Source organism: Megascapheus bottae, chromosome 11 (genome assembly GCF_031878675.1).
Source record: "Megascapheus bottae isolate mThoBot1 chromosome 11, mThoBot2.hap1, whole genome shotgun sequence".
Taxonomy (NCBI): Eukaryota; Metazoa; Chordata; class Mammalia; order Rodentia; family Geomyidae; genus Megascapheus; species Megascapheus bottae.
This window is the reverse complement of record NC_143519.1, coordinates 325,288-397,376: the sequence shown is the minus strand read 5'-3', so window position 1 is coordinate 397,376 and position 72,089 is coordinate 325,288. Positions and strand designations below refer to the sequence as shown.

Here is a 72,089-nt window from a genome sequence, read left to right as displayed (position 1 = left end):
GTCTCCTCCTCTACACTGCACTCATCCTGTCATCACTGACTCCACTCCTGAGTGTCCTCTCTACACTGCACTCATCCTCTCATCACTGACTCCACTCCTGAGTCTCCTCCTCTCTACACTGCACTCATCCTGTCATCACTGACTCCACTCCTGAGTCTCCTCCTCTCTACACTGCACTCATCCTGTCATCACTGACTCCACTCCTGAGTCTCCTCCTCTACACTGCACTCATCCTGTCATCACTGACTCCACTCCTGAGTCTCCTCTCTACACTGCACTCATCCTGTCACCACTGACTCCACTCCTGAGTCTCCTCTCTACACTGCACTCATCCTGTCATCACTGACTCCACTCCTGAGTCTCCTCTCTACACTGCACTCATCCTGTCATCACTGACTCCACTCCTGAGTCTCCTCCTCTCTACACTGCTCTCATCCTGTCACCACTGACTCCACTCCTCAGCCTCCTCTCTACACTGCACTCATCCTGTCATCACTGACTCCACTCCTGAGTCTCCTCCACTACACTGCACTCATCCTGTCATCACTGACTCCACTCCTGAGTCTCCTCCTCTCTACACTGCACTCATCCTGTCATCACTGACTCCACTCCTGCGTCTCCTCCTCTCGACACTGCACTCATCCTGTCATCACTGCATCCAGTCCTGAGTCTCCTCTCTACACTGCACTCATCCTGTCATCACTGACTCCACTCCTGAGTCTCCTCTCTACACTGCACTCATCCTGTCATCACTGACTCCACTCCTCGGTCTCCTCTCTACACTGCACTCATCCTGTCATCACTGACTCCGTCCTGAGTCTCCTCTCTACACTGAACTCATCCTGTCATCACTGACTCCACTCCTGAGTCTCCTCCTCTCTACACTGCACTCATCCTGTCAACACTGACTCCACTCCTGAGTCTCCTCTCTACACTGCACTTATCCTGTCATCACTGACTCCACTCCTGAGTCTCCTCCTCTACACTTCACTCATCCTGTCATCACTGACTCCACTCCTGAGTCTCCTCCTCTACACTGCACTCATCCTGTCATCACTGACTCCACTCCAGAGTCTCCTCCTCTCTACACTGCACTCATCCTGTCATCACTGACTCCACTCCAGAGTCTCCTCTCTCTACACTGCACTCATCCTGTCATCACTGACTCCACTCCTGAGTCTCCTCTCTACACTGCACTTATCCTGTCAACACTGACTCCACTCCTGAGTCTCCTCCTCTACACTGCACTCATCCTGTCATCACTGACTCCACTCCTGAGTCTCCTCTCTACACTGCACTCATCCTGTCATCACTGACTCCACTCCTGAGTCTCCTCCTCTCTACACTGCACTCATCCTGTCGTCACTGACTCCACTCCAGAGTCTCCTCCTCTCTACACTGCACTCATCCTGTCATCACTGACTCCACTCCTGAATCTCCTCTCTACACTGCACTCATCCTGTCATCACTGACTCCAGTCCTGAGTCTCCTCCTCTACACTGCACTCATCCTGTCATCACTGACTCCACTCCTGAGTCTCCTCTCTACACTGCACTCATCCTGTCATCACTGACTCCACTCCTGAGTCTCCTCCTCTCTACACTGCACTCATCCTGTCATCACTGACTCCACTCCAGAGTCTCCTCCTCTCTACACTGCACTCATCCTGTCATCACTGACTCCACTCCTGAGTCTCCTCTCTACACTGCACTCATCCTGTCATCACTGACTCCACTCCTGTGTCTCCTCTCTACACTGCACTTATCCTGTCATCACTGACTCCACTCCTGAGTCTCCTCCTCTACACTGCACTCATCCTGTCATCACTGACTCCACTCCTGAGTCTCCTCTCTACACTGCACTCATCCTGTCATCACTGACTCCACTCCTGAGTCTCCTCTCTACACTGCACTCATCCTGTCATCACTGACTCCACTCCTGAGTCTCCTCTCTACACTGCACTCATCCTGTCATCACTGACTCCACTCCTGAGTCTCCTCCTCTACACTGCACTCATCCTGTCATCACTGACTCCACTCCTGAGTCTCCTCTCTACACTGCACTCATCCTGTCATCACTGACTCCACTCCTGAGTCTCCTCTCTACACTGCACTCATCCTGTCATCACTGACTCCACTCCTGAGTCTCCTCCTCTCTACACTGCACTCATCCTGTCATCACTGACTCCACTCCTGAGTCTCCTCTCTACACTGCACTTATCCTGTCATCACTGACTCCACTCCTGAGTCTCCTCCTCTACACTTCACTCATCCTGTCATCACTGACTCCACTCCTGAGTCTCCTCCTCTACACTGCACTCATCCTGTCATCACTGACTCCACTCCAGAGTCTCCTCCTCTCTACACTGCACTCATCCTGTCATCACTGACTCCACTCCTCAGTCTCCTCCTCTACACTGCACTCATCCTGTCATCACTGACTCCACTCCTGAGTCTCCTCCTCTACACTGCACTCATCCTGTCATCACTGACTCCACTCCTGAGTCTCCTCTCTACACTGCACTCATCCTGTCATCACTGACTCCACTCCTGAGTCTCCTCTCTACACTGCACTCATCCTGTCATCACTGACTCCACTCCTGAGTCTCCTCTCTACACTGCACTCATCCTGTCATCACTGACTCCACTCCTGAGTCTCCTCTCTACACTGCACTCATCCTGTCATCACTGACTCCACTCCTGAGTCTCCTCTCTACACTGCACTCATCCTGTCATCACTGACTCCACTCCTGAGTCTCCTCTCTACACTGCACTCATCCTGTCATCACTGACTCCATTCCTCAGTCTCCTCCTCTACACTGCACTCATCCTGTCATCACTGACTCCACTCCTCAGTCTCCTCCTCTCTACACTGCACTCATCCTGTCATCACTGACTCCACTCCTCAGTCTCCTCCTCTCTACACTGCACTCATCCTGTCATCACTGACTCCACTCCTGAGTCTCCTCCTCTCTACACTGCACTCATCCTGTCATCACTGACTCCACTCCTGAGTCTCCTCCTCTACACTGCACTCATCCTGTCATCACTGACTCCACTCCTGAGTCTCCTCCTCTACACTGCACTCATCCTGTCATCACTGACTCCACTCCTGAGTCTCCTCCTCTACACTGCACTCATCCTGTCATCACTGACTCCACTCCTGAGTCTCCTCCTCTCTACACTGCACTCATCCTGTCATCACTGACTCCACTCCTGAGTCTCCTCCTCTACACTGCACTCATCCTGTCATCACTGACTCCACTCCTGAGTCTCCTCTCTACACTGCACTCATCCTGTCATCACTGACTCCACTCCTGAGTCTCCTCCTCTCTACACTGCACTCATCCTGTCATCACTGACTCCACTCCTGAGTCTCCTCCTCTACACTGCACTCATCCTGTCATCACTACTCCACTCCTGAGTCTCCTCTCTACACTGCACTCATCCTGTCATCACTGACTCCACTCCTGAGTCTCCTCCTCTCTACACTGCACTCATCCTGTCATCACTGACTCCACTCCTGAGTCTCCTCCTCTACACTGCACTCATCCTGTCATCACTGACTCCACTCCTGAGTCTCCTCCTCTGCACTGCACTCATCCTGTCATCACTGACTCCACTCCTGAGTCTCCTCCTCTACACTGCACTCATCCTGTCATCACTGACTCCACTCCTGAGTCTCCTCCTCTCTACACTGCACTCATCCTGTCATCACTGACTCCACTCCTGAGTCTCCTCTCTACACTGCACTCATCCTGTCATCACTGACTCCACTCCTCAGTCTCCTCTCTACACTGCACTCATCCTGTCATCACTGACTCCACTCCTGAGTCTCCTCCTCTCTACACTGCACTCATCCTGTCATCACTGACTCCACTCCTGAGTCTCCTCTCTACACTGCACTCATCCTGTCATCACTGACTCCACTCCTGATTCTCCTCTCAACACTGCACTCATCCTGTCATCACTGACTCCACTCCTCAGCCTCCTCTCTACACTGCACTCATCCTGTCATCACTGACTCCACTCCTGAGTCTCCTCTCTACACTGCACTCATCCTGTCATCACTGACTCCACTCCTGAGTCTCCTCCTGTACACTGCACTCATCCTGTCATCACTGACTCCACTCCTGCGTCTCCTCCTCTCTACACTGCACTCATCCTGTCATCACTGACTCCACTCCTGAGTCTCCTCTCTACACTGCACTCATCCTGTCATCACTGACTCCACTCCTGAGTCTCCTCGTCTCTACACTGCACTCATCCTGTCATCACTGACTCCACTCCTGAGTCTCCTCCTCTCTACACTGCACTCATCCTGTCATCACTGACTCCACTCCTGAGTCTCCTCCTCTACACTGCACTCATCCTGTCATCACTGACTCCACTCCTGAGTCTCCTCTCTACAGTGCACTCATCCTGTCATCACTGACTCCACTCCTGAGTCTCCTCCTCTCTACACTGCACTCATCCTGTCATCACTGACTCCACTCCTGAGTCTCCTCTCTACACTGCACTCATCCTGTCATCACTGACTCCACTCCTGAGTCTCCTCTCTACACTGCACTCATCCTGTCATCACTGACTCCACTCCTGAGTCTCCTCCTCTACACTGCACTCATCCTGTCATCACTGACTCCACTCCTGAGTCTCCTCCTCTCTACACTGCACTCATCCTGTCATCACTGACTCCACTCCTGAGTCTCCTCCTCTACACTGCACTCATCCTGTCATCACTGACTCCACTCCTGAGTCTCCTCTCTACACTGCACTCATCCTGTCATCACTGACTCCACTCCTGAGTCTCCTCCTCTCTACACTGCACTCATCCTGTCATCACTGACTCCACTCCTGAGTCTCCTCTCTACACTGCACTCATCCTGTCATCAATGACTCCACTCCTGAGTCTCCTCTCTACACTGCACTCATCCTGTCATCACTGACTCCACTCCTGAGTCTCCTCCTCTACACTGCACTCATCGTGTCGTCACTGACTCCACTCCTGAGTCTCCTCCTCTCTACACTGCACTCATCCTGTCATCACTGACTGCACTCCTGAGTCTCCTCCTCTACACTGCACTCATCCTGTCATCACTGACTCCACTCCTGAGTCTCCTCTCTACACTGCACTCATCCTGTCATCACTGACTCCACTCCTGAGTCTCCTCCTCTGTACACTGCACTCATCCTGTCATCACTGACTCCACTCCTGAGTCTCCTCCTCTACACTGCACTCATCCTGTCATCACTGACTCCACTCCTGAGTCTCCTCCTCTACCCTGCACTCATCCTGTTATCACTGACTCCACTCCTGAGTCTTCTCTCTACACTGCACTCATCCTGTCATCACTGACTCCACTCCTGAGTCTCCTCCTCTCTACACTGCACTCATCCTGTCATCACTGACTCCACTCCTGAGTCTCCTCCTCTACACTGCACTCATCCTGTCATCACTGACTCCACTCCTGAGTCTCCTCCTCTGCACTGCACTCATCCTGTCATCACTGACTCCACTCCTGAGTCTCCTCCTCTACACTGCACTCATCCTGTCATCACTGACTCCACTCCTGAGTCTCCTCCTCTCTACACTGCACTCATCCTGTCATCACTGACTCCACTCCTGAGTCTCCTCTCTACACTGCACTCATCCTGTCATCACTGACTCCACTCCTCAGTCTCCTCTCTACACTGCACTCATCCTGTCATCACTGACTCCACTCCTGAGTCTCCTCCTCTCTACACTGCACTCATCCTGTCATCACTGACTCCACTCCTGAGTCTCCTCTCTACACTGCACTCATCCTGTCATCACTGACTCCACTCCTGATTCTCCTCTCAACACTGCACTCATCCTGTCATCACTGACTCCACTCCTCAGCCTCCTCTCTACACTGCACTCATCCTGTCATCACTGACTCCACTCCTGAGTCTCCTCTCTACACTGCACTCATCCTGTCATCACTGACTCCACTCCTGAGTCTCCTCCTGTACACTGCACTCATCCTGTCATCACTGACTCCACTCCTGCGTCTCCTCCTCTCTACACTGCACTCATCCTGTCATCACTGACTCCACTCCTGAGTCTCCTCTCTACACTGCACTCATCCTGTCATCACTGACTCCACTCCTGAGTCTCCTCGTCTCTACACTGCACTCATCCTGTCATCACTGACTCCACTCCTGAGTCTCCTCCTCTCTACACTGCACTCATCCTGTCATCACTGACTCCACTCCTGAGTCTCCTCCTCTACACTGCACTCATCCTGTCATCACTGACTCCACTCCTGAGTCTCCTCTCTACAGTGCACTCATCCTGTCATCACTGACTCCACTCCTGAGTCTCCTCCTCTCTACACTGCACTCATCCTGTCATCACTGACTCCACTCCTGAGTCTCCTCTCTACACTGCACTCATCCTGTCATCACTGACTCCACTCCTGAGTCTCCTCTCTACACTGCACTCATCCTGTCATCACTGACTCCACTCCTGAGTCTCCTCCTCTACACTGCACTCATCCTGTCATCACTGACTCCACTCCTGAGTCTCCTCCTCTCTACACTGCACTCATCCTGTCATCACTGACTCCACTCCTGAGTCTCCTCCTCTACACTGCACTCATCCTGTCATCACTGACTCCACTCCTGAGTCTCCTCTCTACACTGCACTCATCCTGTCATCACTGACTCCACTCCTGAGTCTCCTCCTCTCTACACTGCACTCATCCTGTCATCACTGACTCCACTCCTGAGTCTCCTCTCTACACTGCACTCATCCTGTCATCACTGACTCCACTCCTGAGTCTCCTCTCTACACTGCACTCATCCTGTCATCACTGACTCCACTCCTGAGTCTCCTCCTCTACACTGCACTCATCGTGTCGTCACTGACTCCACTCCTGAGTCTCCTCCTCTCTACACTGCACTCATCCTGTCATCACTGACTGCACTCCTGAGTCTCCTCCTCTACACTGCACTCATCCTGTCATCACTGACTCCACTCCTGAGTCTCCTCTCTACACTGCACTCATCCTGTCATCACTGACTCCACTCCTGAGTCTCCTCCTCTGTACACTGCACTCATCCTGTCATCACTGACTCCACTCCTGAGTCTCCTCCTCTACACTGCACTCATCCTGTCATCACTGACTCCACTCCTGAGTCTCCTCCTCTACCCTGCACTCATCCTGTTATCACTGACTCCACTCCTGAGTCTTCTCTCTACACTGCACTCATCCTGTCATCACTGACTCCACTCCTGAGTCTCCTCCTCTACAGTGCACTCATCCTGTCATCACTGACTCCACTCCTGAGTCTCCTCCTCTACCCTGCACTCATCCTGTCATCACTGACTCCACTCCTGAGTCTCCTCTCTACACTGCACTCATCCTGTCATCACTGACTCCACTCCTGAGTCTCCTCCTCTACACTGCACTCATCCTGTCATCACTGACTCCACTCCTGAGTCTCCTCTCTACACTGCACTCATCCTGTCATCACTGACTCCACTCCTGAGTCTCCTCTCTACACTGCACTCATCCTGTCATCACTGACTCCACTCCTGAGTCTCCTCTCTACACTGCACTCATCCTGTCATCACTGACTCCACTCCTGAGTCTCCTCTCTACACTGCACTCATCCTGTCATCACTGACTCCACTCCTGAGTCTCCTCCTCTACAGTGCACTCATCCTGTCATCACTGACTCCACTCCTGAGTCTCCTCCTCTACCCTGCACTCATCCTGTCATCACTGACTCCACTCCTGAGTCTCCTCCTCTCTACACTGCACTCATCCTGTCATCACTGACTCCACTCCTGAGTCTCCTCCTCTACACTGCACTCATCCTGTCATCACTGACTCCACTCCTGAGTCTCCTCTCTACACTGCACTCATCCTGTCATCACTGACTCCATTCCTGAGTCTCCTCCTCTACACTGCACTCATCCTGTCATCACTGACTCCACTCCTGAGTCTCCTCTCTACACTGCACTCATCCTGTCATCACTGACTCCACTCCTGAGTCTCCTCCTCTCTACACTGCACTCATTCTGGCATCACTGACTCTACTCCTGAGTCTCCTCCTCTACACTGCACTCATCCTGTCATCACTGACTCCACTCCTGAGTCTCCTCTCTACACTGCACTCATCCTGTCATCACTGACTCCACTCCTGAGTCTCCTCTCTACACTGCACTCATCCTGTCATCACTGACTCCACTCCTGAGTGTCCTCTCTACACTGCACTCATCCTGTCATCAGTGACTCCACTCCTGAGTCTCCTCCTGTACAGTGCACTCATCCTGTCATCACTGACTCCACTCCTGAGTCTCCTCCTCTACACTGCACTCATCCTGTCACCACTGACTCCACTCCTGATTCTCCTCTCTACACTGCACTCATCCTGTCATCACTGACTCTACTCCTGAGTCTCCTCCTCTACACTGCACTCATCCTGTCATCACTGACTCCACTCCTGAGTCTCCTCTCTACACTGCACTCATCCTGTCATCACTGACTCCACTCCTGAGTCTCCTCCTCTACACTGCACTCATCCTGTCATCACTGACTCCACTCCTGAGTCTCCTCTCTACACTGCACTCATCCTGTCATCACTGACTCCACTCCTGAGTCTCCTCCTCTACAGTGCACTCATCCTGTCATCACTGACTCCACTCCTGAGTCTCCTCCTCTACACTGCACTCATCCTGTCATCACTGACTCCACTCCTGAGTCTCCTCTCTACACTGCACTCATCCTGTCATCACTGACTCCGCTCCTGAGTCTCCTCTCTACACTGCACTCATCCTGTCATCACTGACTCCACTCCTGAGTCTCCTCTCTACACTGCACTCATCCTGTCATCACTGACTCCAGTCCTGAGTCTCCTCCTCTCTACACTGCACTCATCCTGTCATCACTGACTCCACTCCTGAGTCTCCTCCTCTACACTGCACTCATCCTGTCATCACTGACTCCACTCCTGAGTCTCCTCCTCTACACTGCACTCATCCTGTCATCACTGACTCCACTGTTGAGTCTCCTCCTCTCTACACTGCACTCATCCTGTCATCACTGACTCCACTCCTGAGTCTCCTCCTCTACACTGCACTCATCCTGTCATCACTGACTCTACTCCTGAGTTTCATCCTCTCTACACTGCACTCATCTGTCATCCCTTCTCCACTCCTGAGTCTCGTCCTCTCGTCACTGCACACATGCTGGCAGTGTGTGCTTTTGTCATTTCCATACGCAGAAGTCACATTGCCTCTGATGGTGGCCTGAACCTTTTGTTGTCTTCCTTGCTTTCTCCGGTAGTTTTAAAGTACTCTCTTCTTTGGTAACCACCCACTTTGTCAGTGTGATGTTCCATTTGTGGATACATCATCCTTCTCTCTTGGTGTGGCTGCTGTGGTTTCTGCCTGTGAACTCCACGAGCATGGCTAGGAGGCGGGGAGGGGGCTGTGTTGAGCTGTGGACTGATCAGGAGACCCATCTTTTGAATTGGGCCCTTTAGTCTCAGGACTTAGCTCCTTGTTAACACGGTGCCTAACTTGTGTCCCTACAGCTCTGATTTACTGAACATGGCATTCCGAGTCTGAGCTTCTGACACATGTGGTACTACATACATGATCTTACCATGCTGCAGTCTGCATCTCCCCCTCTCTGGCCTGGCCCAGGCCCCATTACGACCGTGTTTGGTCTCTGTGGGGCCTGCGGGCTTCCTGTCTTTGTCTTCCTTTGCATGACCACCGTGCATCACGAATGTGCAGGGGTGAGGAGGATGTTCATCAGGGGAGTGCTCTGCTCCTGGGTGACCCCAACACCTCAAACAACAGCCCATTGTCGCTTCCTTCCTCCATGTCCTGTCTCCCCGGCCTGCCTGGCACCGTCCCTCCTGAAGAGACCCCGCCTGTCCTCATCCCAAAACGCAGGAGAAGCCACGTGACCACCCTCACCCTGCACACGCGGCAGAATGTGCCCCATGGTTTGGCCCAGGGCAGGATGTTTCCTTGTGTGGCAGGAGATAGAGTAAGGCTGTGGCACCCGCCAGGTCTGAAGGGGGAGCACCAGACACCATGCTGAGACATTCCCCTCAGAGCGGTGTCCTCACCACAGCAGAGGTCAGAGACGCTGCCGCCCCAGCCTCTGTGTGGACACTGGTCCAGCCCCAACCCCAGCGTCCTCCTCCCCTTTTCTTGACCTCCTGACTGTTTGGAGATGTGGGACTGGTCAGAGGGCCTTCCTTGAGAACATTCCAGAGCTGCCTCCAGTCAGGAGGCAAACCACAAATGGCCAAGGGGTTGCTGTGCTTCCAGAGCTGGCACAGATCTGAGCCCCACAGGGTCTCAGCCTGGGGCTGCAGGAGGTCCAATGGGGGCTGCAGGGCCCTGGCAGAGCCAGGCTTCCCCCGCTTGCTGGATCTGAGCTCAGCAGTTCTGCTACTTCCAGACCCTCCATGGGGCTTGCAGGTGTGGGGTCAAAGTCCCCCAGCAACCCTCTCCTCTTCACTTCGACATGAGGAACCTGAGGCACAGGGGCGCAGAACACTGTTGTGAAGCAGCCAGTTCTCACTCAGCTTGTAGCCCTGGAGCACAGGATTTGGATTTTCCCTTTGGACTACATAGGATAGGATCAGAAGCAAATGGTCCGACAGGAAGACGGGGTCCTCTGCAGCCACCTAGCCCAAACCCAGGCCTCCTGCACACGGTCAGCCTGTAGTTATCCTACACAGTCACTGTGCACAGTGACCCTGCCATGACCCTGCAGACACCACACACACTGGCATCCTGCACACAGTTACCTCTCACAGCTACCTCCCCATATAGTCACCCTACAGATCACCCCGCACACAGTCACCCCACACACAGTCACCCGCACAGTCACCCTGCACACAGTCTCCCCACACACAGTCACCCCTCACACAGTCACCCTGCACACAGACAACCCTCACACAGTCACCTTGCAAACAGTCACCCTGCACACAGTCACCCCTCACAGTCACCCCTCACACAGTCACCCCTCACATAGTCACCCCTCACACAGTCACCCCTCAAACAGTCACCCTGCACACAGTCACCCCTCACACAGTCACCCTGCACACAGTCACCCCTCACACAGTCACCCTGTACACAGTCACCCTGCACACAGTCACGCTGCACACAGTCACCCCTCACACAGTCACCCACACACAGTCACCCTCACACAGTCACCCCTCACACAGTCACCCTGCACACAGTCACGCTGTACACAGTCACCCTGCACACAGTCACCCCGCACAGTCACCCTGCACACAGTCACCCCTCACAGTCACCCTGCATACAGTCACCCTGCACAGTCACCCTGCACACAGTCACCCCTCACAGTCACGCTGCACACAGTCACCCCGCACAGTCACCCTGCACACAGTCACCCCCCACAGTCACCCCACACAGTCACCGTGCAGTCACTCCACACAGTCACCCTGCACACAGTCACCCCTCACAGTCACCCCTCACAGTCACCCTGCACAGTCACCCCACACACAGTCACCCCATAGTCACCCTGCACACAGTCACCCTGCATACAGTCACCCCTCACAGTCACCCCTCAGACAGTTACCCCTCACAGTCACCCTGCACACAGTCACCCCTCACAGTCACCCTGCACACAGTCACCCCACACAGTCACCCCTCACAGTCACCCTGCACACAGTCACCCCGCACAGTCACCCCTCACGGTCGCCCCGCACAGTCACCCTGCACACAGTCACCCCACACAGTCACCCTGCACACAGTCACCCTGCACAGTCACCCTGCACACAGTCACCCCTCACAGTCGCCCCACACAGTCACCCTGCACACAGTCACCCCTCACAGTCACCCCACACAGTCACCTTGCACAGTCACCCCTCACAGTACCCTGCACAGTCACCCCACACACAGTCACCCCATAGTCACCCTGCACACAGTCACCCTGCACACAGTCACCCCGCACAGTCACCCCTCACACAGTCACCCCACACAGTCACCCTGCACACAGTCACCCCACACTGTCACCCTGCATACAGTCACCCCTCACAGTCGCCCCTCCCAGTCACCCTGCACACAGTCACCCTGTACACAGTCACCCTGTACACAGTCACCCTGCACACAGTCACCGTGCACACAGTCACCCCTCACTGTCGCCCCGCACAGTCACCCTGCACACAGTCACCCCACTCAGTCACCCTGCACACAGTCACCCTGCACAGTCACCCTGCACACAGTCACCCCTCACAGTCGCCCCACACAGTCACCCTGCACACAGTCACCCCTCACAGTCACCCCGCACACAGTCACCCCGCACAGTCACCCTGCACACAGTCACCCCGCACACAGTCACCCCTCACAGTCACCCCGCACACAGTCACCCCGCACAGTCACCCCGCACACAGTCACCCTGCACAGTCACCCCGCACACAGTCACCCCGCAGTCACCCTGCACACAGTCACCCCGCACAGTCACCCCTCACAGTCCTCCCGCACAGTCACCCTGCACACAGTCACCCCGCACAGTCACCCTGCACATAGTTACTGTGCACACAGTCACCCTGTACACAGTCACCCTGCACACAGTCACCCTGTACACAGTCACCCTGCACACAGTCACCCTGCACACAGTCACCGTGCACACAGCCAGCCTGTACACAGTCACCCTGTACACAGTCACCCTGCACACAGTCACCCTGCACACAGTCACCCTGTACACAGTGACCCTGCAGACAGTCACCGTGCACACAGCCACCCTGTACACAGTCACACTGCAGTCACCCTGTACACAGTCACCCTGCATACAGTCACCACTCACAGTCACCCTGCACACAGTCACCCTGTACGCAGTCACCCCACACAGTCACCCTGCACACAGTCACCCCACACAGTCACCCTGCATACAGTCACCCCTCAAGTCGCCCCTCACAGTCACCCTGCACACAGTCACCGTGCACACAGCCACGCTGTACACAGTCACCCTGCAGTCACCCTGTACACAGTCACCCTGCATACAGTCACCCCTCACAGTCACCCTGCACACAGTCACCCTGTACACAGTCACCCCACACAGTCACCCTGCACACAGTCACTCCACACAGTCACCCTGCATACAGTCACCCCTCACAGTCGCCCCTCCCAGTCACCCTGCACACAGTCACCATGCACACAGTCACCCTGTACACAGTCACCCTGTACACAGTCACCCTGCACACAGTCACCCTGCACACAGTCACCCTGTACACAGTGACCCTGCAGACAGTCACCGTGCACACAGCCACCCTGTACACAGTCACACTGCAGTCACCCTGTACACAGTCACCCTGCATACAGTCACCACTCACAGTCACCCTGCACACAGTCACCCTGTACGCAGTCACCCCACACAGTCACCCTGCACACAGTCACCCCACACAGTCACCCTGCATACAGTCACCCCTCACAGTCGCCCCTCACAGTCACCCTGCACACAGTCACCGTGCACACAGCCACCCTGTACACAGTCACCCTGCAGTCACCCTGTACACAGTCACCCTGCATACAGTCACCCGTCACAGTCACCCTGCACACAGTCACCCTGTACACAGTCACCCCACACAGTCACCCTGCACACAGTCACCCCAACAGTCACCCTGCATACAGTCATCCCTCACAGTCGCCCTTCCAAGTCACCCTGCACACAGTCACCGTGCACACAGTCACCCTGTACACAGTCACCCTGTACACAGTCACCCTGCACACAGTCACCCCACACAGTCACCCTGCACACAGTCACCCCAACAGTCACCCTGCACACAGTCACCCCTCACAGTCGCCCTTCCAAGTCACCCTGCACACAGTCACCGTGCACACAGTACCCTGTACACAGTCACCCTGTACACAGTCACCCTGCACACAGTCACCCCTCACAGTCACCCCGCACACAGTCACCCCGCACAGTCACCCTGCACACAGTCACCCCGCACAGAGTCACCCCTCACAGTCACCCCGCACACAGTCACCCCACACAGTCACCCTACACACAGTCACCCCGCACAGTCACCCCGCACACAGTCACCCCTCACAGTCACCCCGCACACAGTCACCCCGCACAGTCACCCTGCACACAGTCACCCCGCACAGTCACCCTGCACACAGTCACCCTGTACACAGTCACCCTGCACATAGTCACCCTCCACACAGTCACCCCACACAGTCACCCTGCATACAGTCACCCCTCACAGTCACCCTGCACACAGTCACCCTGTACACAGTCACCGTGCACACAGTCACCCCTCACAATCACCCCACACAGTCACCCTGCACACAGTCACCCCACACAGTCACCCTGCATACAGTCACCCCTCACAGTCACCCTGCACACAGTCACCCTGTACACAGTCACCGTGCACACAGTCACCCCTCACAGTCACCCCACACAGTCACCCTGCACACAGTCACCCTGTACACAGTCACCCCACACAGTCACCCTGCACACAGTCACCCCAACAGTCACCCTGCATACAGTCACCCCTCACAGTCGCCCTTCCAAGTCACCCTGCACACAGTCACCGTGCACACAGTCACCCTGTACACAGTCACCCTGTACACAGTCACCCTGCACACAGTCACCCCACACAGTCACCCTGGACACAGTCACCCTGCACAGTCACCCTGCACACAGTCACCCCTCAGAGTCGCCCCGCACAGTCACCCTGCACACAGTCGCCCCGCACAGTCACCCTGCACACAGTCACCCCTCACAGTCGCCCCGCACACAGTCACCCCTCACAGTCACCCCGCACACAGTCACCCCACACAGTCACCCTACACACAGTCACCCCGCACAGTCACCCCGCACACAGTCACCCCTCACAGTCACCCCGCACAGTCACCCTGCACACTGTCACCCCGCACAGTCACCCTGCACACAGTCACCCCGCACAGTCACCCTGCACACAGTCACTGTGCACACAGTCACCCTGTACACAGTCACCCTGCAGTCACCCTGTACACAGTCACCCTGCACACAGTCACCCTGTACACAGTCACCCTGCACATAGTCACCCTGCACACAGTCACCCCACACAGTCACCCTCCATACAGTCACCCCTCACAGTCACCCTGCACACAGTCACCCTGTACACAGTCACCGTGCACACAGTCACCCCACACAGTCACCCTGCACACAGTCACCCCACACAGTCACCCTGCATACAGTCACCCCTCACAGTCACCCTGCACACAGTCACCCTGCACACAGTCACCCCACACAGTCACCCTGCACACAGTCACCCCACAAGTCACCCTGCATACAGTCACCCCTCACAGTCGCCCCTCCCAGTCACCCTGCACACAGTCACCGTGCACACAGTCACCCTGTACACAGTCACCATGTACATAGTCACCCTGCACACAGTCGCCCCGCACACAGTCACCCTGGACATAGTCACCCCATACAGTCACCCTGCACACAGTCACCCCACACAGTCACCCTGCATACAGTCACCCCTCCCAGTCGCCCCTCCCAGTCACCCTGCACACAGTCACCATGCACACAGTCACCCTGCACACAGTCACCCTGTACACAGTCACCCTGCACACAGTCACCCTGCACACAGTCACCCTGTACACAGTGACCCTGCACACAGTCACCGTGCACACAGCCACCCTGTACACAGTCACCCTGCAGTCACCCTGTACACAGTCACCCTGCATACAGTCACCCGTCACAGTCACCCTGCACACAGTCACCCTGTACACAGTCACCCCACACAGTCACCCTGCACACAGTCACCCCAACAGTCACCCTGCATACAGTCACCCCTCACAGTCGCCCTTCCAAGTCACCCTGCACACAGTCACCGTGCACACAGTCACCCTGTACACAGTCACCCTGTACACAGTCACCCTGCACACAGTCACCCCACACAGTCACCCTGCACACAGTCACCCTGCACAGTCACCCTGCACACAGTCACCCCTCACAGTCGCCCCGCACAGTCACCCTGCACACAGTCACCCCTCACAGTCACCCCGCACACAGTCACCCCGCACAGTCACCCTGCACACAGTCACCCCGCACAGAGTCACCCCTCACAGTCACCCTGCACACAGTCACCCCACACAGTCACCCTACACACAGTCACCCCGCACAGTCACCCTGCACACAGTCACCCCTCACAGTCACCCCGCACACAGTCACCCCGCACAGTCACCCTGCACACAGTCACCCCGCACAGAGTCACCCCTCACAGTCACCCCGCACACAGTCACCCCACACAGTCACCCTACACACAGTCACCCCGCACAGTCACCCCGCACACAGTCACCCCTCACAGTCACCCCGCACACAGTCACCCCGCACAGTCACCCTGCACACAGTCACCCCGCACAGTCACCCTGCACACAGTCACTGTGCACACAGTCACCCTGTACACAGTCACCCTGCAGTCACCCTGTACACAGTCACCCTGCACACAGTCACCCTGTACACAGTCACCCTGCACATAGTCACCCTGCACACAGTCACCCCACACAGTCACCCTGCATACAGTCACCCCTCACAGTCACCCTGCACACAGTCACCCTGTACAGTCACCGTGCACACAGTCACCCCTCACAGTCACCCCACACAGTCACCCCACACAGTCACCCTGCATACAGTCACCCCTCACAGTCACCCTGCACACAGTCACCCTGTACACAGTCACCGTGCACACAGTCACCCCTCACAGTCACCCCACACAGTCACCCTGCACACAGTCACCCTGTACACAGTCACCCCACACAGTCACCCTGCACACAGTCACCCCAACAGTCACCCTGCATACAGTCACCCCTCACAGTCGCCCTTCCAAGTCACCCTGCACACAGTCACCGTGCACACAGTCACCCTGTACACAGTCACCCTGTACACAGTCACCCTGCACACAGTCACCCCACACAGTCACCCTGGACACAGTCACCCTGCACAGTCACCCTGCACACAGTCACCCCTCACAGTCGCCCGCACAGTCACCCTGCACACAGTCACCCCTCACAGTTGCCCCGCACACAGTCACTCCTCACAGTCACCCCGCACACAGTCACCCCACACAGTCACCCTACACACAGTCACCCCGCAGAGTCACCCCGCACACAGTCACCCCTCACAGTCACCCCGCACAGTCACCCTGCACACAGTCACCCCGCACAGTCACCCTGCACACAGTCACCCCGCACAGTCACCCTGCACACAGTCACTGTGCACACAGTCACCCTGTACACAGTCACCCTGCAGTCACCCTGTACACAGTCACCCTGCACACAGTCACCCTGCACACAGTCACCGTGCACACAACCACCCTGTACACAGTCACCCTGCAGTCACCCTGTACACAGTCACCCTGCATACAGTCACCCGTCACAGTCACCCTGCACACAGTCACCCTGTACACAGTCACCCCACACAGTCACCCTGCACACAGTCACCCCAACAGTCACCCTGCATACAGTCACCCCTCACAGTCGCCCTTCCAAGTCACCCTGCACACAGTCACCGTGCACACAGTCACCCTGTACACAGTCACCCTGTACACAGTCACCCTGCACACAGTCACCCCACACAGTCACCCTGCACACAGTCACCCTGCACAGTCACCCTGCACACAGTCACCCCTCACAGTCGCCCCGCACAGTCACCCTGCACACAGTCACCCCTCACAGTCACCCCGCACACAGTCACCCCGCACAGTCACCCTGCACACAGTCACCCCGCACAGAGTCACCCCTCACAGTCACCCCGCACACAGTCACCCCACACAGTCACCCTACACACAGTCACCCCGCACAGTCACCCTGCACACAGTCACCCCTCACAGTCACCCCGCACAGAGTCACCCCGCACAGTCACCCTGCACACAGTCACCCCGCACAGAGTCACCCCTCACAGTCACCCCGCACACAGTCACCCCACACAGTCACCCTACACACAGTCACCCCGCACAGTCACCCCGCACACAGTCACCCCTCACAGTCACCCCGCACACAGTCACCCCGCACAGTCACCCTGCACACAGTCACCCCGCACAGTCACCCTGCACACAGTCACTGTGCACACAGTCACCCTGTACACAGTCACCCTGCAGTCACCCTGTACACAGTCACCCTGCACACAGTCACCCTGTACACAGTCACCCTGCACATAGTCACCCTGCACACAGTCACCCCACACAGTCACCCTGCATACAGTCACCCCTCACAGTCACCCTGCACACAGTCACCCTGTACAGTCACCGTGCACACAGTCACCCCTCACAGTCACCCCACACAGTCACCCCACACAGTCACCCTGCATACAGTCACCCCTCACAGTCACCCTGCACACAGTCACCCTGTACACAGTCACCGTGCACACAGTCACCCCTCACAGTCACCCCACACAGTCACCCTGCACACAGTCACCCTGTACACAGTCACCCCACACAGTCACCCTGCACACAGTCACCCTGTACACAGTCACCCCGCACACAGTCACCCCACACAGTCACCCTACACACAGTCACCCCACACAGTCACCCCGCACACAGTCACCCCTCACAGTCACCCCGCACACAGTCACCCCGCACAGTCACCCTGCACACAGTCACCCCGCACAGTCACCCTGCACACAGTCACTGTGCACACAGTCACCCTGTACACAGTCACCCTGCAGTCACCCTGTACACAGTCACCCTGCACACAGTCACCCTGTACACAGTCACCCTGCACATAGTCACTCTGCACACAGTCACCCCACACAGTCACCCTGCATACAGTCACCCCTCACAGTCACCCTGCACACAGTCACCCTGTACACAGTCACCGTGCACACAGTCACCCCTCACAGTCACCCCACACAGTCACCCCACACAGTCACCCTGCACACAGTCACTGTGCACACAGTCACCCTGCACACAGTCACCCTGTACACAGTCACCGAGCACACAGTCACCCCTCACAGTCACCCCACACAGTCACCCTGCACACAGTCACCCTGTACACAGTCACCCCACACAGTCACCCTGCACACAGTCACCCCAACAGTCACCCTGCATACAGTCACCCCTCACAGTCGCCCTTCCAAGTCACCCTGCACACAGTCACCGTGCACACAGTCACCCTGTACACAGTCACCCTGTACACAGTCACCCTGCACACAGTCACCCCACACAGTCACCCTGGACACAGTCACCCTGCACAGTCACCCTGCACACAGTCACCCCTCACAGTCGCCCCACACAGTCACCCTGCACACAGTCACCCCTCACAGTTGCCCCGCACACAGTCACTCCTCACAGTCACCCCGCACACAGTCACCCCACACAGTCACCCTACACACAGTCACCCCGCACAGTCACCCCGCAGTCACCCCTCACAGTCACCCCGCACAGTCACCCTGCACACAGTCACCCCGCACAGTCACCCTGCACACAGTCACCCCGCACAGTCACCCTGCACACAGTCACTGTGCACACAGTCACCCTGTACACAGTCACCCTGCAGTCACCCTGTACACAGTCACCCTGCACACAGTCACCCTGTACACAGTCACCCTGCACATAGTCACCCTGCACACAGTCACCCCACACAGTCACCCTGCACACAGTCACCCCACACAGTCACCCTGCATACAGTCACCCCTCACAGTCACCCTGCACACAGTCACCCTGTACACAGTCACCGTGCACACAGTCACCCCACACAGTCACCCTGCACACAGTCACCCCACACAGTCACCCTGCATACAGTCACCCCTCACAGTCACCCTGCACACAGTCACCCTGCACACAGTCACCCCACACAGTCACCCTGCACACAGTCACCCCACAAGTCACCCTGCATACAGTCACCCCTCACAGTCGCCCCTCCCAGTCACCCTGCACACAGTCACCGTGCACACAGTCACCCTGTACACAGTCACCATGTACATAGTCACCCTGCACACAGTCACCGTGCACAAAGACATCCCGCACAGTCACCCCTCACAGTCGCCCCGCACAGTCACCCTGCACACAGTCACACACACAGTCACCCTGCACAGTCACCCTGCACACAGTCACCCCTCACAGTCGCCCCACACAGTCACCCTGCACACAGTCACCCCTCACAGTCACCCTGCACACAGTCACCCCACAGAGTCACCCCTCACAGTCACCCTGCACACAGTCACCCCGCACAGTCACCCCTCACAGTCGCCCCGCACAGTCACCCTGCACACAGTCACCCTGTACACAGTCACCCCCCACAGTCACCCTGCACACAGTCACCCCGCACAGTCACCCTGCACACAGTCACCCCACACAGTCACCCTGCATACAGTCGCCCCGCACAGTCACCCTGCACACAGTCACCCCACACAGTCACCCCTCACAGTCACCCTGCACACAGTCACCCCACAAGTCACCCTGCATACAGTCACCCCTCATAGTCGCCCCTCCCAGTCACCCTGCACACAGTCACCGTGCACACAGTCACCGTGCACACAGTCACCCTGTACACAGTCACCATGTACATAGTCACCCTGCACACAGTCACCCACACAGTCGCCCCACACAGTCACCCTGCACACAGTCACCCCTCACAGTCACCCCACACAGTCACCTTGCACAGTCACCCCTCACAGTACCCTGCACAGTCACCCCACAAACAGTCAGCCCTCACAGTCACCCTGAACACAGTCACCCCACACAGTCACCCTGCACAGTCACCCTGCACACAGTCACCCCTCACAGTCGCCCCTCCCAGTCACCCTGCACACAGTCACCGTGCACACAGTCACCCTGTACACAGTCACCATGTACATAGTCACCCTGCACACAGTCACCGTGCACAAAGTCATCCCGCACAGTCACCCCTCACAGTCGCCCCGCACAGTCACCCTGCACACAGTCACCCACACAGTCACCCTGCACAGTCACCCTGCACACAGTCACCCCTCACAGTTGCCCCACACAGTCACCCTGCACACAGTCACCCCTCACAGTCACCCCTCACACAGTTACCCTTCACAGTCACCCTGCACACAGTCACCCCACAGTCACCCTGCACACAGTCACCCCACACAGTCACCCTGCATACAGTCACCCCTCACAGTCGCCCCTCCCAGTCACCCTGCACACAGTCACCGTGCACACAGTCACCCTGTACACAGTCACCCTGTACACAGTCACCCTGCACACAGTCACCGTGCACACAGTCACCCCTCACTGTCGCCCCGCACAGTCACCTTGCACACAGGCACCCTGCACACAGTCACCCCGCACAGTCACCCTGCACACAGTCACCCCGCACAGTCACCCTGCACAGTCACCCCACACACAGTCACCCCATAGTCACTCTGCACACAGTCATCCTGCACACAGTCACCCCTCACAGTCACCCCTCACACAGTTACCCTTCACAGTCACCCTGCACACAGTCACCCCTCACAGTCACCCTGCACACAGTCACTCCTCACAGTCACCCTGCACAGAGTCACCCCTCACAGTCCCCCTGCACACAGTCACCTCTCACAGTCACCCCACACAGTCACCCTGCACAGTCACCCCTCACAGTCACCCTGCACAGCCACCCCACACACAGTCACCCCATAGTCACCCTGCACACAGTCACCCTGCACACAGTCACCCCTCACAGTCACCCCTCACACAGTTACCCCTCACAGTCACCCTGCACACAGTCACCCCTCACAGTCACCCTGCACACAGTCACCCCACAAGTCACCCCTCACAGTCACCCTGCACACAGTCACCCCGCACAGTCACCCCTCACAGTCGCCCCGCACAGTCACCCTGCACACAGTCACCCCACACAGTCACCCTGCACACAGTCACCCCACACAGTCACTCTATACACAGTCACCCCTCATGCAGTCACCCCACACAGTCACCGTGTACACAGTCACCCTCACACAGTCATCCCTCACAGTCACCCTGCACAGTCACCCTGCACACAGTCACCCCTCACAGTCACCCCGCACACAGTCACCCCTCACAGTCACCCCGCACAGTCACCCCGCACACAGTCACCCTGCACAGTCACCCCACACACAGTCACCCCGCAGTCACCCCGCACACAGTCACCCCGCACAGTCACCGTGCACACATTCACCCTGTACACAGTCACCCTGTACACAGTCACCGTGCACACAGTCACCCTGTACACAGTCACCCTGTACACAGTCACCCTGTACACAGTCACCCTGCATACAGTCGCCCCGCACAGTCACCCTGTACACAGTCACCCTGCACACAGTCACCCTGCACACAGTCACCCTGTACACAGTCACCGTGCACACAGCCACCCTGTACACAGTCACCCTGCAGTCACCCTGTACACAGTCACCCTGCACACAGTCACCCTGCACACAGTCACCCCGCAGTCACCCCTCACAGTCGCCCCGCACAGTCACCCTGCACACAGTCACCTTGTACACAGTCACCCTGCACACAGTGACCCCACACAGTCACCCTGCATACAATCACCCTGCACACAGTCACCCCTCACAGTTGCCCCACACAGTCACCCTGCACACAGTCACCCCTCACAGTCACCCCTCACACAGTTACCCTTCACAGTCACCCTGCACACAGTCACCCCACAGTCACCCTGCACACAGTCACCCCACACAGTCACCCTGCATACAGTCACCCCTCACAGTCGCCCCTCCCAGTCACCCTGCACACAGTCACCGTGCACACAGTCACCCTGTACACAGTCACCCTGTACACAGTCACCCTGCACACAGTCACCGTGCACACAGTCACCCCTCACTGTCGCCCCGCACAGTCACCCTGCACACAGGCACCCTGCACACAGTCACCCCGCAGAGTCACCCTGCACACAGTCACCCCGCACAGTCACCCTGCACAGTCACCCCACACACAGTCACCCCATAGTCACTCTGCACACAGTCATCCTGCACACAGTCACCCCTCACAGTCACCCCTCACACAGTTACCCTTCACAGCCACCCTGCACACAGTCACCCCTCACAGTCACCCTGCACACAGTCACTCCTCACAGTCACCCTGCACAGAGTCACCCCTCACAGTCCCCCTGCACACAGTCACCTCTCACAGTCACCCCACACAGTCACCCTGCACAGTCACCCCTCACAGTCACCCTGCACAGCCACCCCACACACAGTCACCCCATAGTCACCCTGCACACAGTCACCCTGCACACAGTCACCCCTCACAGTCACCCCTCACACAGTTACCCCTCACAGTCACCCTGCACACAGTCACCCCTCACAGTCACCCTGCACACAGTCACCCCACAAGTCACCCCTCACAGTCACCCTGCACACAGTCACCCCGCACAGTCACCCCTCACAGTCGCCCCGCACAGTCACCCTGCACACAGTCACCCCACACAGTCACCCTGCACACAGTCACCCCACACAGTCACTCTATACACAGTCACCCCTCATGCAGTCACCCCACACAGTCACCGTGTACACAGTCACCCTCACACAGTCATCCCTCACAGTCACCCTGCACAGTCACCCTGCACACAGTCACCCCTCACAGTCACCCCGCACACAGTCACCCCTCACAGTCACCCCGCACAGTCACCCCGCACACAGTCACCCTGCACAGTCACCCCACACACAGTCACCCCGCAGTCACCCCGCACACAGTCACCCCACACAGTCACCGTGCACACATTCACCCTGTACACAGTCACCCTGTACACAGTCACCGTGCACACAGTCACCCTGTACACAGTCACCCTGTACACAGTCACCCTGTACACAGTCACCCTGCATACAGTCGCCCCGCACAGTCACCCTGTACACAGTCACCCTGCACACAGTCACCCTGCACACAGTCACCCTGTACACAGTCACCGTGCACACAGCCACCCTGTACACAGTCACCCTGCAGTCACCCTGTACACAGTCACCCTGCACACAGTCACCCTGCACACAGTCACCCCGCAGTCACCCCTCACAGTCGCCCCGCACAGTCACCCTGCACACAGTCACCCTGTACACAGTCACCCTGCACACAGTGACCCCACACAGTCACCCTGCATACAATCACCCTGCACACAGTCACCCTGTACACAGTCACCCTGCATACAGTCACCGTGCACACAGTCACCCCGCACAGTCCCCCTGCACACAGTCCCCCTGTACACAGTCACCCTGCACACAGTCACCCCACACAGTCACCCTGCACACAGTCACCCCTCACAGTCACCCCGCACAGTCACCCCTCACAGTCGCCCCGCACAGTCACCCTGCACACAGTCACCCTGCACACAGTCACCCCCCACAGTCACCCTGCACACAGTCACCCTGCACACAGTCACCCCGCACAGTCACCCTGCACACAGTCACCCCACACAGTCACCCTGCATACAGTCGCCCCGCACAGTCACCCTGCACATAGTCACCCCACACAGTCACCCCTCACAGTCACCCTGCACACAGTCACCCCGCACAGTCACCCCTCACAGTCACCCTGCACCCAGGTACCCTGCACTCAGTCACCCCTCAGAGTCACCCTGCACACAGTCACCCTGCACACAGTCACCCTGCACACAGTCACCCCACACAGTCACCCTATACACAGTCACCCCTCACGCAGTCACCCCACACAGTCACCGTGTACACAGTCTCTCTCACACAGTGATCCCTCACAGTCACCCCTCACAGTCACCCCGCACAGTCACCCTGCACACAGTCACCCCTCACAGTCACCCCACACACAGTCACCCCGCACAGTCACCCCGCACAGTCACCCCGCACACAGTCACCCCTCACAGTCACCCTGCACACAGTCACCCCGCAGTCACCCTGTACAGTCACCCTGCACACAGTCACCCCGCACAGTCACCCCTCACAGTCCTCCCGCACAGTCACCCTGCACACAGTCACCCCACACAGTCACCCTGCACACAGTCACCGTGCACACAGTCACCCTGCACACAGTCACCCTGTACACTGGCCCCCTGCACAGTCACCCTGTACACAGTCACCCTGCACACAGTCACCCTGTACACAGTCACCCTGTACACAGTCACCCTGCACACAGTCACCCTGTACACAGTCACCCTGCACACAGTCGCCCCGCACAGTCACCCTGCACATAGTCACCCTGCACACAGTCACCCCACACAGTCACCCTGCATACAGTCACCCCTCACAGTCGCACCTCACAGTCACCCTGCACACAGTCACCGTGCACACAGTCTCCCTGTACACAGTCACCCTGCACACAGTCACCCTGTACACAGTCACCCTGCACACAGTCACCGTGCACACAGTCACCCTGTACACAGGCCCCCTGCACAGTCACCCTGTACACAGTCACCCTGCACACAGTCACCCTGTACACAGTCACCCTGTACACAGTCACCCTGCACACAGTCACCCTGTACACAGTCACCCTGCACACAGTCACCCCACACAGTCACCCTATACACAGTCACCCCTCACGCAGTCACCCCACACAGTCACCGTGTACACAGTCTCTCTCACACAGTGATCCCTCACAGTCACCCCTCACAGTCACCCCGCACAGTCACCCTGCACACAGTCACCCCTCACAGTCACCCCGCACACAGTCACCCCGCACAGTCACCCCGCACAGTCACCCCGCACACAGTCACCCCTCACAGTCACCCTGCACACAGTCACCCCGCAGTCACCCTGTACAGTCACCCTGCACACAGTCACCCCGCACAGTCACCCCTCACAGTCCTCCCGCACAGTCACCCTGCACACAGTCACCCCACACAGTCACCCTGCACACAGTCACCGTGCACACAGTCACCCTGCACACAGTCACCCTGTACACTGGCCCCCTGCACAGTCACCCTGTACACAGTCACCCTGCACACAGTCACCCTGTACACAGTCACCCTGTACACAGTCACCCTGCACACAGTCACCCTGTACACAGTCACCCTGCACACAGTCGCCCCGCACACAGTCACCCTGGACATAGTCACCCCATACAGTCACCCTGCACACAGTCACCCCACACAGTCACCCTGCATACAGTCACCCCTCACAGTCGCCCCTCACAGTCACCCTGCACACAGTCACCGTGCACACAGTCTCCCTGTACACAGTCACCCTGCACACAGTCACCCTGTACACAGTCACCCTGCACACAGTCACCGTGCACACAGTCACCCTGTACACAGTCACCCTGCACACAGTCACCCTGTACACAGTCACCCTGTACACAGTCACCCTGCACAAGTCACCCTGTACACAGTCACCCTGCACACAGTCGCCCCGCACACAGTCACCCTGGACACAGTCACCCCATACAGTCACCCTGCACACAGTCACCCCACACAGTCACCCTGTATACAGTCACCCCTCACAGTCGCCCCTCACAGTCACCCTGCACACAGTCACCGTGCACACAGTCACCCTGTACACAGTCACCGTGCACACAGTCACCCTGTACCCAGTCACTCTGCACACAGTCACCGTGCACACAGTCACCCCGCACAGTCACCCCTCACAGTCGCCCCGCACAGTCACCCTGCACACAGTCACCCTGTACACAGTCACCCTGCATACAGTCACCCCTCACAGTCACCCTGCACACAGTCACCGTGCACACAGTCACCCTGTACACAGTCACCCTGCACACAGTCACCGTGCACACAGTCACCCCGCACAGTCACCCCTCACAGTCGCCCTGCACAGTCACCCTGCACACAGTCACCCCACACAGTCACCCTGCATACAGTCACCCCTCAGTCGCCCCTTACAGTCACCCTGCACACAGTCACCCTGCACACAGTCACCGTGCACAGTCACCCCGCACAGTCACCCCTCACAGTCACCCCGCACAGTCACCCTGCACATAGTCACCCTGCATACAGTCACCCCGCACAGTCACTCCGCACCGTCATCCTGTTAACAAAACCCAGCACACTCCCCCTGTACGCAGTCACGTTACACATGGTTATTCCAGAAATCACTTCGCACATCATCACCCCACACTCGGTCACCCTGTACAGTCACCTCACACATACACATGGTCACTTCACGTAGTCATTCCATACCGTCATCCTGTTCATTCACTCTGAGCAGCCATCCTACACAGTCACCCGCACAGTCACTCTCGGCACGTCACCTTGTACAGTCACCCTGCACTCCACCGCCTTGTAGGTTCCACTGGGCCAGACTCTACAGCCAGGTGCCACCCCATCTGCTCTGCTTGTGGAGTGAATACACACAGGCCCTGTGACCGCTGCTGACCTAGTCCTATCTGCTGTCATCATTTGAGGAGGTTACTGGAAGCCCAAGAGTACCCAGGGGCCCTCCACGACCACCTCCAGCTGTGCTCCACGGGCCCTGGCCCTCCATATCGACTTATCCCAAGAGCTGCTAAGGGCTGATAAACCCCAAGGAGCAGAAAGTGGTTAACACAGAGTTAAAAAGGCTTCTGTAAATATTTTATTTTCCCGTATTTTTGAGTCAGAAAGAAGCATGTGGTAATAAAAATAAAGGAGAATTTTTTTCTTCAAGTCTGCTCTGCTGCAATCTGGGCATTCCTGTGTTCTCCCTGTGCCCCTCGGGCCTCGAACACCAGTCCCACTATGTACAGGTATATTACAGGCAAAGAACGGGCTCAAAGGAAAGCAGCTGGTGAGGCGGGGCGGCCCTGCCCACTCTAGTGCTCGAGGGCTGCAGGGAAAGCTCACTTCTTTCTGCCTGAAGGGAGGCAGGAGGCCCTCTTGTTTCTGGGTCCCGAGGCAGCTCATCTAGGGTGCAGAGTGCTCCACGGGGGGGCAGGAGTGCGAAGTAATGTCACTGTGCTTGTAGGCAGCCTCGTCCAGATCCAGGAGCTTCTGGTTGACTTCTAGTGTCATGCAGCCACGGTAGAATGCTAGGACAGGCGCAGATGTCACTGGAACCCCTGATGTGGGGACAAACAGTGAGCCGGAGGAGCCAGGCCAGCCGCGCTCAGCATCACCTGGCCCCAGCTGAGTGCCCGTGGGGCCCCAGGTCCACGCCATCCCCAGCCTGGAGGCAGAGCCGCCCCGGCGCTAACCATGTGGCGCTCCGGTTCTGGCGCTTCCTGGGGTGTCAAGGTTCTCTCATGGAGGTACCGTGGGCCACGGTCTCCTGCTCTCTCCTTGGCCCCTGAGCTTGGGTGATTTAATCTGAATGGTCTGCGTCAGGCGAGCAGGACAGAAGTCCTGCTGTTCGGTGTTCACAGTGGGAGGGAGGGCTGGGTCTTCCACTGTACCTTGGCTTGGGATCACAAGTAGGGACATTTCTAGTTTGATGACACTCTAGGTCTGTCCTGGATCTAAAAGGCCAACCAGGACACTGCCGGCTGCTCCTGCTGGACACAGTCGGGGCCCTTGGCCATTCTGTCGGCTAACAGGCTGGTGACTGGCACAGCCCAGGGTCTGTCCAGCCTCCTTGGGCCTTGGCCTGACTGGTGCTCAGATGATGCTCCTCCAGGGCTGACCTGGACCAGGGCTGGCCATGCAGCACCCTCAGCCCACATGAAGAGTGTTTGTCCAGGGTCTGCAGCCACCAGGGCAGCACTGGGGTGGTGAGTAAACCTTGATGCACTTCCCCGTCTTCTAATGGAAGGCCCTCGGGCAGTCACGCTCAGGGCAGATGTGGGGAGCAGGCCAGCCCCTGGCCCAGGGCACCCGCCCCAGGGAACGGCACAGGGAAGACCCACCTGGCAGGCCTCCCACGAAGGTGAGCACAGAGCCCCGCAGGTGCGTCTCAAGTGTGGCCAGCCGCTCTTGCAGCTGGGTGGCAGTGACTTCGCTCTGGCCTTTGGTGCCATCCACTTTCAGAGTGGCCTCGCCATCCCCCAGGGAGACCGTGACCACGTGCTCCTGACCATCGCACACCTTGATCTCCATCAGGGCCAGGGCGACATCCTCCACGGCCAAGACCACCAGCTGCAGGGGTGCGGACACAGGGGCAGGGGTCAGAACGCTGGGTGCTCCAGACCTCCCTGGCGGCCCTGAGTCCTGGTGGGTCCTGGGATCCACAGGAGTCCTGGAGCTATTCCTGTGCTGGGAGTTGTGTGTGGTGGGGCAGGGGAGACCAGGCTGCAGGCTGTCTGCACACCATGCCGCAGGCTCACTGTGCGCCACGCTGCAGGCTCGGTGGGGGATGCCCTCAGCAACAGCATCTCTCACTCAGGTACTGCTTTCAAGCCCTGGATCTGCCACCTTGGTCACCATGGCGTATCTCACAGTTGTGCCCTGTGATCATATGACCACTGGCCAGGCACTTGTCCTGGGTGTAGGTAGAGGCTCTGAGATGGGAAGGGGCTCCTGGGTACGGGAGGTCAGGCAACTTAACTGCAGTGGCTGGTGTGAGGGGTGGGCGCTTACCTGTTTCTTGAGTTTCTTTGTGGAGTGGTAGTCGACCAGGGCCACAGAAAGTGGCACGGCATGGTTGTCGGCCACTAGCGCAAGCAGCACCCCTGTGTCGGTGGCGGGACGGATCCGAGCCACGACTTCTATTCCCCAGGTCGTTTCTGTCCCAACGTCGGAAGGAGTCCGTGCTGCGATGAAAGCAGCCCATCAGCAGGCAATACGAATGGCGCAAAGGGCAGAGTGAGCAGCGGTGCGTGAGCAGAGGCCACGCGGGAAATCCTCACGCCTGCTCCTGGCAGCAGAAGCACTGCCTGGCAAGAAGGCGGTGGAGGGCCCCCTGGCAGCCTGCGTGCGTGGGCCCAGGGTCTCAGCAGACAGCCCACAGCTGGGACGGGAGGGGACTGCCAGCACGGGGACACTTGAGTACACCCGCACCTTGATTTCAGATGCCCTCTAGTGACTCCCAGGCTGCACAGACCTGGCAAAGGAGCTAGCCTAAGGGTGCAGTCCACCCACTCCCAGGTCCCCGGCTGGCCTCCAAGAGGTCCCTGTGAGTGCCCTGTGCCTGCTACCCCTCCGTCTCCACACACTGCCACAGGGAAGTCTGCAATGCACAAGTCTGCCAGAGCTTAGAAGGCTGTGTGAACGGGCCTGCATCACCCCTTGATCTCCACTGGCCAGCCTGCTCCTCCCTGGATCTCCACTGGCCAGCCTGCTCCTCCCTGGATCTCCACTGGCCTGCACTGCTCCTTGTTGTCCACTGGCCAGCCTGCTCCTCCCTGGATCTCCACTGGCCACCCTGTTCCTCCCTGGATCTCCACTGGCCAGCCTGCACTGCTCCTTGCTGTCCACTGGCCAGCCTGCTCTTCCCTGGATCTCCACTGGCCAGCCTGCTCCTCCCTGGATCTCCACTGGCCTGCACTGCTCCTTGTTGTCCACTAGCCAGCCTGCTCCTCCCTGGATCTCCACTGGCCAGCCTGCACTGCTCCTTGCTGTCCACTGGCCAGCCTGTGGGGGAAAGCCAGCCTGCACCCAACATTCACCACAGTCTCCTCAAACCAGACTCCTCTCCAGCCCTAGACAGCATCTCTAGTGACCAGTTCTCAATAGTCCATCGAGACGAATGCACATGGACTGGAAACGTTATGAAAACAGACGATTCATTCATCGTGAAGGGTGAGGTGACGGTACCTTGCACATGCCCCTGGCCGGGCACTCTCCTACCATCAGTCCGCACGGATCCCTGCTCACCTACAACCAGTGGGCTTGTAGCCTAGCTCACCTACTGTAGGTCAGTGCCTGGAAGCTGGGTTCTGCCTGAATGCTGTACCCACCACAGGCCAGTTTGTGCCGGACAGTCCCGACAGCTCATGTCTTAGCATGTGTCAGCTCGAGGCCCCACCACAGCCGTCCTCCCAACAACGCGAGGCCAGGCCCACTTACTGTAGCTGAGGCTGTAAAAAGCAAACCCATTTCCAGGGAAGAACGACCCCTTCTCTGTCACAGAGAAGCACTGCATCTTTGTGTTCGCCTTCACCGTTTCTTGGATTGTGTTGTCTTCCCCATTCAGCCAGTTCCAGCTCCTCATGCAGCCATCCAGACGAGGGTTAATCTAGAAAAACAGGTGAGTCCCAGAGTCTTCCTGGGAGCCAGACAGGAGGAGAGGCCACGTGCTTGGCGCCAACTGACCCTGACTTAGGTGTGTGGAAAGTGGCAGCACAATGGGTACATTCTTTTCACTCTTCAAATGGCTCAGGGCACCTTGCATCCACACGTGAGGGGGGCAGTGTGCCCTGCACAGGGCAGCCCTCTGCTTCGTCTGCAGCCAGGCTCTCGGCTTATGAGAGGAAGGGCGCCGGCTTCCTGCCTGGAAGGCGTGGGGAGGGATGATGCCTCCCTCTCACCTGGCACCTGTGAGGCACAGCTGGAAAACAGCTCAGGGGTGGGGGTTGCCAGTTCCAGCTCAGTTACAGTCTTATACAGTGTGGCTGGGAGGAAGTCAGTCTGCCCGTACTTCTGTCCCAGAAGGGGAGATAGGGTTTTGTTTGCTGTGCAGCCCCTCAGATTCCCTTGAGTGTCCCTCAGTGCCACTGCACCCCAAGCCTGATTTTCTATCTGATATGGACACCCCAAAACCAAGGGCGCTAGCCACTAACCACAGCTAAGTCAGAGCCAAAGTATAAAGCATGAGCTAGGTCGGGGAGAGAAGGAAAAGGCAGGGCCTTGAGGCGTGACCTGCACTGTCCTTTACTGCACAGCTCTCTTCCCTCAGGAAATCCTAGCAGTTGCTCAAAACGTTCTTGGGAATTGTCTGAAACGTTTATTATTCTTTTTGTTAAAAAATGACTGCATTGCCAAATATACCACTGGGCATAAAAGAAATGCAGTCAGAACAGCACTGGGATTCTATCTCACCCCAGTTAGAATGGCCCTCAAGAATCCACACAATAACAGACGCCGGTGAAAATGAGGGCAGCAAGGAATCCTAGCACATTGTTGGTGGGAATGTGAAATTGTTTAACTACTTTGGAAAGCAGTGTGGTGGTTCCTCGAAAAACTAAGCATAGAACTACCCTACAATCCAGCAATCCCACTCTAGAGCATTTATCCAAAAGATTACAGACCAGGACACCGTAAAGCCACCAGCTCAGCCATGTCCACAGCCCCACTAGTCATTTCGGATGCCCTTCAACGGACAAGTGCATCAAGAAAATGTGGTATCTATCTATCTATCGATCTATCTACCTAATCTAGCTATAATCAATGGAATTTTGTACTTATGCTAAATGAAGTAAATCCAGCTGAGAGAGACAAAGGATACATGTTCTCTCTCAATGCAGAACCCTTTGTACAGCTGCTTAAAGGGAACAAACACATTTTTTTTTTTTTGCCAGTCCTAGGCTTGAGCTCAGGGCCTGACCACTGTCCTTGGACTTTCTCAAGGCTAGAGCTCTACCACGTGAGCCTCAGCACCACTTCCAGCTTTTTTCTATGTATGCGGGGTACCGAGGAATCGAACCCGGGTCTTCATGCATGCTAGGGAAGCACTTTAACCACTAGGCCAAACTCCCGGCCCCTGGAACAAACACATTTTAAAACTGACTGCAGTCTGTTTTACCTCCACTGCAAAACAGACATTTCTCCAGTGAAAACCCAAACTGGCTTCAAAAGAGGAGATACAGGGAGTTAGCAACAAGGCTAATCTGTGACAACCAGCCTGGACCCTCTGTCCTCCTCAGTCCACCACCAGCCCGGACCCTCTGTCCTCCAGTCCACCACCAGCCTGGACCCTCTGCCCTCCCCAGTCCACCACCAGCCTGGACCCTCTGCCCTCCCCAGTCCACCACCAGCCCGGACCCTCTGTCCTCCCTAGTCCACCACCAGCCTCCTGGACCCTCTGTCCTCCCCAGTCCACCACCAGCCTCCTGGACCCTCTGTCCTCCAGTCCACCACCAGCCCGGACCCTCTGCCCTCCCCAGTCCACCACCAGCCCGGACCCTCTGCCCTCCCCAGTCCACCACCAGCCCGGACCCTCTGCCCTCCCCAGTCCACCACCAGCCCGGACCCTCTGCCCTCCAGTCCACCACCAGCCCGGACCCTCTGTTCTCCAGTCCACCACCAGCCCGGACCCTCTGTCCTCCCCAGTCCACCACCAGCCTGGACCCTCTGTCCTCCAGTCCACCACCAGCCCGGACCCTCTGTCCTCCCCAGTCCACCACCAGCTCGGACCCTCTGTCCTCCAGTCCACCACCAGCCCGGACCCTCTGTCCTCCCCAGTCCACCACCAGTCTGGACCCTCTGTCCTCCAGTCCACCACCAGCCCGGACCCTCTGTCCTCCCCAGTCCACCACCAGCCCGGACCCTCTGCCCTCCAGTCCACCACCAGCCCGGACCCTCTGTCCTCCCCAGTCCACCACCACCAGCCCGGACCCTCTGCCCTCCAGTCCACCACCAGCCTGGACCCTCTGTCCTCCCCAGTCCACCACCACCAGCCCGGACCCTCTGCCCTCCAGTCCACCACCAGCCTGGACCCTCTGTCCTCCAGTCCACCACCAGCCTGGACCCTCTGTTCTCCAGTCCACCACCAGCCCGGACCCTCTGTCCTCCCCAGTCCACTACCAGCCTGGACCCTCTGTCTTCCAGTCCACTACCAGCCTGGACCCTCTGTCCTCCCCAGTCCACCACCAGCCTGGACCCTCTGCCCTCCAGTCCACCACCAGTCTGGACCCTCTGTCCTCCCCAGTCCACTACCAGCCTGGACCCTCTGTCCTCCTCAGTCCACCACCAGCCCGGACCTTCCCAGGGCTTGGACAGTAAGAGCACAGGAAGCTCTCAGCCACCCCCTCCTATGGGCTTGTGCTCCCTCCCCTTTCCCCCCCTGCCCCTCCCCTGCCCCTCAGGCAGGCACATACTCACAGGCTGGATGAGCTCCTTCTCCTTGAAGGGCACGCCGCCCACCGTGAGGTTCAGGTGGAACAGGCCTCTGTGGTACTGGAAGAGCTCTCCAGCCACGGCAATCTTCATGACTGCGTCCTTGTTGACCTTGACCACCAGGTTTCGTTCCAGCTCCTCAACAGAGATCTGAAGGAGACCGAGTGTGAGCAGGGGTAGCAGAGGCTTCCTCCCCCCCAACAAGAAGGCTGGCCCGCGTCACCTGAGCCAGAAAGCATTGACCTAAGGAGACCCAGGAGTCCACACCTCTGTCTAGGAGGTGCCCAGTGTCAGGAGACCACAGCCACCACCACTCGTATCCCCAAGCCTGGCCGCATGAGGCCGTCGCGACCTATGTGCCCTGGTGCCCTCATCCCAGTGTTAGGCGCAGGAGGCTGTGCCGCCCGCCCGCCACCGCAGTTCTGAGCCAAGCCAGGGCTGTGACAACAGCGGCATCTCCCTCCAATCTAAGTGCTGACTTCCTGACATATTTGAGATAATGAGCATATTACAGAAGACACTGCACTCAAAGCTGGGCGTCAGAGGGTGCACGGAGGCAAGCCTGGCACTTGAGCCGTTTCAGTGCACAGTGCAGCCCAAGTGCAGAGATGCTCAGGGGTACACAGCTCCTGGACCCTTATGAAGCCAGTCATCGAATCTCTCTTCCCAGGGCTCTCCCCAAGGCTCCTGGGCCTCTGCTTTCCCTGAACAAACCAGCCTGTGCGTCTCCAGTTGAGCCCAGCAAGCTGACCGTCGTGGGCTTGGCTGTCTGTCAGAGCCGGCCTCACTCAGGCCACTTGCTGGGGGAGCCAAGGCCTGGCTCTGTGAGGATGCTGTCTAGACGGCCACTGGGGGTCCTGACCTGCCATGCGTGGACGCTGCTGGCTTCCCACCACGCGCTCCCCCTGGGAGCCACAAACTTTGTAGAGACAGGACTTCAGGTTCAGCATCCCATTCTTCCTGTACGGACGTACTCTATCTGCTCCATGGCTACGGAGGGAGTCAAACTTGGGCCCCCCCTGTGCCACGTGGGGCTCTTCTGTGACCCTGTGACCACCTCGGGGCTCGCCAGACCCACAGTCGGGGACAAATAGAGGGCTCTGCTCCCCCTCACACGAGCACGCTCTCACGAGTGTGGCCTCATCTACCCCTCACGGGAACAGGTCCCACCCCTCCTCACTGGCGTGGGCTTGCTGGCCCCTCCCCAGGAGCAGGCTCTTCTCAGCCCACAGGCCTGACCTTTCTTCCTCCTGCCCCAGGATTTCTGAGACTTTTCCTACAGTGTCCAGTCACCCTTTCCTGACTGGACTTACATCCTCCCTGCCCTCTCATGTCTCTCTCACGAGGACCACCTTGCTGAAGGCTGTGGAGCTTAGGTATATGTCCTCTGGACAAGCTGTGGCTGTCCAGACAGGACCCCAGTGCAGAGGCAGAGGCCAAAGCCTTGGCAGCAGCCCTGCTAACGTCTGGAGAGGAGAGGACAGCCTGGAACCACAGGCCAGGCCCTGCCGAGACTCCTTCCAGGTCCTCTGGGCTGGGTCCCTTCTGGTGTCCTCTGGCTGATGACCCACAGCTCCCACATGAGGCCTTGGGGAGGAGAGGCTACCCAGGGTGTGAAGCAAAATGCTGGCCTCGAGGGCATCAAGTAATCAGGATGCAGTGTCCTGCCTGTCACGTCTGGAGGCGCAGCCCCTGTCGAGCGCCCAAGTCAGCCCTGAGCACCGCACTCACCGTCTGCCACATGCCATGATTGATGACCGGTCCACTGCTGGTGATGCGGCTGACGCCGTTGTAACGCAGCTGCAGCTCCAGCCTCCCGGCCCTCAGACCCAGGACCAGCCAGTTGCTATCCAAATGGCCCCCCGCAAAAAGTAGGATCCCTTCAGGGTCAAAGGTCCGGAAGTCAAACTCGGCCATCAGCCTGAGAACACAACCAAGAAACAAACCAGCACAGGCTGCCAGCACTGAGCACAGCCTGGGTGCAGGGCTGTCCTGGACTGACCTTCCACCAGGACTCTCCGGGAGCACGGGTGCCTGCCCGAGGGCTCTGGCTGGGGACCGCTGCAGGCCGCGTCCACACCAGGCGCACAGCTAGCGGGGAGGGTTCTGCTCACCTGGTGGGCTGCAGCCTCTTGAACCGGAGTCTGATCACAGGAGTCGCGCTAAACATGCGGCCTAGGTACAAGGACTTCATGCTCTTGGCCAGGCTGAAGGGCACACAGGGCAAAATGTCCTGCCAGACAGGAGAGACGGCTGGGCAGGGGCCTCACAGCCACCCCACTCTCAATCTTAAGAGCCTGGCTTCTTGGCGGAGGTCATCTGATCAGCCCACGTCCTAGGCACGGCTGCCTACCCCACCTCTGGAACAACCAACGGCATGACGGCTGTTGGGTCTTTGGGCAGAGGACCAAGATCCCCAGGCCGCGGTCAGCACACCTGAAGAGCTGCCCTGTGGCCCTCCACAGCCTCTCCCTACAGATTCCAGGGCTGTTTAAATAGGAGTAGGGAGAATCCTAAAAACCCACTGTCTTGAACACTGAGGTCCAAGAACATTCCCTGCCCTGCTTCTCGTTGCCCTGAGGGAGAAGGGGACCAAAGCAAGTCCGGCTGCAAGAGGCCGAGGGACCCTCTCGTGCCCACACCCACCAGCTGCACACTGAGGTCGCTGGTTCAGAGGGGTGGAGGCAGAGCGGCTGTGCCCAGCTGGCCCAGATCCCAAAGCCCTGGGACACTCACACTCACCCACGACCTCCTTCCCAGCTGTGGTTCCTGGCTACCTATCGTCTTTGCAGCTGTTTCCAGAAAATCTTGTCTGTGCTTAGCTTCTGTGCTGTGTCTTTAGCCTGACCGAGGGTCCCAGGTGAGCTGGAGAGGTGGGCAGCCACGGCTGCTGGAGGCCCCTGGTGCTCACCGAGCTGGAGAACAGCCCACTCCGCCCCCTCGGCAGCAGTGGCATGAGAGCAGCTTTACCTCACGTATGGGCACACGAGCGCCTCACACCTGGACTGAACATGCTTGGGGCTGTGCTGCGGATGGGGGACGGGTCGCTATGGAGATTTCACGAACACAAAGGATGTCCGTGGAACAGAACCTCGGCCATGTGGCCCTGGGAAACCCAAAGCCTTTAGCCAAAGCCATACTTCTGGCAGGTTTTCCTCCACCAATCCTACCATGGGGAAGGGTCTCATGCAAAGGGCTGAGAAGGTCTCTGTGAAGTGCAGGCAGCCCGCTTCATGGGGCACCCACCTCACACGTGTCCATGTCTGGGGACAGCTTGAGGCCCCCGCGCCCGTCGCAGTGGCAGGTGTAGCTGCCTGGGGAATTGACGCAGGTCTGCTCGCACCGTCCCTGCTCACACTCGTCCACATCTGCCAGGTAAAGGGAGGCAGAGAGAGCACAGGGAATGCTCCAAACCACACTCTGCCCACGGTGGAAACGCGCCATTCTAAAGCAGACCAGGCCAAAGCAGCGACTGCAGCTCTGTCCCCTCCTCCCCGGCCCTCCCACTGCAGCCACACTTGCTAGGCTGAGGAAAGCCTGAAGATGGCTAGGGCATGGGGCCCAGATAGGGCACCAGGTCAGAGAGGGACGCCCTTTCCCTCTTTCCCTCACTGTGTGCAGGGCCAAGATCATCCCAGCTTCTCACCCTCACTCTTCAGCTCCAGGGAGGAATCGGTAGGGAGCTGAGCCCTTTTCCAGGGTTCCATCACTGCCCCGCTGGGGCTAGCTTCCGGGAAGAAGTAAAGATAGAGGAACCAGGCGTCCCTGTACCCTCGGGACATGGGGGGGGGGTAAAAAAAAAAAAAGACCTGCAGACTTGTACTGCATATGGCAATTTTACATGGGGGCCCAGGTCAGGGAGAAGCTGGAATTGACAAAGGAACATGCACGTGATGCATTCTGCAGCCTATATACATGTGTGTGTGTGAACTCAGACAGGATTCTGTGTACATGTACATGTGCATGGGCAGGAAGAGTGGATAAACCCACCATGGGGGACCATGTCAGGATCCCCTGACCCTCCCCCGAAATGTCCTAGCCTTGTGCACGTGTCATGGCTTCCTGTAACACTGGCCTGGTCACTGTTGCCAACACAGCCCCTGTGGAGGCAGTGATGACATTTCTGAGCGTGGGGTGACTGTGGGGTACCTTGGCAGGCCTTCTCCTGAGTGCTGTATGCGTAGCCCTTGTCGCAGAGGCAGGAGTAGGAGCCTGGCAGGTTCTTGCAGCGTGCCATGCCACAGGCGTCTGACTCTGCACACTCATCTATATCTGTAAGGAAAGCCAGCGGTACAGACCTGGCCTGTACAAATCAGGGTACAGACAGGAGCAGGATGGCTGTGCTTGGCCCCTGGGCTAAAAGGGTGAGAACAGCCCAGACAGAGGAGGGTGGAAAGGAGAAGAAAGCAAAAGAAGGAGGAAGAGAACAGAGAGGAGCCCTGATGAATCTGCTGTGTATCCAGCAAAGGCCATGTAAGCTCAGCCTGGGGCTGGACACTGGAAATGCCCCCACCCAGGGTCAGTTCCACACAGAGGGTTCCTCAAGGTGCTCGGAAAGTTTAGGCCCCTGCCGCCCTGACACCCATCTGTGACCTTCACGCAGCTGCTGCATGGTGTCCTGGCTGCAGGGCCTCAAGGACACCTTGTGTAGGCCTGCTGCCACCCCCCTGCACAGTGGGTGCTACTCCAGTCAGCCTGCAGCAGCGTCGAGGTCTGGGGGGCGTGCCTTGAAAGTGGTTTTCTGGGGCTTCCTTGGGGACCCCCGATTTGGCTCTGGGCATCAAGGAGCCCTGACTGAGAAGTGGACCGAGGTGGTGGGCAGAGCCCCCCCTGCATTCTCGGCAGGGTGTTGGAAACCAATTATGAAGGTGTGGGAGAAATGGTGTGGACCCAGGCCCAGGGCCTGCATCTTTGCCTGGACTTCCCTGCATGGCCACTTGAAGAGGTCTGGATCTTGGGGCACAGACTGGGCAATGCCCACCTGCGCTGCCCTCGGTGTCACCTTCAGGTCTAGGCAACGTGCCGTGCTATGAGGCAGCTACCTGTGGCTGTGTGGCTAGGCTAGGCTGTCTCCAAAGGACACCCATCCTCTCCCCAGGACGTGGAAGGGAGGGGAGAACACAAGCAGCACAGGCAGGGTCTGATGGGCCTTACCTTGGCAGGTCCTGCCATCGGGGGCCAGTGCGAAGCCACTGTGGCAGGTGCAGTAGAAGCTGCCTGGCTTGTTGTGGCAGGCCTGGCTGCAGCCGCCATTCTGCTGGCTGCACTCATCGATGTCTGGACACAGAGCAGGGGAGGGGTCTGAGGACTGTACACACTTCCCTAGGCAGTCTAAAGCAGCCTCCCTCCAAAGCCCACCTCTTTGCCTTGCGGTGGATAAAGGGGACAGCAGAGGACAAGGAAGACCTGAAGTCCCTGTGGCCAGGGACAGCTGCAGGCCCAGCTCCAAGGGTCCCCATATGCACATGGGTGTGGGTGGGGGCTGGCCAGCCCAAAGATGCCCACTGCTCAGGAACCACAGCACCCACACATAGCCCAGCACCAAGCAGGCCTACTGCAGATGCCCTGCACGACCCTGAGTTACAGGTCCTGCCAGGTTCTCCTCCCCCGCCACCCCCCCCCCCGCCCCTGCCTCTCTTCTGCAGAGCTATGCTATATGTATCTGGTGAATCAGGACAGAGTCCCCTTTATACCTAGTCCCAGCACAGCCTTGGCTCCCTGCAACTCTCTGGGAGCTCCTGGAAAGCCCCCAGGCTTTAGTGCCCCAGTGACCAACCCAACGCATGAGTAAACAGGAGGGGACTGGGGTTAGTGTGTGAGCAGTACAAGCAGCTGCCGCCTGTCCTGACAACTCGGGGGCCTCACCTTTATCACAGAGCCGGCCCTCCCAGCCAACTTTGCATTTGCAGAAGAAGTTGCCCATGAGATCCTGGCAGAGTTCTGTTCCCTCCTTATCACAGGGGTTTGGGGTGCACTGGTCAGGCAAGTCTGAGACAAAAGACACCAAGGAAATCAGAGCTGCTCCAAAGCAGATCAGACCTCCAGTGAGGTCTCAGTGGATGGAGGGGTTTAAGGCAGGCTTGGCTGAAGGCAGATGTCCACTTCAGGACAGGAACATCTGGAGTCAGCCAGGGCCAGGATCCAGTTCCAAGAGCCCCAGAGCCTTACTCTGCCAGGTGGGTAGAGGCTGAGGGCAAGGCAGCAGGAATGATTGAGGCCCCGGGCTCAGGGCTCCTGAGGAGAGGCCCACTGGGGTCCCTACGAACCCCAGAGCTCGCAGGCCCACTGGACCATCCCATCTCCCCAGCAGGCCTGCACTGCCCAGCGCAATAGTCAACGGCTTCAGATGCCTCAGCACAGGCAAGGCCTTGGGGCCTGCTCAGCCCAGCTCCACGGATGTACAAGAAAGGCCTTTTGGAAACCACACCTACCACAGCATCTTGACATGAAGGCCTCCTGTCAGCGTGCCCCAGCTGGCTAAGTGGGGGCAGGGAGTGGCTCAGCCACCAGAGCTTCTGCCTACAGATTAGGACCTGTAGCTAAAGAAACTTCCAATGCATTTCTTTCCTCTAGACAGTGTCTCAGCACAGTCTAGAGCTCAAGACCCATGGCTCTCGCTCCTTGTAGGAGAAGGACACAAAATAAAACTATCTGTGAAGGAGCAAGGAACGAGGGCCGGTGGCCTGGTGGGCTGTGTCGGTGTCCCCAAGGGGCAGTGGCCTGAGGATGGCTCCTCGTAGAGCTTGGCTGTGACAGTGTCTCCCGAGGCTCAAGGCAGCTTCCAGTGGTCAGGGCACCTTCTCCACACCAGGCAGCAGTGCCCTTGCACGTGCTTGTGGGCCCTGTGGTGGGCAGCATCCAGGCAAGTGTGGGCAGCTGCAGTGGACATGGTTTCCCCCAGTGAGCCCCTGCCCACACCATGCTCGAGGCAGCTCAGGGCCCAGCCGCCCCACAGAGACAGATCACTGGGGATATGAGTGACACAGGCAATAAGGTAGGAACCACCTCAGAGCCTGCAAACACACACACACACACACACACACACACACACACACACACATACACACACAGAGGCTAAGCCAAGTGTTAGGAATAACTCACACAGAATGCAAGTACTCTGGCAACTCTCCAAACAACAGAGTGACATGAAAAGGGTATGGTACAGTGAGCAAGTGTACACCTCCATGCACACCTCCATGGTTACACAAGCAAACAGACAGCTCAGAGCTGCTGGCCATGGTGACAGGTAGATGGAGGCCGGATTAATCAGGGAGAAATGTGCTTTCTCTTCACAGCCTTCTGAAATGTTTAAACTTTGTGACATGTATATTTATTACTCACTGAGAAAAACACAATTTACTTTCTTTTTTTTCTAGTCCTGGGGCTTGAACTTGGGGCCTGGGCCCTATCCGTGGACTTTCTCAAGGCTAGAGCTCTACCACTGGAGCTACAGAACCATTTCTGGCCTGTTCTGTGTGTGCGATACCAGTGAACAAACCCAGGGCTTTGTGCATGCTAAGCAAGCACTCTATCACTAGGCCACGCTCCCAAACTCACTTTCTTTTTTTCTTTTCTTTTTTTGTTGGTTGTGGGACTTGAACTCTGGGCCTGGGCCTTGTCCCTGAGCCTCTCAGCTCAAGGATACTGCCCTACCTCTTGAGCCACAGCGCCACTTCTGGGTTTCTGTTGGTTAATTGGAGATAAGAGTCTCACAGACTTTAGTGCCAGGGCTGGCTTTGGATGATGGTTCTCAGATCTGAGACTCCCGAGTAGCTAGGAATACAGGCATGAGCCACGACACCCGACTCCACAATTTACTTTCTTAAAGAGGAAGTTCAGCCAGGTCCCAGTGGCTCGCCTTTGTAATCCTAGCTACTCAGGAGGCTAAGATCTGAGGATGGAAGTTCAAAGCCAGCTCAGGCAGGAGAGTCCATGAGACTCTTACCTCCAATAAACTACTCAGAAAAGGCTCTAAGGGGTGCGCTGGCTCAAGTGGTAGAGCGCCAGCCTTGAGCCCACAGGGGCTCAGGGACAGCACCCATGCTCTAAGTTCAAGCCCCAGGACCAGAACAGGGGCTCAGGGACAGCACCCATGCTCTGGTAAGTTCAAGCCCCAGGACCAGAAGAAAAGTAAAGGAAAAGGAAAAAGAAAGTTCAGTGAGTGGGAAGAGAGCAGATGGAGAGGTGCATGGATTCCTTGCAGTTACAGAACTACTCATGTGCTTCTGCCAGTCACAACCAAGAGGCCCTCAACCTTGGGGCGAGAGGGGAAGGAGATACTCACTCTGAACACAGGTGGCAAAGGCAGGGTCTTTGGTGTAAGGAGATCCATATTTTTTGATGCACTCTGCAGGAGAAAAAGAAACAGTAGTGTCACTGACCCTCCCTGGAGGGTCCAGCATCACAGCCCAGGCCAACAGCTGCTCAGCGGCTCTGGGATGCGTGCCGTCCTCACCCGGATGCTGGCCCTTCCGTGACCATGACCTGGCCTGGCTGTCACTAGTAGAAAACCCTCCGTGGTGACAAGGGAAACCTTCTGTCAAGGTTGCGGCTATGAGGAGACTGGTCTAACAATAACAGCAATAATAATCAACTTACATTAGTTATGCAGAAAGGGTGGTCCTGTTCTATTTCCACCGGTTCACGTGCCCCAATCAATCTCACCCTTTCTTACTTCTTCCCCTCCCCCTTCTAAAACTTCAAGGGTTTGCTTTGTTCCACTTCCATAGTTTTAAACCATCTATTTCAACTGCATTCATCCTCCCTCAAACTGACTTGCTCTGAGCTATCCTCTTCCGCTCCCCACAGAAGACCCTGATCAATCCTGGGAATTCTCCTAGTTCTGAGGTGCTGACCACAGATGCCCCATGAGGGCCCTGGGGACTAGCAGCTGAATGCAGGCCTTGCATTTGCCAGATAGGCAGTCTGCCACTTGAGCTCTTTTTACTTTAGTTGTTTGGGGGGCAGGGCTTTGAGTTTATGCTCAAGCTGCCTGGACAATGATCCTGTCATTTACCGTGGAGATGCTGGTGGAGTGTGTAGCCTCCACTCAGGCCTCAGTGGGCACTGCTGCTTGTCCTCACATGTGAAGACAGCACATCCAAAGCATGAGGTTACTCTGGGCTTCTCAGACAGTCCCGAGCACCTCCACTGGCTGCAGAGGCCGTGGGAGGACAGAAGCCAAGAAACTTACCTAAGTGCGTTTTACGAAGTTACTAAGACCCAGGGACCCATTTTTTTCTTTGCACCGAAAGCACTTTTAAATGGTGCTAATTAATGAGGTGAACCACTCTGAGGGCAGGTTGCTAGGGAGTGTGTGGTGGGGTCAGAGCTGGCCTCCAAGAAGAGGAGATCATTTCCTTTCCTGAGGGCACAGTCCACCCACACGCTGAAAGAATGTGTGCTTGAGCAGTCTTGGTCTTCGCTTCAAACCAAGAGCTTTCCACGTATGGCAGATTCAAAAACCCATACCCGCAAAACTCTTGAGGCTCTCGTAATTTCAGAAGTACAGAGCACTGAGACCAGTACGTCTGCGGATACTGGGTTGACCATGTTTCCACCTAGTGGGAGGAGGACAGAGTCAGCGGGGAAGGCGCCGGCACTGAGGTCAGCCAGCGTGAGGGGGAGCCAGAGGTCTGGCTCAAGTAGTGGAGTGCCAGCTGAGCAAGCAAGACCCTGGATACAAACAATGGCAAGGCAAGCACTAAAACCTACAGCATAAAACATCATGTTCTTATTTTCCTTCACGCTTTGGATTGGAACAAACCTGCAATCCTCCACCCCCACACCCAGAATTCCTCCGCTACAAAACACATTCGCCCAGATATGGCGGCGCGACAATGAACTTGTGCGATCTTTAAACTTACCTAGGTATCTTGGGTAAAAATAGTCCTGTGGGCAGAGAGAAAGACAATAGTTTACTGGCACAGTCTAAGGCTCCTCAAATACCACAGCAGCTGGTTACCAAGCCTGGGGCACAAAACTTTCTGAGGGCAGGGTGCAGGCGAGACTCTTCCTGCAGCTCCTGAGCACAAAGCCACTGCCAGGATGCGAGGGGCAGACGCCCAGGAGGCCCGGGAGGAACTGGCCTCCGCAGCGTCCTGACAGTGACACGAGCAAGCCACTGTCACTTGCAGGACTCAGCGTGCTGCTTGGAGTGCCCTGCAGAGGACGCCGAGAGGGGACGGAGGGGGGCTATGCTCCAGGAAGGGGCCCAGTCATGACCCAAAGACACGGAGTTGCCTTGGGCTGTGCTCCCCACGCTCAACAGCCATGAACACGGGCTTTCAGGTGTCATACAAAACAAGCGTGCTGGCCAAGCCATGAGGGGACTTCTTCATCTGTGGACGCTCACGCAAGGGCACCACGAAGCACGCAAGTGGCCTGTGTACTGCAGAGACGCCTGCCACAGCAGCGCCCCGTTAGCGGCGCAGGTTAGAACCAGTGCTGTCCGCTATGTCTTTTAAAAAAAGAGAAACATTGCTATTACTGTCCTCAAGCTAACGACTGCCAACTTGATTTAAGACACAATCCTCACTGTTTTCTAACACTGACCTAACTTTCCTCTACTGTTTCTGCCCTGCCTGAGAGGTGGGCAGTGGAGTCTGCTGGAAGACCTGCCCGTGTCACGCTGTCAAGCTCTGCTCCCCACACCATTTCCTCTTGTTTCCTTCTCAAAATGCAGACCTACGTTTTTTACCTGGTTGCCTACTTACAGCTGCACAGACCAGAGACAACCCTGTGAAGGTGTGTCCCCAGCCCCTCCATCGTCGGGATCATCTGAAAGCACACTGCTGGGGACAGATGGCAGACAGGGCCTGTGCGGTGTGTCCACAGCTGAACTACCCTCCCCTGAGCTCTGAGCCCCACGCCTCAGAGGAACTTGTTGACAATGGCAGGGCCCTGAGCTGAAGGGACAACGGGGACAAGGACAGTCCTACAGGATTAGAGGATTAGAGTCACTCTTGGGGCAGGACACGAAGCTCCCATCACTCCTGCAAGTTCCTTGCTCTTCTTCCTCCTGAAATGCTGGTGATGATTCTGGCCTTGGGTTCTGTGAGACAGCCGCCTCACTGCTGGCCCATACTCCACAACTGCTGCCAAGGTTGGTTCTGCACTGGACCAGCTCCAGGCAGCCCAGGGCCCCTGTGTGCTATGCCCTGGGGGAGCGCAGGGAGGCCTGGCTGGTCACTCTGAGAGAAGCCAGCTGTCACAAAGCATTTTCCTCTGAACTCGGCACCCTGAGCACCTTGGGGGCAGAAGAGGTGTCTGGTCCTTCTACAGATATCTGGAAAGGTTACAGCAGGATCTACTCTGTGTCACAGGTAGATAGGGAGGCAGGAGCAAAAGGGAGGAAATACCCAACTACAGACTCCATCTGCAAATCCCAGCAGGCCTGCATCCTGAGCTCTGGACAAGGCAATGGCTCTACCTCCCCCGGGGTCCAGGCTCTCCTCTCAGGGATCTTCCTATCAGGAAGTGAGAAGACCAAATGCACAAGCATTTAGGAAAGTACACAAGCAAAAAAAAAACCTTTCATGTCAAACTAACAATAATGAAAGTCAGATCGGGACAGTCAGTCACTGCCGGTCTCCAAGCCCTCTGGGCTGGGCCTCAAAGGGAGATCCCTGGTCTGCACTCCCTCGTGGGTAATAAAAACCATGGGCCCCAACAGCTTCTGTGCAGCCAGTCCCTGCTGCATGGCCCACTCGCGCCTTGAGGCGCAACTCCACTTTTCCAGTCCATCACTGCTCACCAGCACCCTCCACTTCCTGCCTCCACACCCAGCTCTCAGGGCGGCCAGCAGGGTGACCTCAGATGTGCCCAAGAAGGGTGGGTCATCTGGAACCCCGGCCACTGATAAGAATTCGGGGAAGGACCCAGTCTCTGTTCTCAGAAGAAAGTGGGAACCCAGCCTTCTCCACCCCTCTGCTCCCGCATCTCAGTTAGACTCGCTGCCCCTGTGGCTGAATTCCAGCCAGGGAGGGACGCGAGCTGGAGGATGAGGTCACCTCCACGGGCCTGCTGGAGCGCAGGCACGCAGACCAGTTCCTCTGGATCCTCTACCATGTGAGGCGGGCTAAGGATGCCCCTGGTACACACTGAGTGCTCCTGACCTCCACGGCGCAGCCCGTCTGCCTGTCCCTTACCTTCTACATGAAAAAGAAATACACTTCAGTCTCACTTACACTACCAGTTTGCTGTTTATGCTACTGAAAACACCACACTAGCGTAACTGGACACATCAGTGGGAACAGAATTGTAATGACCTTCAAACTGAAATCAGAGACCTCACAAGTAGAGAAATTCCATGACTCAGCGAGAGTGTTTGAGGAGATAACCAACCACAAAGTCACTGACAAATAAAGGTTTAGGCTCATTAATAGTAACAAGAAAAGTTCAAGAGAGGCCCATATCTGAGAATCTTGGTGGAAGACCGCAGGAGCAGAAAAATTCCTGAGATTCTTATCTCTGAGTGGTGGAGGTGTGGCTCAAATGACTGAGCTCCCGTCTCGATCAAGGCTGGGAGGCCTGAAGCGCCACGGCGGGTGTCATCTATGCCTTCCTGAGGTAAGGCTTGAACAGAGTCCTGGCCCTGAGGATTCGGGAGCATAGGACAGAAGGCCCTGACCTAAACCTGTGCTTCTCGGCTTCTAGAGAGGTGGGACTGCAACCTTCATGCCTGTGCCTGGCTTAGAAAGGAGACGACATGTCTCTGGTGATCGGATGAGCCCCTGTCCCTGTGCCTCTGGTGATCGGATGCCATCTCGACCAGCCCTGGTTTCTATGAGTTGTAAGGGTCACAGCCCTCTTGGTGTGTCAGTGGCAGCAGTCAGCAAAGTGCAGTGCAGAGACCCAAAGGGAGGCCATGGCTGAGAACTAAGGAATCTGGTTCTAGTGGGCCAGGAGCTAGACCAAGGTCCCAAGGGTGCCAGTCCAAGGGACAGTCTGGAGAGCTGGGCCTGCCAGCTGGTTCGGTGAAGATGATCCAAGTCCAGGGATGTCGGGGGTGTTGCAGCAGCCGATGTCACACTGCGGGCTGAGCCCTAGGCCAGTGATAGCCCAGCTGGGGTTCTGCTGAGCTCTGCTGAGCATGCCTGCACTGGAAGACAGGGACCTCAGCAGAGCTGCCAGCTCAGCAGTGGAACGGAAACACTGTCTCCTCCACAGGTCATGCAGGGAATCCGCCAAGTGGACATGAGTGGAGCCAGGCTGAGGCTACCTCTGCACACAGCACTCCTGCGGCCTTCAGGCCCCAGACTCAAACCCAGCCATCTCCAGGCCTCAAGCCTGGGCCAGGCCTGGTTGGACGTTTGCAACAGCTCCCAGCTCTGACCTCCAGTGGCACGACCTTCCCAAAAGGCCTGCTGTAACAGCCCCAAGAAAGTGGCCTGGGGGGGCAGGGGTGGGAAGGGCCAGGGAGTTTGAGAAGGGGTACCCAGGGAACCGAGAAAAGTGGGCCTGTATGCATCTCTACCTGGGAGTCCATGTGCGTGTCAGAACCTAGCTGGCCGTACAGGCGTACGTGTCTGTGTGCACACTGTGTGTACATTTATGTCTGTTTGTGTAAATAGGTCTCTGTGTATATGTGTGTTTATGTGAGTGAACATGTGTGTTGTGAATTTCGTGTGTTGATGTGTCTGCCTGCGTGCATGTCTAAGTGTGTCTGAGTGTATACCAGGCATCCATCTGGGCAGGGTGTGATCATGTCTACACACGGGTGTGTCTGTGTGTGTTTGTGTGTATACCAGACATCCATCTGGGCAGGGTGTGAGTACATGTCTACGCTCGGGCAGGATGGGTTGGGCTTCTCATCTAGACATGCTGCCTTGCCGCAACCCCTGTTCCAGGTCTTCCTACTGGGCATGCTTAGACCACTCCAGCAACTGGACCCTTCCCCTTCCCACGGTGTCCTGGTGGGCAGAGAATGTCCTCCTGCCTGGCAGTGGTCTGCGTGGAGCTGCCCTGGAGAACCACTGTCCAGCACTGGTCCCCAGAGGGCAGAATGGCTTAAGCAAGGCCACAGGGCCTCAGCGTAGTGGGTCCTGCGACAGTCCGCACATCAGTGGGGAGGTGAGCGGGGGAGGAAGTTCTCCCACAGGCTGCCAGGCCTAGTCAAATGTGACACTTCATATTTCAAATAAACCAGGTAGAGCAGGAGTTCAGGTGCAATGCTGGTGGAAGGCAGCAGCTCTGTCTGAGATGAGCCTCCAGACCAGAATTAGCAGACACCCTACCCAACCCGCCAGGCCCATACCTCAAAGGATTCAGCAAAATTAGTAAAGGCAGCTCCAGCAGCAGAGTAGGGGCACCGAGGATGGGCGGGGCTGGCCATTTGGCAGTGCTGAAGTTACCTCCTGGGGTCTCTCCCTCAGGGGGTCTCTCCCTCAGGGGGACTCTAAATTAGCCCACAGGGAATCCCTCCCTCCTCACTAGTAACAACAAAAAGGAAAAGGAGATAAGAGAAGCCTGGGGGAAAGGAGGAGCAATGTGATTAGAAATGGCCAGGCAAGTTGCCCAGGACACACAGGCCCAGGAATGTGGGTGGAGGGGCCCAGGAAATGTGCAGAGGAGGATCTCAGTCCCCTCCCGCTGGACGGTGTGTGAGAGCCAGCAGGCAGCTGGCCCGGGGCCTAGGGCGTCTGCAGACAGCACACTGCCAGGTCAGACACTTCTGATATGAAGGAGCCCTAACGTGGGCCCTCAGGCTGGGCAGGGAGCAAACACCACCTCTGTGAGGTATGAGGAATGGTCTGGGGGGCCTGGAGGCCAGAGCTGGGCTGGAGCAGAGCTGTCACCTTCCCCTCCCCGCCCCCCCCCTCCGGCTGGAGGGCAGGGCCATGGTTCCTCTCCAGCCCAGCCAGAGGGGGAGAAAAGGGGAGGAAGGGAGGGGAGAAGGGAAAATGAGGGAAAGACAGAGACCCTGACCACCACACAGCCCGCCTCAGTCACCATCTCCCTTCCTGGGACCCTCTACTCTTAGGTCTCTAAAGGTGTAGAACAGGAGGGCCTGGGACAGTCCAGAGTGGCAGACACCAGGTCTGAGAAGTCCTGCCTGCCCTGGCTTAACTGAGGTTTGTCCCACAAGCCACCTGGCTTCCAGGAACTAAAAGAAAGCAAGCCAGAGGCCAAATCCAGAAATCCAGGCCAGACCTCTACAGGAGGCCAGTGACAGGCCTGGGGCCCAGGGCCAGCAATCCCCGGCTGCAGAGAAGAGGCCCAGGAAAGTGTCCAGCTGCAAACTGATCCACACAAGAGATCGGTGGGGTTATGACTCGCTCACGGGTGGCTGTGGGCACTGCAGAGGAGGGAATTCTGCAGATGGCTCTGATGTGAACAGGCAGGGAGGGACAGCCACCATGGCAGAGCTGGGCCCCCACGTTCAGGTGGGAAATGCAGAGCGCTGGTGTTAGCATCTTCACTGCACATCCTTGCAAATACCCTTGAAGCACAAGATGAATGAAACCAAAGGAGCGTGCTTTGGGCAAGAGCAGCCCTGTGTCAGGGCAGCCAGGAAGAGCCAGCTGGAGCCTGTCAGTGCTGGCAGGCAGGTTGTAATGGGCAGGGCTCCGGGCTTGGCCATGGCCATGTGACTCGGAACACTTGTCACCACAAGCCCAGTCCCACACTGCATCCAGCAGAATGCTCCAGCTGAGGAGGGGGCTGGAGGGCCCTGTCCAGCCACCCTAGCCCAGAGGACGGGGGACATGGGGCCCAGGTAACAGGTGCAGGCCTGTGAGGGCCCAGTGTTAGGGCACACGTGGCGGGGGAGCCTCCTTTACGGCTTCAAGAGTTCTGCCAAGGACAAGATTCGCTGAGCAACCAGGATTTAGCGCCAAAGAAACCGGAAAAACAGCAAGGCTGGAAGTTCAGTCACTTGCTCTCTACCAAGAGCAACACCTACTCTCTGCTGAGCCCAGAAGGACAGCACAGCCAACCCATCCCAGGAGAGCGAGGAAGGAGGGGGCTCTGGTCCTGGCACCATAAAGTTGTACCAGAGTCCCCACACTGGTTCTCAGCAGGCCTAATGCTGGCTCAAGAAAGCAGGTTGTAGAGGGGCTGTGCACAGCCAGGGTCTCCACACCGAGGGCGCACAGGGGCCGTCCCCTCCACAGCCAGGGTCTCCACATGGAGCACGCACAGGGGCCGTCCCCTCCACAGCCAGGGTCTCCACACCGAGAGCGCACAGGGGCCGTCCCCTCCACAGCCAGGGTCTCCACAAGGAGCATGCACAGGGGCCGTCCCCTCCACAGCCAGGGTCTCCACATGGAGCACACACAGGGGCCGTCCCCTCCACAGCCAGGGTCTCCACATGGAGCACACACAGGGGCCGTCCCCTCCACAGCTATCATCTCCACATGGAGCACACACAGGGGCCGTCCCCTCCACAGCTATCATCTCCACATGGAGCACACACAGGGGCCGTCCCCTCCACAGCCAGGGTCTCCACAAGGAGCACACACAGGGGCCGTCCCCTCCACAGCCAGGGTCTCCACAAGGAGCACACACAGGGGCCGTCCCCTCCACAGCTATCATCTCCACATGGAGCACACACAGGGGCCGTCCCCTCCACAGCTATCATCTCCACATGGAGCACACACAGGGGCCGTCCCCTCCACAGCCAGGGTCTCCACAAGGAGCACACACAGGGGCCGTCCCCTCCACAGCTATCATCTCCACATGGAGCACACACAGGGGCCGTCCCCTCCACAGCTATCATCTCCACATGGAGCACACACAGGGGCCGTCCCCTCCACAGCCAGGGTCTGTACATGGAACACGCAGAATTCTTCAAAAGAAAGATTCCAGCAGAATCACAGCCTTGGTTTTGAACCAGCCTGAGATCTCAGCCTGTGGTGATGGGAAGCTCACCTGAGCACAGACTGCAGAGAGGCAGAGCCAGTGCTCTGTGGGTGGCTCTGCAGGCTCTGCCTGCCTAGGGCCCCTCTGGGCACAGGCACAGGACAGCACAGGGCTCCCCAGCCATCCCTGCCCCCAGCTCCTCCCGTGCCCACATGGCTGTGCTCCACGGCTGGTCACGGGCCTGGTGCCCTGTTCCCCAAGGACATTATTAATAGAAGTTTGTGCCCGCAGAGCCGCCCCCTCCCCTGCCCTCCTTTCCTCTTTGCACAATCCCTACAACAGCATTTTGGGACCTAGGATCTTTCGATTCCTCTTTGGGGACAGCGCTGCGTCCCTCGGGAGGATGACAGGCGGGGCCCCACCCTGAGTCCAGCCAGCGGGGCGGGGGGACCCTCGGGGTGGGGACTGTCGTGGTGGGGACCCTCAGGATGGAGACCCTGGGGTAGGGACCCTGGGGTGGGGACTCTCGGGGTGGAGACCCTCGGGGTGGGGACCGTCGTGGTGGGGACCCTCGGGGTGGGGACCCTCGGGGTGGAGACCCTGGGGTGCGGACCCTGGGGTGGGGATCCTCGGGGTGGAGACCCTGGGGTGGGGACCCTGGGGTGGGGATCCTCGGGGTGGAGACCCTGGGGTGGGGACCCTGGGGTGGGGACCCTCGGGGTGGAGACCCTGGGGTGAGGACCCTCGGGAGGTTTTGTGTTTTGTTTTAAAACCATTTCATTTCCTCTATGCTTCGATGCCAGCTCTTCCCCGACGAGGGGAGGCGAGGGTGACATGTGAACTGGGGACGGTGGGAGGTCAGCGGGCGGGGCCTGGGACTCACCGTCTCCAGGTCGTTCTCGAACACCTCCCGCGCCTCCTCCTTGCTGCACAGCTCCTCCACGCACTCGCGCTCCAGGTGGCCCTGCTTGGCCTCCTCGAAGACCTGGTAGGCGCGGCGCTGCCGGGCCCGTAGGAACTGGGCCGCCTCGCGCGCGCGCAACAGCGCGGCTGCGGGGAGAGGGCGCCGTCAGCGGGCCGCGCGGGGGCCGGGGCGGGCGGGGCGGGGACGCGCGGGGACCCGGGCCGGGCAGGGCAGGGCAGGGACGCGGGGTGGGGAGGCGCGGGGACCCGGGGCGGGCAGGGCAGGGCTGGGACGCGGGGCCGGGACGCGCGGGGACCCGGGGCTGGCAGGGCCGGGGTGTGCGGCCGGGGCTCCGGGGTCCAGCACCGGTGGACGGGGCTGGGGTGGGGGGTGGCGGGGCCGGGCCCGGCGGCCCGCGGCACTCACTGTGCGCGGACTCGGAGGCCAGCAGCAGCAGCAGCAGCGCGGCGCCCAGGGCTGCGGCGGCCCCGGGCGGTGGCGGCATGGCGGGCCGGGCCGAGGAGCCCGCGGGCGGCCGGGCGCGCGGTCAGAGCGCTCGGGGGGCCCTGGCGAGCCGCGGGCGCCGCGGGGCGGGGGCTCCGCTCATCGCGTGCAGCCGGCGCTGAAGGTCACATCCCGGCGGCGGCGGCGGCGGTGCGGCTCCCCGGGCGCTCGCGGCCGGTCTGGGCGGAGGCGGAGCGGCGGCGACGGGAGGCGGCCGGGGGCGGGGCCGGCGCGGGGCCGCGGGCGGGGCGCGGCCGCGGCGCGGGGGAGGAGGCCGAGCCCCCTCCCGCGGTCGGGGCCTCGGGGCCGGGACTCCTCGGGCGCGGAGCAGCGGGTGCGCGGAGCCCCGGGGCGCGGCGCGCGGCGGGCGGGGCCGCGGACCTCGGCGTTCCCCGGAGACGCGGCAGCGCGCTCGCTCTCTGTCTGTCCCTTCAGGTGCCCTTCACTGGGGCGCTGCCCGGAGCGCCGCCGTCACACGGGTCAGGTCGCGGGTACATTGCTCCTTCAACACGGACACCCTTCCCCGGCTTTGCTCCCAGTGTCCCGCCCCTCCCAGTCAGCTGATTGATTGATTGTCCCCTCCCTTCCTTCTGTCTCCAGTCAGAACGCTTTGCAAAGTTGCGGGCCAGGCTGCGCCGGCAGGCGAGGACCTGGGCGCGGGGCCGGGGCGCAGGGGCGCAGGGGCGCAGGGACGCCGGGCCGGGTCTCAGGAGCGCAGGGACGCCGGGCTGGGGCGCAGGGACTCCGGGCCGGGGCGCAGGGGCGCAGGGACGCGGGGCCGGGCACAGGGGCGCCGAGACGCCGGGGCGCAGGGACGCGGGGCCGGGGCGCTGGGCCGGGTCTCAGGAGCGCAGGGACGCCGGGCCGGGTCTCAGGAGCGCAGGGGCGCCGGGACGCCGGGACGCCGGGGCGCCGGGGAGCAGGGACGCCTGGCTGGGGCGCAGGGACGCCGGGCCGGGGCGCAGGGGCGCAGGGACGCGGGGCCGGGCACAGGGGCGCCGGGACGCCGGGACGCAGGGACGCGGGGCCGGGGCGCAGGGACGCAGGGGCGCAGGAGCGCAGGGACGCCGGGCCGGGTCTCAGGAGCGCAGGGACGCCGGGCCGGGGCGCAGGGGCGCAGGGACGCCGGGCTGGGGCGCAGGGACGCCGGGCCGGGGCGCAGGGACGCGGGCCGGGCACAGGGGCGCAGGGATGCGGGGCCGGAGCGCAGGGGCGCAGGGGCGCAGGGATGCCGGTTGGAAGGCAGAGCTTGCAGGGCAGAACATGCTCCAGAATGCCCCTGTTGAGATCTGGCCTGGAGTTAAGTTGAGGTGAGCCGTGCGCGGCCGGCGAACACCACGCGTGGAGACGTGGTGAGCCCGGTTTCCCCGCGGTTCGGGGGGCTGCATGGCGTTGATTTCCCGCAGGACCCTCCCGTCTCCAGACTTCCCCGCAGACCCCGGCCTGGGCGGCCAGCCACGCGGGGTTCTCCCCATCCATGCACTCCTCCCAGCAACCTGCACTTGGGCTCCTGGCTCCCCCCGCCCCGCCCGAGTCCCCCGGCCGCGTCCGAATCGGCCTGCCGGTCCCGGCCGCCTTTTAACCGGACTTTGCCTTGCCTGGGTACTTAAAACTGCCTTTGCTGAAGAGCACCACTGCCTGCGGGCTCCGGAGGTCACGGAAGGCCGGATGAAGGATGGGGGGGGCTTTGTCTCGGGGTCCCTGGCCGAGAGCCATTCCCTCCTGGTCTAGGAATCCTGGAGGAGCAGGACAGGGCCCCCCTGCAGGCCCGGCCCTCGTCCTCAGCTGTGTCCCCTCCCTTCTGGGGGACAGAGGCTGGGAGGTGAGTGGAAACGCTTGCCTGGCCTCTTCCTGTGGCCACCAAAAAAGAGTCTGTGTCTGGCCGGGCCTGGCTTAGGAAACCCAGAGTGTCCCCTGAGGCGGACAGCCTCCCCTCTGGCCTTCCCAAGGCTTCTTCCTGCAGGTTGGCAGTCTTGCCTTGCCTTCTGCAGACGCGGGACTTCACTGTGATTTAGAGACTGAGCGGAATGCCAGGCCGGGGAGCAGGGGACGGTTTGGAACACAAGGTAACTGAGTCGGTAGTGTAAGACCTGCACTCAAGGCAGGATTGGAGAGTGGGCTAGGAACCACGGACAGGAGGAGGACGGGAGGACAGGAGGACAGGCGAGCCCACCGCCTCAGGGCCACGTGCGGTGCGGCCTGCCTTCAGAGGGGGAGAGCCGGCACCCTCGCCCCACAGTGAGCAGGCAGACAGCTTGTGGGGTGCAGTGTGGAGGGGGTGCTGTGAACAGAGGAGGTGGGCACCACATGCAGTGCGGGATGAATGGGAGAGGGGTGCAGGCGTGGGAGAGGGGTGCAGGCGTGGGAGAGGGGGGTGTTGGAGTGGTAGAGGGGGCGCAGGGGGATTTTTGCAGTAGTGGAGGCCTTGTGCGGTTGGTCTTAGATTTGTTGATGTTTTTTTCATCCTGTTGTAACAAATGGCATTTTTCCATTTCAATATCTGATTAAATTTCTTAGTTGTACACAGAGATCATGGACCACTACTCAGTAGCATGTTCCTGTATCAGCATCTGTAAAATCTTCTCGTCTGAAGTAACTGCTTTGACTTCTTTACTTGTTCTGCGTGGTGCGAGCACGTGCCAGGGCTGTATAGTAATGACACCAGGCAGGGAGATCCAAGTCTTAATTCTGAATTGTTAGTCAGCATTTCTTCATTAGCTGTCCATTCCCACCGAGAAGACACTGTTTCCCAGGTTGAAAAAGTGACCTTCTCTTTCTAATGTTTGTGAACGTTTCCCATCATAGTAGGAATGGACACAAACTCACCAGGGGCTCCTTCAGCATAACAATCAGGCATTTTTCTTTTTTATTCATTACTATGTAAATACCTTGATTGATTTTTCAAATGTCAAACAGTACTGGCATCCCTGGGTAAAGCCTGCTTGATCATGACAAAATTTTAAGTGTCCTTACTGTAAGCAGGGAGCCAGTGGCTCCTGTCGCCACTCAGGAGGCTAAGATCAAGGTTCAAAGCCAGCTCAGGCAGGGAAGTCTATGAGATTCTTATCTCCAATTAACTAGAAATTAATCCAAAAAGCTGGAAGTGCAGCTGGTTCAAGTGGTAGAGCTCTAGTCTTGAGCAAAAGAGATGAGGGACAGTGCCCAGGCCCTGAGTTCAAGCCCCCAGATAGGCAAACGTGAACCAACCAACCAAAAGGAATCTTTACTATAGTTCCTCTGACCTAAGATGTAATTTTAATAGTAGTTTGAGTTGACTATTTGGTAGTTTCATGCTTCTTTCGGAGGGGAACTCTGTTTTACTAGGAGCTAACACTTGAGCTCTATGTACTTCTGTGGGCCAGATAGCTTGCACAGCTTGGAGATAGGAATCGTGTTAAGAAAGTCTAAATGTAAAGTCTATCAAACTTTCTCAAGACTAAGCAACCAGTCCAGGCCATGTGACTCACTACTAATGATAAGGTAGGAGCTTCCGACATGATTATTTGCTCTTTCAGAGTGATTTTTGCCCTGACAATCTGGAACCCACAGTATCAGGTGATCAACATTTGAGACAGTGTGTAGATTTAAACACCCCTTAACAATTAAATGTGCTCTTGGTTAGGCAAGAGGGTCAGTCTCATAATCAAAGACTGAGACACAGGTCGTGTAGTCTCTAGCCCTGAGGATTAGATGTTTGCTTCACCTGCAGAAGTTCCTGTTTATGATTACTAAGCTAAGCAAAATGTGACATTTACAGTTAGAGGGGAAAAAATTTAAGAAAATAAACAGGTCTGGGGGCCGGGAGTTTTGCCTAGTGGTTAAAGTGCTTGTCTAGCATGCACGAAGACCCGGGTTCGATTCCTTGGTACCACATACATAGGCAAAAGCTGGAAGTGGTGCTGAGGCTCAAGTGGTAGAGCTCTAGCCTTGAGAAAGTCCAAGGACAGTGCTCAGGCCCTGAGCTCAAGCCCAGGACTGGCAAAAAAAAAAAAAGAAAAAAGAAAATAAACAGGTCTGATTGCAATGTAAAGTTTCCATACAGTGAAAAGGCCAACTGACTGTTTTATTGAGTTAAAAGTTGCAGGCCAAGCTTATAGGGATTTTTATAACTACACGAGAGCAGTTAACACTTTACTGAGGAAACCCAAGGCCAAAGGTAATGACAAACCTGTGAACTTTATGCCAAAAGTCACTACAACTTGATTTTCAAAAGCTATTTTCCTTGGGACTGTTTTTCTTATTTGTCAATTTGAGACTCAAAATTGAATATAGTACATCCCTACTGCTGTGATCCATTCCTGTGGGAGACAGCAAGTGGGCATTTTGTTTCAGAACAAATCCACTACCAGCCACAGCTAACGTTCACTTAGGGGTGCTACAAGCACGCTTCTGCTGCCATGGCTTCACAATCTGGAGTGCTTCCACATCACAGCCAACTTTTCTGGGGTTTGCAGAGAGGGAAACCAAGACGCCAAGGCAGTGTTGTCCCTTGCCCAAGGCCTGGCACCTGTGTGCAGAAGCTGCGGCACCCTGCACGAAGGCTCCCATGTCCCGTGGGTGCCCTTACCTCCACCCTAGGACGTGGCTGCACAGACACAAGACAACACCCATGACGCAGGGTCTCAAGAGGTGAGGACCGCAATGACAAATGTCACGAAAGTGTCTTACACCAGCCAGGCACAGTGGCATGTGCCTGTCACAAGCAGACAGCAGCCCAGGAGCACATCTGGAAACAAGACACGACCTCAAAAATAAAAGGGCTGGGGACCGGGAGTGTAGCCTAGTGGTAGAGTGCCTCCCTGCCATGCAGGAAGACCTGGGTTCAAATCCTCAGTACCACATACATATAAAAAAACTGGTGCTGAGGCTCCAGTGGTACGGCTCTAGCCTTGAGAAAGTCCAAGGACAATGCTCAGGCCCTGAGTTCAAGCCCAGGACTGGCAACACATAAATTAATAAAATAAAAGGGCTGGGGAAGTGGTTCAGTGGTATAATGCCTGCTTAGTAGCATAAGGCCTGAAGTTCAAACCCCCATACTGAAAAAGAAAGTCTTAAATGGCCTAAACTGCCTTGATTTGAAATCACTGCACTAGACTCCAGGAACATGGAAAATGCAGAAAACTCCAGGACACCTCAGCAGACTAGCCCTCTTGTGTCCACTGCCCAGAGACCTCCCAGGACCAGCCCTCCTGTGTCCACTGCCCAGAGACCTCCCAGGACCAGCCCTCCTGTGTCCACTGTCCAGAGACCTCCCAGGACCAGCCCTCCTGTGTCCACTCCCCAGAGTCCTCCCTGACCAGCCTCTGAGATTTCAGTGGTGGCATGGAAAGAGCGGGTTCTGCCCTGTGCAGAGCCTCCACACTGGCCTGTCCAGCTTCCAGGGCTGGCCTTGGCCCCCACAAGCAGCACCCTCTCCACCTTCTGTGTCTGGGAGCTGAGGTGGCCCAGGCACCCCATACTTAACCTTTCCTCTATCTGTGACCTTGAGCAAGCTGCCCAGTGCCTCAGCAGCTCCCGCTGGACTCTGCTCATGGGGCCACCTTTCCGTCTGCAAGTGTGGCCATGCGTAATCTAGCTCCAGCCGTAGCTCTGGGTGGTGGAATCACCAAGCCAGCGGCAGCCCGCTGGGTAAGCCGAGGTGGCAAGGCTGCTGGGTGGCAGAAGGAAGCAGATGCCGGGCAGACGCGCGTTCGCATTGCTACCTACCACATTAAAATCTACAGTTTTTGAAAAAGTATTTTTACCCAGAACCTTTTTCCCTCTCCAGCTGACACAAATGCGATTCAGTAACTGGTTGGGGAAGAGCATGGTTCAGAGCCAAGGTGAGGTTTTGGCTCCCTTCCACTGCCGTGGTGTGTGCTCATCTCCAGCTGGGGCAGTGCCCAGGGCCCCCCACCCTGTGCCACCAGCCCATGGATGGCACACACTTGGCCAAGCCTAACAGAAAGCGCGCAAGTCCTTTTCTGTTTTTTGTATTGATTTGGTGCCCTAAATACATGTTGATAACTCAGAATGCGCATCAGTCGGGTTTTAAATGGAAGCAAGGTAACTATGAAATGGAACTGCCCCTTGGCTGAGTGCCCTCGGTCCGTGTGTGCTGCAGGAGTTGGGCGGCAGCCTGGAGGACAGGCGTGTGCCCGCCCTGAGCTGGCATACCATCCAGCGATCGGACCTTCAGGGGCAGATCTGAAGTCAAGGCAGGTAGGGACAGCTGCTCTGGGACGCGTGAACTGGAGACCCAGCCAGCGGGAGCTGGGGTGGCAGTGCAGGGTGCCGCCCAAGCCTCCTGGGTGGCCTCAGGCCTCCTCAGCTTCTCATCTCTGCTCCTCATCTCTGGGCCGCAGGACGCCCGTGTGGTATTGACTTGGCCTTTGCGTTCCCTGGGCTACTGGCAATACCTGGACTTTTTGTGTGATAGGTCGAGGACACTGGAAGTCAATGGCCCTGGAGTGTCCAGGTGGGCGGTAGCTGAGCCTTTCTGCTGCCCACCCACTACCACACAGGTTGTGCTGCACAGAACCACGGCGTCTGGCTCTGTTTGTGTCCCTCTCTGGACTTTCATAGCCTTTCAGCAAGTCTGTAACGTGTAGGCAACTGCAGCCTCTCGGTTAGCTGCCCTCAGGTACGGCCCTGCAGGCGGCTGCCCTCTCTACCTCCCCTGTTAGGAACTGAGTTACCCCAGGCCTGAGGTCCTGGCCCACCACACAGCCCCTTGGCCCCTCCTTCAGTCTACAAGAAGTGTACTAGTGCATGAAGGAAGGACCTGAGGCTCCAGTGCCTCCTCTTACCACCTCCCCTCTCAACCTCCCCCCCCACCCCCCGCCACTGCCACCCATCTCTAGGACAGCTCCCATGCCTCGGGCGCGTTTGAGAGAAAGAACGCTGCAAGGGGACCTCACCTGCCTCAGATAACAGGAGGCCTGAGCTGACCCCAGAATTCTAGCAAGGTGGCCACAGGAGGGACTGTGCAATAACCCCAGAATCCTGGGTCACAAGAACTTGGGTTCCACAGGAGAAGGCACGAAAGCTAGGCCAGGCCTGCAAATGGCTTCTGAGGGTGTCAGAAGTTGTAAAGGGCCCTGAAGACAGGGCCCTGAGGCAAATCACCCCTTCTCATCTCCTAGGAAGCACATGTGTCCCAGAGAGCAAAGGCAAACATTGCCTCCCAGACGGGGTGGTACAGGAAGGAAGACTCACTGTTTACTGTGTCTTTACATTTCTACACCTGCTGGATTATTGTCGTCGATTGCTCTTGCAGTGACCTCTTTGCTCCTGAGAATGGGATTATCTCTTGTATGGGCCTCCGGTCAGGAACAGGTCTTCAGGTGGTTGTGGGAGATGTGGAGGGACCTGTGTCTCACTGTTGTCCTAGACTGAAAAGGCCTGGTGACCAGCGATGGGTAGAGGCTAAACGGCCATGTGACATGCCTTCCCCTTTGTCTACTGTAGCACCATCAAGGGTTTTGCAAGGTCACTTAGTCTCTGTACTTGGCAATCTTGCTGGAACTGTCTTTTCTGGCAAACTGCCTTTGGAGAAGCAAGGCTCGCCAGTTCCCACAAAGGCCTTGGGAGAGGATTTGTAAGGCTGTGGAGAAAGTACAGGGCAGGAATTCAGGGCTTGGGCTACTTCTGAGGGTTTCTGGCCTGGAAGTTTGGGGGTGGGGCATTGTCCTCTCTGGTCCATCAAATGGGGGGCCGAGGCAGCAGGTGATTCTGGGGTTACTCGAGGACTCCCTTGCTCATAGGAGTGCTCAGAGCCCGCTCTCTCCAGCTCCCCCAGGGATACTGAGGCAGTGGCTCAGAGCCTACACTCACTAGGCAGGTTCTCCACCACTTAAGCCATGCCTCCAGCCAGTTTTAAACTAGTTATTCTAAAACATGGTCTGGCATTTAAAGCCCTGGTTGACTTGGACCTCGAGTCTCCGATCTGCTCTTCCGGAGTTGCTGGAATCTCAGGTATGAATCATCATGTGCAGCTCCAGAGACTACTTTTTATTTAAAGTTTGCAGGATAGAAGTGTGTGACAGAGTAGGAAAAGATGGGAGTGGGAGGTGGGAGGTGGGGCAGGCAGAGCCCAGCTCTGCTCTGTAGGAAGTGAAGTGGCAATGCAGGGACGTGAACTTCCCAGCCACACACGACGCCCACCTCTGGTAGCAGCCCTCCCGGGAGAGGGCCCCGCGGCAGTGCCCACCTCTGGTAGCGGCCCTCCCGGAAGGGGGCCCCGCGGCAGTGCCCACCTCTGGTAGCGGCCCTCCCGGGAGGGGGCCCCGCGGCAGTGCCGCCCTGGGGTCTGACCTGATGACCGTCATGGCCAGCTAGAGGCTGTCCTGGCAACTTAGCAGGCAGGGACTGAAGAACTGCTGACCACTCAAGTCAGTACCACAGGAACAAAAGCCCAGCTTGTAAACCATGGTAGCTAAGCAGAACTAGGAGGGGGAAGTTGAGCCTCTCCTGTCAGGTGCTGTGGTTTGCTGTAGTTAGCTCAGCCCATTTTAAACAAACTGATGAGCTTTGCTTTAATTACATTTTTCTTTCCCAAAAGGACCTGGTTCAACACAGAATAAGAAGAGGCCTAAAATATTATTTTGGAGAATTTCCAAGGCATTTATAGCAACTGTGCAGTTCTTACAGCTACTCTCATGTAACGAAGTGTTTTTCATCTTCAGGACAGGAAGTGTGACACTCAAGGGCAGCTTGGCTCTGCTGAGGAAAGGTCACAGGCGCTGAGCCAGACAGTGCCGCAGGAAGCTGGGCAAAGCCACAGACCGAGGGATTAAAGCAGAACTTTTTTTTTTGCCAGTCCTGGGGCTTGAACTCAGGACGTAGGCTCTGTCCTTGAGCACTTTTGCTCAAGGCTAGCACTCTGCCACTTGAGCCACAGCACCGCTTCTGGTTTTTTTTCTGTGTTTGTGGTGTAGAGAAATTGATCCCAGGGCTTCATGCTTGCTAGGCAAGCTCTCCACCACTAGGCCACACTCCCAGCCTGAAGCAGAACTATCTTCTTCCTTGGGCCTAGCGCCAGCTGTGTGTTCCAGGGAGGATGCTTTCTGTCCTCCAGCTCCCGGAGTCCTGTGTCTGGACTCCTGGGTACACTTCTTCATCTCTGCCTTGTCTTTCTCCTCCCACAAAGGGAATCCCCTCCGATGGGATTCGTGTCAACCCCACCCCTCCTGAACTCACCTTCACGGACTATATGCTCCGCCACCCTGCCTCCCGATGCCGCCTCGGGGGCTGCATGTCCAGCGTGTATTCTGGTGACGGGCAGCAGCGCAGGAGAGGCCCACAGGAACTGGCCTTTTCGCTCTGGTTGCATGGGTGGATCTGCAACATGTCTCTGCAGTTGGGTGGCTGGACCTGGCATGTCGTCTAGACACTTCTGCCCTGGGGCTGCCTGGACAGTCTGTCCTTCCATCTGGGGAAGGACACCTGTGGCTCGGTCAGTTCTGCGGCTTGAACTCTGGGCCTGGGCTCTTCAGCTCAAAGCTACTGTTCTACCACGTGAGCCACAGAACCACTTCTGATGGTTAACTGGGGACAAAAGTCTCACTGACTTGTATGCCTGGCTGGCTTTGAACCGTGAGCCTCAGATCTCAGCCTCCTGAGTAGCTAGGAGGACAGGTGTGAGCCACCAGTGTCTGGTTCAAACGTGGCCTCTTAACTTTCAAGTCCTGGCTCTTGAGAAGGTGAAAGTGCTGGGGACTTCCTGACTCTCATGGAGGAGGGAAGCAGAGCAGGTAGAGCCAGTTCCTGGAATATTTTAATGAGCCGGTTAAAGAGGGTGGATGGGTCACAGGACTTGGCTGGATTCCACAGCCCCTGTTCTTCAAGAACATTACCTGGCTGGGACAAGTCTTTTTTTTTTTTTTTTTTGCCAGTCCTGGGCTTGAGCTCAGGGCCTGAGCACTGTCCTTGGACTTTCTCAAGGCTAGAGCTCTACCACTTGAGCCTCAGCACCACTTCCGGCTTTTTTCCTATATGTGGTACCGAGGTCTTCATGCATGCTAGGCAAGCACTTTAACCGCTAGGCCAAACTCCCGGCCCTGGGACAAGTCTTTTAACAGCTATCTTTCCTTATGCACAAACACAGTGTGCCTCGTTACTGGGGAAAGATCTGTGGAAAATAGCTGGTAGACTCAGGGTTAAACTTCCTGGCAAAGGGGCCAGGAATGCGGCCTAGTGGTAGAGAGCTCGCCTAGCATGCATGAAAGCCCTGGGTTTGATTCCTTGTACCACATACACAGGAAAAGCTGGAAGTGACGCTGTGGCTCAAGTGGTAGGGGGCTAGCCTTGAGCAAAAGAAGCTCAAGGACAGTGCCCAGGCCCTGAGTTCAAGCCCAGGACTGGAAAAGAGAGAGAGAGAGAGGGAGGGAGGGAGGGAGGGAGAGAATGAGAGGGGGAGAGAAATTCTTGGCTAGGATCCGGTGAATATGGCCCTGCTTGGTGGCAAAGTCCCTGGGGAGGCTCTGGGGTGGAATAGGCCGCCTCAGTACACACCACAGGCTCCTGGCCTCCTCCCAGAAAGGGCTTTCTTGATAGGTCCCACAGATGTTTTGCAAAGAGGACAGCACACCAGCACACCTATCACAAACTCCAGTTTGGATGTGCGTGAGGGGTGGGGGGGATTTTGGGAGCCTCATCTGTATCCTGAATGAAGTGATGAATCAACAATGCTAAACAAGAAAAGACTGTTTACCGCACAAATTCCCTCACCACAGAATTCCTGGTCAGGTCTTAGAACCTGGTAATCCACTTGGCAGGTCAAGACGCCTGGAGCCCCTCCACTCTCCACAAGATTCTTGGTAAACATTCCTGCTGGATGGCTCTGCCGGTGGGGTGAAGTGAGCCACGGGCTTTCCTGCTGTCTCAGAGGCATCCACAGCCTCTACCACACTACCAAAGAGGCCTGAGAGACCCAAGAGCACTAAGCTAGGAGGCCAGACTGACCACAGAAACCCACATCTCTGACCAGCCAAAGAAACAAATTCAACTGGGTGCCGGGGCTCAGGCCTGTAATCGCAGCTACCCCAGAGGCTGCGATCTGACAACCACCATTCAAAGCCAGCCTGGGCAGAAAAGTCTGCAAAATTGTTATTTCCAATTAACCACCAAAAAGCAGAAATAGATCTGTCGCTCAAGTGGTAGAGCACTAGTCATGAGCAAAATAAAGCTATGGTACAGCACCCAGGCCCTGAGTTCAAGGTCCAGGAGCAACACAAAAAGGAAACATTCTTTCTCCCAGAAGACTGTGCTTGGGACCTTTCCCACTGACCCTGACCACTTTGGAGGCAGGGCAGGGGAAGGTGCCCAGAGGCTCTGGGCTGCTGTAGAGGTGAGCCGGAGGGACATGGCATCCCCACCTCTCCTCCTAGGGCAAGCAGCTGGGCTGCCTTGCTGGCTGGCTGGCTGGCTCAGGGGAGCTCTTGGGCCTGCCCCGCCTGCCAGCTGCCATGACACACTGTCATGATTCGCTAAGGCTGGCCTGGGGGACGTGTGGGGAGTGTGACTGAGGTCCTGTCTGTCTGCAAAACTCAGAGCAGTGCTGACCAGGCTCCAAGAGGATGCTTCCTGCTTCTGTACCGAGACGCGGATAAGACATGGAACGAAGGGCCTTAGTCCAAGGACATGTGACCTCCATCATGCTTCAAGAAAGCAGGACGGCTTCCACAAAACGCCACAAAGACTTTATAGCTCGTTTGACACCGTGGGCGAGTCTTTTACAGCTGTGACGGCAGAAACCCATGTCCCTGTGATGGCCAGAGCCTGTGGTCATCCTGGGACTGGGTCCTGGCAGCAGCTGAACCTCGACCTGTTAACCCACAGCTCAGCAGCTTCACGCCTGGGGTTACTCTAGGAAAACCAAGTGGTAAGTGAGTAGAAGAAACTAGGGGAAAATAGAGCAAAAAAAGAGCCGCTCCCAAGAGCAGTTCTGACAACTCAAGAGAAATGAATTGGATTTACTTCAGAATGAGAGCAAGCAACCAAGTGGAAGAGGTTGAAAAATTCTGAGCAGGGGGCCAGGAGTGTGGCCTCGCGGTGAGAGTGCGTGCCTAGCATGCACGAAGACCCATGTTCGGTTCCTCGGTACCATATACATAGAAAAAGCCAGAAATGGTGTTATGGCTTAAGTGGCAGAGCTCTAGCCTTGAGAAAACCCAAGGGCAGTGATCAGGACAGCCCTAAGTTCCAGCCCCAGGACTGGCAAAAAAAAAAAAAAAAAAAAAAAGGAAAAAAACAATTCTGAGCAGGCGTCCAGCCCAGAGCTGTGCCCTGAAATCCTGCCTGACTGAAGACCGAGAGAACTGTGGGCAGACCTGGCAGCTCTGCCTTGTGTGTGAGGTTGGAGGCTGTCCTTGCCTGGGTCCAGAGGGCTGTCTTCCCACCTTCTGCTCTGGGAATGGCTCCAAAGGAAAGAGTTCAAAGTGTGGACACAAGTCCTGCTGCCTCCAAGTATTCACTCTAGTTCAGCACTGCTTGTCTTGGTGAGGAACGTAAACAAGCCGGTGGCCTGCGGGAGGTCAGGACTGAGGGAAATTCCCTGTGGAAAACCAGAACGAAATGAAAACCAACCACTATCCAGCGCCAATCTGCCCGCATTTCCCAGGTGTCAGGTGGTCTGTGTGGTAACTGCTCCAAAAGATGTACAATTGCATATGCATGTATGAGAACAGCTATTTTTTTTGCCAGTCCTGGGCTTGAGCTCAGGGCCTGAGCGCTGTCCTTGGACTTTCTCAAGGCTAGAGCTCCACCACGTGAGCCCCAGCACCAGTTCTGGCTTTTTCTATATATGTGGTCTTCATGCCTGCGAGGCGAGCACTCTCCCACTAGGCCAAACTACCGGCCCAGAAGAACTATTCTGTAAACTAAAAGAAACTGAGAATATTATGGCAAAAAACCCCCATGGTTTCCTTGAGCAATGTAGCTCTAATGATTCCCTCTCTTGTCTCCTCTCCTCTCCTCCCCCTGCCCTTCTATCCCTTCTTCCCTCTCTCCCCCTTTGCCTTCCCTTGTCTAAATCCTATAAGCATATTATAATGAAAGCTCCTATAAGGTATCGGTTTCCTTGAGCACATTGTTTTTTGCTTTGTCTTGTTGAATTCCATCCTCCCATGCTTTCCTGTGTCTGTTCTACGTGAGAACTCCTGGAGAAAACAAGTGGTACCAGAACCCTGAGCCCCGAGCCTGTCCAGGCTCCACAAGCTGTGGCCAGCTGTTGTTCCATGCAGTGAGACTGAATTATAGCACAGGCCTCACACAGCTGAGGAGACAGACAGAAGGGCCTCCATGCCAAACACTCGGCTTACCCGTGTGTGCTATGTCTATCCCTCGTGATGGCCGAGTCCCGTGGGTGCAATCACTGTTCTGGGCAATCGCTGTACATCCTAGGAACAGGGCTCCAGTCACATGTCCTGGAGATGGCCACAGGGCCACCATGCTCCGAGAACAGCTATCAGGAACTTAGTGTCTTTGGCCCTAGCCAAGAACAGACCTTTACAGTGCTTTCCCAAATGAGAGTACTTCCCATGACAGTCACCTGCTGTGGCTTTCACACGGGGCCTGAGAGGGCAAGGCACTCCCACAGCCGGTGAGCAGAGGAAAGCGCCACCAGGGCAGCCCAGGAGACAAAGGGCACAGGAGGATGGAGAGCCAGCCAGAAACCCTGGGCCTGAGACGTTCTCGAGCAGGACCACAGGGGGAGGGGGAGGCCTGAGCGGGACCCCAGGGCCTCGAGGGCCGCAGTGATGGGCGGCTGTTCCGGCCATCTGCTGGTCTACATTACGAGAAAAGAACAGGCTCATCCACACATGGGACAGGCAGACGCAGCCAAGATGCCAGCCACCATAAAGACCCAGCACGGGGACCGCGCTGTGTGGGCCAGTGCTCGCGGAAGCCCTGCCGGAGGGCGCGGGAGGGGGCTGCGATCGTAATGCAAAGGCTAGGTACAACAACGACCCCTTCCCCAAGTACAGGAGACCCAGGCACAGAACCCCACGGCAGGCATTTTCTGTCCCGCGCTTTCTCACAGCATTATGCGCTGCAGATGTCTTGGCACCAAGTTTGAACATCAAGAAGCCAGGGCTAGACTAGGTTGAGGCATCATTGGTAAGGAAGATGGACCAAGGGCTGTGGCTCACACCCGTTCTCCTCGCTCCTCGGGAGGCTGAGATCTGAGGATTGAGCTTTGAAGCCATCCCGGGCAGAGAAGTGCGTGAGATTCTTTTCTCCAACCAACCAGTGAAAGGCCAGAAGTGGCGGTGTGTGGCACGAGCGTAGAGACCCAACCCTGAGAGAAAGAGCCAATCTGATGTCAAGCTCAGGACAGGCCCCAAACAACACAAAAAGCCAGGCCACATTCAAAGCTCAGCCATAACTCCAAGCCCTCACCAGCTGTTTGTAACTGAACAGCTGCTTCTAGAAAGCTCTGTGTCTGTGAATCCCGGTGTCAGCTTGGCAGGCCGGGCAGACAGCAGCCTCACCAGAGCCATCATTCCAGGGGTGCCCCACCTCCTCACCTACATTCCTGCTTGTCAAGATCAAACTTTCCCCTGACCATTCTGGAATTTGTCCCATAGACTCAGAATCAGGCTGCATGGGCGAGAGGCAGGCTCGTCAGTCAGCAACTGTGCAGTAGCCCCTGGGAACCTAAGTGTAGCAGATCAAGCCATCCATTCCCGCTGCCCTTCAGACCTCCACCAGGGCAGCTGGCTGTTGGCTGGAGAGGCATCACGTCTGTCCACGCCTCCAGTGGGGAGGATCTACAGGTGCACGAATCATGCAAGCTCACGCTGTCTTCTTTGATGGCCTGGGAGCCCGGCTGCTTCCGTGGCGGAGAGAGCCCTCGAACCCTGCAGAGGAGGCCTGGCAGCCGGGGTGCCGTGGACCAGGCCCCCGGTGTCAGCCCCCACTCCTGGCCACGTCCCCAGGCACATGGCTTCCTCTGCACTTCCCTGGAGCTACTCTGCCTCAGCCCCCTTCCTCCTCCTCCCTGAGACCCAGGGCCAAGGGCTCCCTCCTGCTTCTCAGAGTCTGCTTCTACACAAGTCTCAGGGGGCAGCCTGTCTTCACACTGGATATCATGTCTTCACACTGCGTTCATGTCTTCAAACTGGATATCATGTCTTCACACTGGATATCATGTCTTCACACTGCGTTCATGTCTTCACACTGGATATCATGTCTTCACACTGGATATCATGTCTTCACACTGCGTTCACGTCTTTACACTGCATTCATGTCTTCACACTGCATTCATATCTTCATACTGGGTTAGTGTCTTCACACTGCATTCATGTCTTCACACTGGATATCATGTCTTCACACTGGATATCATGTCTTCACACTGCATTCATGTCTTCACACTGGATATCATGTCTTCACGCTGGATATCATGTCTTCACACTGCGTTCATGTCTTTACACTGCATTCATGTCTTCACACTGCATTCATATCTTCATACTGGGTTAGTGTCTTCACACTGCATTCATGTCTTCACACTGGATATCATGTCTTCACACTGGATATCATGTCTTCACACTGCATTCATGTCTTCACACTGGATATCATGTCTTCACACTGCGTTCACGTCTTTACACTGCATTCATGTCTTCACACTGCATTCATATCTTCATACTGGGTTAGTGTCTTCACACTGCATTCATGTCTTCACACTGGATATCATGTCTTCACGCTGGATATCGTGTCTTCACACTGTGTTCACGTCTTTACACTGCATTCATGTCTTCACACTGCATTCATATCTTCATACTGGGTTAGTGTCTTCCCACTGCATTCATGTCTTCACACTGGATATCATGTCTTCACACTGGATATCATGTCTTCACACTGCATTCATGTCTTCACACTGGATATCATGTCTTCACACTGGATATCATGTCTTCACATTGCATTCATGTCTTCACACTGGATATCATGTCTTCACGCTGGATATCATGTCTTCACACTGCGTTCACGTCTTTACACTGCGTTCATGTCTTCACACTGCATTCATGTCTTCACACTGGGTTAGTGTCTTCACACTGGATTCATGTCTTCACACTGTGTTCATGTCTTCACACTGGGTTCATGTCTTCACACTGCGTTCATGTCTTCACACTGGATATCATGTCTTCACACTGGATATCATGTCTTCACACTGCGTTCACGTCTTTACACTGCGTTCATGTCTTCACATTGCATTCATGTCTTCACACTGGGTTAGTGTCTTCACACTGGATTCATTTCTTCACACTGGGTTCATGTCTTCACACTGCGTTCATGTCTTCACACTGGATATCATGTCTTCACACTGCGTTCATGTCTTCACACTGCATTCATGTCTTCACACTGCATTCAAGTCTTCACACTGGGTTAGTGTCTTCACACTGGATATCATGTCTTCACACTGCGTTCATGTCTTCACACTGGATATCATGTCTTCACACTGGGTTCATGTCTTCACACTGGATATCATGTCTTCACACTGCATTCATGTCTTCACACTGCGTTCATGTCTTCACACTAGATATCATGTCTTCACACTGCGTTCATGTCTTCACACTGGACATCATGTCGTCACATTGCATTCATGTCTTCACACTGGATATCATGTCTTCACACTGGGTTAGTGTCTTCACACTGGATATCATGTCTTCACACTGCATTCATGTCTTCACACTGAGTTAGTGTCTTCACCCTGGATATCATGTCTTCACACTGGGTTAGTGTCTTCACACTGGATATGTCTTCACACTGCATTCATGTCTTCACACTGCGTTCACGTCTTCACACTGTGTTTATATCTTCACACTGGATATCATGTCTTCACACTGTGTTCATGTCTCCACACTGGGTTAGTGTCTTCACGCTGGATATCATGTCTTCACACTGGGTTAGTGTCTTCACACTGTATATCATGTCTTCACACTGCGTTCATGTCTTCACACTGGATATCATGTCTTCACACTGGGTTAGTGTCTTCATGCTGGATATCATGTCTTCACACTGGGTTAGTGTCTTCACACTGGATATCATGTCTTCACACTGCATTCATGTCTTCACACTGCATTCATGTCTTCACACTGGATATCATGTCTTCACACTGCATTCATGTCTTCACACTGCGTTCATGTCTTCACACTGCATTCATGTCTTCACACTGCGTTCACGTCTTCACACTGTGTTTATGTCTTCACACTGGATATCATGTCTTTACACTGCATTCATGTCTTCACACTGCGTTCACGTCTTCACACTGTGTTTATATCTTCACACTGGATATCATGTCTTCACACTGCATTCATGTCTTCACACTGCATTCATGTCTTCACACTAGATATCATGTCTTCACACTGGATATCATGTCTTCACACTGCATTCATATCTTCACACTGTGTTTATGTCTTCACACTGGATATCATGTCTTCACTCTACGTTCAAGTCTTCACACTGTGTTTATGTCTTCACACTGGATATCATGTCTTCACACTGCATTCATGTCTTCACACTGCATTCATGTCTTCACACTGTGTTTATGTCTTCACACTGGATATCATGTCTTCACACTGGATATCATGTCTTCACACTGGATATCATGTCTTCACACTGCGTTCATGTCTTCACACTGCATTCATGTCTTCACACTGGGTTAGTGTCTTCACACTGGATATCATGTCTTCACACTGCATTCATGTCTTCACACTGGATATCATGTCTTCACACTGCATTCACGTATTCACACTGGGTTAGTGTCTTCACGCTGGATATCATGTCTTCACACTGGGTTAGTGTCTTCACACTGCATTCATGTCTTCACACTGGATATCATGTCTTCACACTGCATTCATGTCTTCACGCTGGATGTCATGTCTTCACACTGAATTCATGTCTGCACACTGGGTTAGTGTCTTCATACTGGGTTAGTGTCTTCACACTGCGTTCACGTCTTCACACTGTATTTATGTCTTCACGCTGCATTCATGTCTTCACACTGCATCAGTGTCTTCACACCGGGTTAGTGTCTTCACTGTTTCTTCATACTGAGCTTATGTCTTCACACTAGGTTAGTGTCTTTGCAATGTGTTTAATGTCTTCACTCTGGGTTTGTGTCTTCACACTGGGTTTAATGTCTTCACTCTGGGTTTGTGTCTTCACTGTTTGTGTCTTCACATTGGGTTAGTGTCTTCACACTATGTTTGAATCTTCACTCCAGGTTTATTTCTTCACAACAGGTTTGTGTCTTCACTCTGGGACTATGTCTTCACACTGTGTTAGTGTCTTCATACTGGTTTAATGTCTTCACACTGGACTTATGACTTCAGATATGCTGCCAAAAGCAGATAAAATTCAGCTTGTAGGACTCATTCAATAATTTTCTAGCCATTTAAACCCATAAAGCCAACAGTTTCCTTTCATTTCTAGTTATTTTTTAGGTAAGCTTTTCAATTACTTTAATAGCTTCTTAGCATTAAGTAACAATTTTATGCTGATTTACTTCCTGTTTCATTGAGTGACTACAATAATGCATTTTCTTCTACGGAACGAGCCTTGCCATCCCGAGGTAAACACAGATGGGTTTTATATGCTCTTCTCTTCCTCTGTGATAAGATGCAGCTTAGTAATACCATGCAAAGTAATCTGTTCATGAAGTCTGTTTATGGATGGATACCGGGATACACAGGATGCACAGCTGGAGCTGGCTACTCTCACCCTCCAGCCGGAGGCCCTCGATGCTGGAATCACAGGAACACATGACCACAAACCTTCTGAAGTTTTGGGCTTTTTACACTGACTTTCCTGAAAGATGATCAACATGCAATAGATGGTGTGTGGCTAATGACAACCGTGCATGCTCCTCAGACCACCATCCCAGCCAGGATAGAGAGTGCCTCACAGAATCTGCTGGCCTGTTGCTCCCCTCACTTGGCCCCTGAACAGCAGAGTCCTCTGCTGTGGGGATTTTCCACTGGGTCCATTGCATTCTGCTTGTCTCTTTCCCATCGCAGGCATTTAGGTCTCTCTAGGTTTGGACTCTTGAGAATTCGGACACCTTAGCCCTCGTGTGACAGTGCTCAAGCGATGTGCTCTTTTATTGCTCTTGAGAATAGATGCCATGAACAGAATGGCTGGCTGAGAGCTTGATAAGAAACTTCTAGACTGCTCTCTAAAATTTCCACATCTCCTGCTGTCCATATCCATGTGATCAGTATTTTCAGTTGTGGCCACTTCTGTGGCTGGGAGTGACCTGTTCCAGTGGGGTTTTCTTGTTGTTGTGTGCTTTTCTTGTGATAAATGTTTCACTGCATAGCCCAGGCTGGCCTCAAACTTGTGGTCCTCCTCCCTCAGGCCACTGAGATTATACATATGAACCACCCACCATATCTGGCCTTAGTGGTGGTTTTAACTTTTTTTGTGTGTGTGGGTCATGGAGTTTGAACCCCGGGCCTGGGCGCTGTCCCTGAGCTCTTTAGCTCAAGGCTGGAGCCACAGCGCCACTTCCTGTTTTCTAGTGATAAATTGGAGATAAGAGGCTCAGGTTCTTTAGGGCCTGAGATGGCTTTGAATCTTGGTCCTTACATCTCAGCCTCCGGAGTAGCTAGTATTACAGGCATGAGCCAGGCGCATCTTAAATTTTTTTTTCATAAAAATGTGATCAACCATTTTTGTTCATCATTCTTATATCCTTTATGACTATTCAAATCATTTTATCTTCCTCTGCCTTAAAAACAAACAAACAAAACCGGGGCTGGGAGTTTGGCCTAGTGGCAGAGTGCCTGCCTAGCAGGCACCAAGACCCAGGTTCAATTTCTCAGTACTACATACATGGAAAAAGCCAGAAATGGTGCTGTGGCTTAAGTGGTAGAGTGCTAGTCTGGAGGGAAAAAACCCAAAGATAGTGCTCAGGCCCTGAGTCCAAGGCCCAGGACTGGCAAAAAAAAAAAAATAAAACTGCCATCCTGTTATTGATCTATGAGCATTCTTTAGCTGAACACAGGTGAAGATCCACCTTCAAATATTTTCTCCACAGCCATAGTTTTAGTATGTCATCTGCTTTTTGCTTATTTGATGGTGTCTTTCCCAAAGCAAAAGTGTTACATTCACTAAGCTT

General features: G+C 56.4%; 1 protein-coding gene across 1 annotated transcript; it reads right to left on the bottom strand.

The window, feature by feature from the left end:
* Positions 1-27,422: 27,422 nt before the first annotated feature.
* Positions 27,423-52,142, bottom strand: Gas6 (growth arrest specific 6). The gene is made up of 15 exons (XM_090341844.1): positions 51,911-52,142; positions 51,464-51,630; positions 43,644-43,668; positions 42,062-42,124; positions 39,643-39,765; positions 38,932-39,054; positions 37,927-38,049; positions 37,024-37,145; positions 35,892-36,010; positions 35,509-35,698; positions 33,763-33,927; positions 30,790-30,958; positions 29,362-29,534; positions 28,692-28,920; positions 27,423-27,908 (listed from the first exon to the last, which is right to left on the bottom strand). Exons 1-15 carry the CDS (start codon positions 51,987-51,989, stop codon positions 27,754-27,756), a joined length of 2,025 nt encoding a protein of 674 aa, XP_090197970.1. The 5' UTR covers positions 51,990-52,142; the 3' UTR covers positions 27,423-27,753.
* Positions 52,143-72,089: the final 19,947 nt, after the last annotated feature.

Coding starts and splice junctions, on each gene's coding strand:
- Gas6 (XM_090341844.1), bottom strand. CDS start 51,989: ATGCCGCCACCGCCCGGGGCCGCCGCAGCCCTGGGCGCCGCGCTGCTG. Junction 38,050..38,931: donor CGATGGCAGGACCTGCCAAG/GTAAGGCCCATC, acceptor CTTTCCTTACAG/ATATAGATGAGTGTGCAGAG. Junction 28,921..29,361: donor CAAAGAAACTCAAGAAACAG/GTAAGCGCCCAC, acceptor GCACCCCTGCAG/CTGGTGGTCTTGGCCGTGGA.